Raw genomic sequence first — 72,089 nt, forward strand, 5'->3', positions numbered from 1 at the left:
CTTCTGCCACGTTAGGACACAGCAAGAAGGCCCTCGCCATATGCTGGCACCTTGATCTTCGACTTCCCAGGCCCCAGAAGTGAGGAATGAATTTCTGTTTTTCCTTCATTGCTCAGTCTCTGGGATTCTGTTCCAGCAGCCCAAACAAACAAAGAGAGTCCTTCAGCCCCCATGTCCACGAATGGCAAAGATTTATGGGGATGGGGCCACAATTCAATCCACCCTCTCAGCCCTAAAAAAATTCATGTCTTTCTCACATGCAGAATGCATTTCTGCCCATTCTTTTTTTTTTTTTTTTCTTTTTTCTTTTTTGAGATGGAGTCTCACTCTATTGCCCAGGCTGGAGTGCAATGGAGTGATCTTGGCTCACTGCAACCTCCGCCTTCCAGGTTCAAATGATTCATTCTCCTTCCTCAGCTGGGATTACAGGCGTGTGCCACCACACTTGGCTAATTTTTGTATTTTTAGTAGAGATGGGGTTTCACCCTGTTGGTCAGGCTGGTCTTAAATGCCCGACCTCAGGTAATCCACCCGCATTGGCCTCCCAAAGTGCTGGGATTACAGGCGTGAGCCACTGCGCCTGGCCCATTTCTACCCATTCTATTTGCTCAAACAGTCAAAAAGCCCCAGCTAACCACAGGAGGCTCTGACGGGTACCTTGTGTGCAAGGGAGGCTTTTAAAGACAGATTTACAAAATGCAGAATCCTTTTGCACCATGAACTCAGTTGATACAATTTCAAGTAGAAAAATCAGGCCTGACACAGACAGATAAGATACTAAAATAATGCTGTTTTAAAATTGAAAACAAGGCCCGACGGGCTTTGGTGAGAGGGTGAAAGTCACAGAATTTGTGGAGGAAGGAGTGGGGCTAGGTCACGAGCCCTTTTGGGCATCTGCTCCTCCCATTCTGCAACACTCATTTGTCTGTGTCTTGTCCAGCAGGAATTGATTTATTGATGTGTGGCCTCAGAGTCAATGCATTTTTTTTCCAGTAAGATGTGTAATATGCATGGCATAGTGCGGAACAGATGAAAACAAGTAACTAAAAAATCAGAACCTGCCTAGAAATAACCATTTCTGGTTCTCATAACTGTCAGTATCTTCTTTTTTCAGACTGTTTGGAATTTGATTTCAAGGATTCCTTTGTTTTGAAATGAGCTTGAAAAGCACACGAATTATGCTTATAGAGGGGATGGAGAAGTCCCGCTTTCTGTCCAGGAGAACCTGGGAGGATGTTTTTGCTCTCTTCTCCCAGCTCACTCTGTCACTCCATTTGTGTCATGGCTGGGCCAAACAGGGCTGTAACTCCCTGTGCACAGTGGCTGCTTTTTCCTTTGGCTTGGTCGAATATCCTGATAAATAACATGCAGTCTACAGCTGTTCAAATGACGTTCCTTTTTCTAAGCAACACTTTTGTGTCCATTTCCACTATTGTAGGCTTTGCCTCCATAGGTAAATAATGTACATGAGTACAGTGGGACTAGGTGTGAGGTGAAATTGAACAAGTGGCAATGGAAAGAGATCGTGAGGTGTGAGCTGCTTTGGAGGAACTAGATTCTCTTCTTGCTGGGACCCAGCTACTCTTTTGGCAGGCCTGGCATACAATTTACTTAAAATCATTTTCTCTCTCTCTTCTCATCCCTTTCCCTTCTAAAATTCATTTTGTAGATCAACACTATGTGTCCTGGGTCGAGTAATTGATACAAATGCCTTTTCTCATTTAGAGACCACTTGCAAAAGAGAAAATTATTTTTCCAATAGAAATTGGCTTTGAAACCCCGTCTCTACTAAAAATATAAAAAAATTATCCAGGCATAGTGGCGGACGCCTGTAGTCCCAGCTACTCGGGAGGCTGAGGCAGGAGAATGGCGTGAACCCGGGAGGCGGAGCTTGCAGTGAGCCGAGATTGCGCCACTGCACTCCAGCCTGGGCGGCAGTGCGAGACTCCGTCTCAAAAAAAAACAAAAAAAAAAAACAAAAAAAAAACTGCCAGGGTGTGAGCTATAGAAATGGTGCTATTAGAGTATATCCATTGTAAATTATGCAATCGCACCATTTAAAGCTTATTAAAGTCACGCTTTACTATGCAAAGCAATTTTTGGTTATCACAAATGTGACTTATTTGTTTTGCATCACTATGAGGTTTATGCTGTTGGGTGATGTTCCCTAAAGGAGTCTTGCAGTTAGACTCACAGCATGAAAGTGAACGGTGCATGGATACCTGAAGGATTCCTCTTGCAAATACAGTGTTATTTATCATCTACCAGTCAGCAGAGAGGGAAAACATAAAGGATCACCCTTGGAAATTTGGAGTAGAAAGCAGGTGCATCAAGTCCTCATCTCTATTTTTTCACTGTCTCAATGATTCGCCCTGTCACTGGTCACTGTATTCTATCCAGCTTCCTGCCTCAGTTTCCTAATCTGCACATGTGTCGTATGATTATTGGAGGGTTAAGTGAAGTAACACATGCAGTGTTCTTGAAGCAGAGCCTGGCATGCAGTAAACACATCATAATTGTTAGGTATTATGGTTATTATAATACCATTAGCAATCCAGACTGAAATTGGATCCTACTCCTCAAAGAGAATGCTCAGCTGAACAGATATCATGAAAAAGCAGACTTTCCACGACCACCACATGCCCCTGGGACATAGGTTGCAGTGTGTAGGAATGTGGGTAACCAACAAGGAAGGACTTACAAAGTGGACATCATGCTTCTTGGAACCTGAAGACCATACAATTTGTTTGAAGAAAAACCCATTAGGAGTGGCCAGGATAGTCGGAATCAGATGCCTTCCAACATTATATGGAGAGGTGAGGTCCTGGCAGAAATTGCACGTATTTTGATCATTTAGAACAAAACCTCCCAGATTGTATGACTTGAACCTCATATGTCAATCTTATTACTAGACACACTGTCGGCTTAGTGTCACAATGCTCATGATGATGTGTTTTGACAGCAACATCTGTCACCCCTCCCGTGGCCTCTGTTTATTTGGCCGGTGTAGCTGACGTTGTGGGGATCCCCTTTCCTTCAACTCTTTCTTGTCCACTTCTCCCAGACTCCATGGACTGTCTGAGGAAATGCTGCTTCAGATGGAGGAGGAAGGACCTCTGGTGCCAGCTGGTTTTGCAGCTATGACCTCTAATCACATGCTTAAAATCCATCTGTCAAAGAACATGGGGTTGCATTACAAACATCAAAAACTATTTGAGTATCCGTCACACACAAGGCCCTTGGGAAGAGTAAATGCACGGGATCTGTAACGAGACTCAGTTACAGTTGCAGTAAAGGTGAGAATTGCAATAAAACCCAAAGCCAAAGCTCATTTCTCTGAGAAGGTGCAGCCACCTCTCCTAACCACACTTTTACCAGCATTGTTAACAAGTCCATCTACGGGTATGTTCTGGTTTCATTTGTAGTAAGATGATGCATGAAGCTTTTCTTGTGCAACTAAGACCCATAGTTGACAACAAAATGTGTTAAGTGTTCTCATATTCTAAAGAGAGCGTTAGAAATTAATGTTGGACACCTTCCATAGGCCTTATAAACACCAGCCACCATCCTGCCACTGCCATCCCTATGAAGTCAGGTGGCTGGCGTTCTTGGGTGCATGGAGTCTGTGGTGGTGTGGGAGTCCCACAGTAGAGGGTGGTGTCTCTTTCCTTGAAGTCAAGGGCAGGACTCCAGGGGAATTATTAGGGTCCATGGAAGTGTCTGCAGCATGAGGAGCCTGGCAGCCTTCTCCCTCTGGACACTTGCTGAGCTCCAGAAGTCCTGGGGCCCGTCTTGGTGCTGCTGTCAAAATGGAATCTGGGGGAGTCTTTAGGAGAGCTTCACACAGGTTCCCTGCAGTCGGAGGATGTGCTCTGCCATAGAGGCTGTTGTCTATTTTGGGTCCAGAGATTTCTGAAGGCAGGAGGCAAGCTGAGACCACAGTGTTATATGCCTGGAGGAAAGATGCGGGTCACCCTCACCCCATTCCAGTTTTCTGAGTCCATTAGAAGGTGTAGAAGAAGTCTCAGGTTCTTGTGGCTCCATGTGGGAGAGCATGGAGGTTACTGGAGGCATGGGATCCTTGAGACTATGGTTACAGGGTGCCCAGAGGAGGCATGGCTTTCCTTGCTCAGGAGGCCAAGGTGTAGCTGAACGCCATATGCAGGAGACCACACAAACCAACCACTGGGAGGGCACCTCTTTTTCTTTCTTTGTGAGACAGAGTTTTTCTCTTTTTGCCCAGCCTGGAGTACAATGGTGTGTTCTCGGTTCACTGAAACCTCCGCCTCTCGGGTTCAAGTGATTCTCCTGCCTCAGCCTCCCAAGTAGCTGGGATTACAGGTGCCTGCCACCATGCCCGACTAATTTTTTGTATTTTTAACAGAGACAGGGTTTCACCATGTTGCCCAGGATGGTCTCGATCTCTTGACCTCATGATCCACCCGCCTCGGCCTCCCAAAGTGCTGGGATTACAGGTGTGAGCCACCGCGGGGAGGTCACCTCTTTAGCAGAGGCGCAGGCACCAGATGGTTCCCTTGGAGATGATTCCCTTGATGGCCCCTCTCCCATGGCCAGACCCTCCTCCTCATCCACTTTCAGACCTGGGTAGCAGCATCCTGCTGCTAGTTCCTGGGTCTTTAAATCACCCTGTTGGTTCCCTTAACCTGCTCGCCCCTCTGGAAACAGTCTATTCAATAAGTTCTTCAATAGCCCTTGGATGTGCCATCTTGGTCCACCAGGACCCTGACAGATGCACCAGCCTCCTCACTCAACCTTCCTCCCTCTGACCCAGCCTTCCAGACCTGGCCACGGGCCGGCAGCATCAGCACGACCTGAGTTTGTTGGCAATGCAAAACCTCTGGCCTACCCTGTTCCAAGGGAGTCAAAATCTGTATTTTCAGAAGACCCACATGACCTGTGTGCAAATTTGAAAAGTGCCTATGGGAGATGGGGAGGAGGGGTATGAAGATGAAATCGCCCCCCGCCCTACATTCCACAATCTGTTCAGATACTAGCCAGGCAGACTCCCCAAACACCTGCTGCCCACGTTCTTCTTTCCTGTCTCCCATGGGCAGACACGCAGCACATCTGATCTGGACTTACACTGCCTGGGTTTGAATCTTACCTCTCCTGCTTGCTAGCTGTGCAATTCTGGGAGAGTTCTTTAACCCTACCTGTTTCCTTGTTTGTCCAGTGGGGATACTAATTGTGGAGACAATTAAACAGCATGACACGTAAGAGGCGAGGGAACTAGCCATGTGGCTGTATGTGGGAAGAACAATCCCAGCAAGGAAGGCCAGCAAGGGAGCCCCGTGAGTGGAGGGCAGTGCCTGCCACAGCGTCCCTCAATGGCTGCTGAGGAATATTGGTAGTGGTGGTGTCATTTTGGGTAGGAGGTAATATACAGGCTGGAAAATCCACTTTTCTATTTCTATTCATAAATAGAAGACAATCACCTGAAATGATAATCACGGCAGCATTTGTATTTACTTCAGAGTCAGCGAGGCCCTTTCAGAGGCACAATACAGATACTTAGAGGATAAGAAGTAAAGCCATGGAAAGATCACTCCAGCCTGCACTCAGTCAGATGGAGCGCTTCCAGAGTCAAGTTTACTGTAAATGAATCCCTGCTTCCAAATGTAATTCTGCAGATGCACTTTGATTTCACAGCCGTTGATCAATAATTCATTTGGCTTGTGACTACCGATGACATGATTTAATATGTCCAGCTAAATTATGTTCCCATAGGAACACTCATGCATACCAAAGGAAAAAATTACAGTTATCACAGTGCTGGCCTCTAATTGAAGCAAGCCTGCATGCAGGCCTAGATTTGTTGTTTGAAGGAAAAAAAAAGTCATGTGATCAAATCAATAGGGGACCTAAGTGCAGAGAGCTCTTTATGAATCCAGGACTATGGAGGGGCCTTCTATTAATGTCACTCCCTAATCAGGAGCATCTGGATTGGGCACTGATATGGTTAGGCTTTGTGTCCCCACCCAGATCTCATCTTGAATTTTAAGTACCATAATCTCCAAGTGTCAAGGGAGAAACCAGGTGGAGGTAATTGATCATGGGGCTGGAATTTCCCCCATGCCGTTCTTGTGATAGTGAGTGAGTTCTCACGAGATCTGATGGTTTTATAAGGGGCTCTTCCCTGCTTCGCCAGTCACTTCTTCCTGCTGCCTTGTGCAGGTGCCTTGCTTTCCTTTCCGCCATGACTGTAATTTTCCTGAGGCCTCCCCAGCCATGCAGAACTGTGAGTCAATTAAACCTGTTTCCTTTATAAATTACCCAGTCTCAGGCAGTTCTTTATAGCAGTATGAAAATGAACTAATACAGGCATCGTTTATAAATACCTACCACCGAGATTAGGACTGGAAGGGCAAAGGTAACAAGCGCCCAGGAGAGTTACAGTTGTTTGGAGTAATCCCTAGTACTCACTCCAACTTCCTAAGAAGCACTGTCCTCATTTTTACCTTTGATTGTGATCTCTGTTTAGTTCCCTGCAATATTCTCTTGGCCTCTCCTTGTCTAGAGGTTGTGAGAGATGTGGAGTGAAAGGGCAGAAGTAACCAGGCACAGGTTTGAGGACACCTTAATGGTGGGAATGTTACTTGATCTAAAGATATTCCAAGGCTTGGTTTCTATTAAAAAAGGGAGTCTGGTATCCAGGGGATTTTGTGTGAGACTAAATTAAACACTGGAAAGAGCCAGAATAACACACCTCCTCTGTTTTCACTGTGTTAAACACTTTGTGTCATGTCTGACATTTTTTCCCCTACATTGGGATTTCTCTTTCTCTGCTGTCACTGTCCTTGAAAGTAACAGCAACCCCAGTATAAAGTAGTAGTTAAAAGCATTGGAATTGGCATCAGACTGTCTGGATTCAAATTGTCACTCCATTGCTCACTGGCTGTGTGATCTTGGGAAGTTACTTAACTTCTCTGTTTCAGTTTTAATATCTGTAAAACAGGCATAATTATATCATCTTGCCCCTATGGTTGTTGTGAAGAGTAAATGAGTTTTAATGGAATTCGATTCTTAGTGCAGTGCTTGGTATATATTATACTTAGGATATAACAAATATTAACAATATAAAAATATACATTTATTATTGTTATTTTTACCGGTGGTTTCCTAACTGGTCCCTCTACCTCCAGTCTTTCTATCCCAATCCACCACTGTTCACATCACTGCCAAAGTGAAATTCGTTCAGCCACATGGTAATGTGACTCTACCAACCTCCGAACCCCCATGTCCTGTGCATTCAGCTGTCAGAGGGAAGTAGAGGGTGGCAGGGTGAATTGCAGGGGCCTGGGTCAGCAGGGGTAGAGATCAGTCTTCTATCTGGTCTATGGACCAAAGAGTCACATGGTTCTAGTTAACTTCAAGGGAGACTGGAAGTGGAGCCTCTCTATGGCACCAGGAAGAAAACAGATGAGGTTTGTGACAAGTTCTGGTCTCCGTCCCAGGCCTTGAGGCAGGAAGAACTGGACTGTTTGACGAACAGAAGGAAGGCCACTTTGCTTAGAGTTTAGCAAGCAAGGGGGTGAATGAAAACAAACGAGGGCAGAGGTTAGGCTGGAATAGCTCCTGCAGGCCATGTTAAGGAATTCTGACTTTATTCCAATATAAATTGGAAGTCTTTATAAAAAGTTTTATGCCAGGGGGTGATATGAACATATGTATGTCTTAAAGAGACCTGCTGGTGTGAAGAACTAATCAGGGAGTGGATTAGTTTCCCATTGCTGCTGTAATAAATTACCACCAGCTTGGTGGCTTAAAACAGCCCATATTTCTTCTGTTACTGTCTGGAGGTCAGAAGTAGAAATCGAAGTGTTGGCAGAGCTGTGTTTCTCCTAGAGGCTTCAGGAGACAGTCTGTCTCCTCGATTTTTCTGTTTCCTCGAGGCCTCCTGTGTTCATTGGCTCATGGTCCCTTCCTCGGTCTTCAGAGCACATCACTCCAGCCTCTCATTCTGTTGTCCCATCACCCTCACTCCCTCTGACTGTAACCGGCTGTCTCGCTCTTATATGAATCCTGTGATTACACGAGGCACACCCAGATTATTCAGAAAAATCCCCCTACCTCAACAGCCTTTATTTAATCACAGCTGTGAAGTCCATTTTGCCAGTAAGGTAAAAAATTCAAAGAGGTTCCCGGGATCTGAAGGTGATAACATTCAGCTGGCCCAGGAACAATGATGCTGGCAAGACGACTGGTTAAAATATCGTCATCATTGTCCTAAACCATGAGGGGATAAAGAGAAGGGCATGGCCTTGAAAGCGATTTAGGAGGCAGGATCCACAGGTATTGGTCCTTGACTGGTCCTGGGAGATAATAAAGAAGGAAAAACAAAGAAAAAGCCCAGGCCTCTTGCTTGCATGTAATTCATGAAATAATGAATGGAATCATTCGAAGAGTCTATTCGGCAGCTAATGATGAGTGAAAATTCTGAAATTGTCTGTAATTTATAAGGTTTATGACAAGGAAGGAACTCATAATTATAAACTGGTTATCACTGGATATTATACACTGATTTTGCCTGAATCATTAATTAGCAAATGAATCAACAGCTGCTGATATCTCATAAACAAGCTATTCTAAATTATTCTTTAAAAAGTACCATGCAGTAAAAGGAAGACCTATTGAGGTGAAGATTGAGAAATATTCCTTAGAGTTATTTTTATGTTTCAGGACATATTTTAAAAACTATATTTGTAGGTTATCAACTTTCACTCAAAAAGCCAAAGTAAAGGTTGAGTTACAACAAATTCAACACTTTAATTTAAAAATTGATGGGGAATAAAAGTTGTCTGTTTTCCAATGTCTCAAGGCCATTTTGTGATTCTTGTTGCCCTCCAATGGTTATGGGCCTTAGCTTTGATTTCACTTTTCCTCCTCTTCTTTTTTCAGTCCTGTTCCAGTGATCTATTGCTGCATAGTAAACTCCCCGCATGGATTAGTCTGTTCTCATTCTACTATGAAGACATACTCTAGACTGGGTAATTTACAAGGGAAAGAGGTTTAATGGGCTCACAGTTCCACATGGCTGGGGAGGCCTCACAATCATGGCAGAAGGTGAAGGAGGAGCAAAGGCACATCTTACATGGTGGCAGGCAAGACAGTGTGTGCAGGAGAACTGCCCTTTATAACACCGTCAGATCTCAGAGACTTATTCACTATCACAAGAGCAGCATGGGAAAATCCTGCCCCCATGATTCAATTAACTCCCGTGGGTTCTTCCCACGACTCGCAAGGATTATGGGAACTGCAATTCCAGATGAGATTTGGGTGGGGACATAGCCAAACCATATCACCACAATGTAGTGACTAAATACAATAACCATTCTTTAAATTTTTTGAGATGGAGTCTCACTCTGTTGCCAGGCTGGAGTGCAGTGGCGTGATCTCAGCTCATCAAACCTCCACCTCCAGGTTTCAAACCATTCTTCTGCCTCAGTCTCCTCAGTAGCTGGGACCACAGGCACATCCCACCACACCCAGCTACACTTTATATTTTTAGTAGAGACGGGGTTTCACCTTGTTGGCCAGGATGGTCTCGATCTCTTGACCTCATGATCCACCCGTTTCAGCCTCCCAAAGTGCTGGGATTAGTCCTGAGCCACCGTGCCTGACCAATAACCATTTTATCATGCTTTATGATGTTGTGGATAAGGGTTTCAGGAAGGGAATAACTGATGATCCTTCTGTTTCACTTGGTGTGGACCAGGACTGCTCAGTGGAGTTCACTGGGGGCTGGTCTGAATCATCCCAGACAGCTTCATTCCCATACTTAGAGTCTTGGCAGGGTGGGCTGCAGGGTTGGGCTCAATGGGACCCTCCCTACCTCCATGTGCCTTCAAGTTTTCTTCACACAGTCTCTCCAGCAAGGCAATAGAGACTCCTTACATGAGAGCTCAGGGCTCCAAGGGGCCAAGGTGAAAGCTTCACGTTCTCCTAAAGGCAAGTCTTGGAACTGGCCTACAGTAGGGTTGCCAGCTTTAGCAAATATGAGACAATGCCCAGTTCAGTTTGAATTCCAGATAAATAACACTAATTATTAGTATAAGAGTGTCTCAAATATTGCATGGAACATACTCATGCAGAAATTGTAATTTATCTGAAATTCAAATGGGGCTGGGTGTTCTGTATTTTTTTCTGACAGCCGTAGCCTGGAGTCACTTTCATGATCCTCTGTTTGTCAAAGCGGCCCCTGGTCAGCCCAGATCCAAGTGGAGGGAAAATAGAACTCATCTCTCCGTGAGAGAAGTGTCAAAGAATGTGTGGCTTTCTTTAATTTGCCACCCCCACTGAAGTTCTCCTGAGATTTACTCACTGTTTGGGACTTAGAAACTCTAAATGCTGATGCTTTCTGTGCCTTCATATGTGGTCTTGGGTGCTTCGTGACTCAAGGTCACTATTTGCCTCAAGTCACAATAACTTTAACAGAGCAGGCAGCATGGCACCCATGGAAAGTTCCAGATAGATCTGCATGGGAATCCTGCGTTACCTGAGGCAAGTACCTTAATCTCTTGGAGACTCAGTTTTCCCCACTTGTTTCATGGTTATCAAAATGACCACACAGGTTACAGCAAGGATTTGTACCTTTAAAAAGATCTTTACTTTTAAAAAGAGGTTAAAAAAAGAAATAAAAAACAAAGCACCCAATAACAAAACATTTTTTCCATCAAAGGGGCTCCTATTCCTATTACTTTTTAGCAAGTAGAAGAGATATGAAATCGAGAGAGGTGGATACTAATAAATAGTATCATTAGAATACTAGTGATAATAAAATTTATGAGTTGAGAAAACTATTTGAACCCCTCAGACTTCTGGCTCCCTTGCAGTGTTGAAAATGCCAAATTGTTGAGTGGGTTTAGCATAAAAGTGAATGCAACTCTTCCAGCCTCTCACCACAGAGTCTCTTCAGGAACAATATTTTGAATGTTTGAATATTTTTAAACCAGTGTCGATGACTGTGGAAAGGAAGGATTCAATGGGGCAGTCACCTTTCAGAGGACATCGATTTTCTGTAACCCCAACAATAGCCTTTCAATGTATCCTAACTTGCTATAAATATTAAATTATTTATCTTTTTAACATTTTGGATGATTTTATCTTGTCCATCATACTGCTGTTTATAGCCTGCAAATTAAAAATGGTAAAAGGCCATTTATGTGCACAAAAGTGCATTTCCACATGGTTGCTTTGGTTGTGATTGCAAAGCTCATGGATGTACCATGGACCTGACTTACACCTGCCTATTCTGTTCTTACATGGTCAAGCTCTGTATACAGTGAGTGCTCTTCAGATCCTTGGGAGGAGAACTGGGGAAGGACAGCCGGATTTATTTGGAGTCTAAACATTCATTCATTAGAGGCCAAATATTTGACAAAATGCATTTTGAAAAATAAAAATGAGTTTTAGGACCTGTCATAGCCAATAAAATTCACTTAGATGAAAGACCCGATGTGTAATAAAAATGTCTCATTTAAGAAATTAAATGATCCTGTCATTTGTAACAAGGATTAATAGAATTTTAAAATGGAATGAGCTCAAATGAAGCTCGGTGAGTCACAGTGGCCTTTCACATTTGCAATATTCCTAAGATAATTATTAATTAACACACCAGAAACGATTTTAATATAACATTATGGTGCAGATTTAAACACCCAAATGGAAAATGCTTCTTATTAAGGTTTCTCATCCTTTCTTAGAATTAAAATGCTAAACTAATTAAAACCAAAGGTACTTTAAAAACAGTTTGCTTCCAAACAGATTTTTAATATATGCCAAGCCGAGTATCAGCCTAGAGCTATTTTTTTGATAGAATCAGAAATCTATTAAAAATGAAATTTCTAATAGATGTCCTAATAACCTCTACTCTATCTCCATGTAATCTGTGTGGCATTCACGCCATTAAAGAAGAACTTGGGGCTAGAATTTGGAATGGTGTATTTAAGAGTATTTGTCAAAACTTTCTGAAAGATAAATCACACTTTCTGACTACTTTGCTTGAAATATCTCCATGAACTTCTATTGCCCCTAGCATCAATTTCAATATCTTCAATATGACCTAGAAATCTCTATGGGATCTGACCTCTACCTGTTTTTTCTCCTTCATCTCATTTTGGATGTTTTTGTCATTGTATTTCAGACATTTTAGACTTACAGTTTTGTTTTGTTTTTCCTTGTACCTAGCTTATTCCTGTCCCAAAGCATTCTTGTATTTTCAATTCCTCCTGGAATATTCTTCCAAAACTTGTCATGCAGCCTGTTACCTTCTCCCCATTCTGGTTCTAGGCTGTACTATGTAGTATAATTCCAGTCTAACTCATTACCTCTGTTATTTTCTGCCCCTTAACACTAGAATGCAAGTTCCATGCAGGCAAGGCGCTTTTCCACCTGCTCAAACTCAGGTCCTAGGTACCTACAAAAAAGTTGGATAAACATTTGTGGAATGAACAAAGGCACCTATGCCCTCCGGAAATTGTAACAAGAAATGATTACACAAGAGCTGGCTAAGAAAAAGACATCAGTTCTTATAGAAGTTGCTGGTGTCTCATTGTGAGACCTTGAAGAAATTTAGATAAAAGTGTGTGGTCAGGAAGTGGGAAACATACATATAATATGCTGGGCTAATCTCTGAATCAGAGAAAGAACAAGCAAAAAGCATGACATTGAAATGCACAGCTCAGAGCAACGCCAGGCTTGAGTGATTGGCGATAGGAACTGCTCGGTTGACTCGTCTCTTTCTTCTGCTTCTTTTTTTAAAGGCCCAATTAATTTTATTTCTAGGTTTGAAAGTGTTGGAAAAATGCTTGTTGAATGGTTATTTGGGAGTCCGAATTTTCTGTTGTTTTTTTTTTTTTTAATTGCTCATGGTTAATGTTGGTTCACATTAGCTCACGGTTGTGAATAAAGGACTTATTTATAAGTTGACAAGATTGCTCTATTTTGCCCTGTCCCCCTCTCTTTCATGAGAGAGTCACTCTAGCCTCACCCCATCACCTCTACTCAATCCAGCTTTCTGATCGGCAGCGTCTGGTACCCAGTGTGTGGATGAACCTCATGCTTTTGTGGAAGCTGGCTGGAGTTCTGGAGGAACATTCTACAGAAAAACGTGTCTTAGAAATTTTGGTGAAATTGTAATTTTTTATATTCTAGGATAATGATTGCCCTTTTTCATCCTCTGTCTGAATTGCTCATCCATATATATCCTTAAATTATGCTTCTTTACTAATTTATAAGAAAGGTCTAAACAAGTAACATATAGTACATGTCATCATAAATAAGTTAAAATGGGACTGACATGTTTAAAAAAGGGCTCAATATATGATACCTGTTAATAATAATAAATGCAAATAAAATGCCTAAAGGAAAAAGAAAATTTCATTATGACTTTATAATTTTTCCATTGGCCTTACCAGATTAACAGCAATTATTATAGTTTTCCTTGAGTGTTATTCTAATATAATTTGAAAAAAAAATTTTAATCAAAGAGAATCTATTTATCTATATATGAATATATTCTACATATAATACATATACTTAATAGGCAATTCAACAAATGTATATTGAGCATCTCTGTGAGCCAGGACCACACCAGACCCCGGGAACACGCGAATGAGTAACAATTCCAGCCCCTGGGAAGGTCAGCCCTGTTCAAGAATATACATTAATAGAAATTAGCTCTACCACTTCTGAAATCTTAGAAATGTAATTTCTGATTCTCAAAACATTGAGTGACCACTCTCTGTTCACCCTTAATCAAATTTTTTGTCAAGAAGGCAAACCACCAAAGAAAGAATTTATAAGAGTAGCCTGCTGTGAACATTCTCATATTGTTCATTTCTGAACAACAGGGGCAGGGATCCGGGGACCTGAAATAAAGAAATGATCTATTTTAGGAAAACAGCTTGATCTGTGGAGACAGCAAGGATTTTGGAAATATGAATGACCCCACTGGAGTCCCTCTCCAGCCTCTAGGAGCTGTTTGATGCTAGTTAAGTGAATCTCATCGACTCTCATTTACAGTTTCTGATAAGCAGAAGTAGTATGGATCCTTGCGGTGTTAGGAGAATCGTTCAAGGTGATGTACCTAAAACGCCAAGCACAGTGCCACTCCCTATGCTGAACTGCTCAGCTCTCAGAAGTGATCACCATTAGACAGGGTACTGATTTGTTCGCAGGCGTGTGTCTAGACCCTTCACCTGGCACCTGTGGTTGGTCTGTACTCCACGGCTTGTTCCGGGTTTCCTCTGCACCTCCTGGTGACTGCCATACAGCTTCGTTCTGTACACATTTTACCTGCGGGAAGCTTGGTTGAACATTGAACATTTAGCTCTCAATTTCTAGTGACTTAATGGGTAGGCCGTTTTAATTATTTATGCAGTGAACATTGAGAGCCCTCATAAACAAAAGCTCTTTGGAATTCTCAATTGTTAGGAGTGCAAAGGAATCCTGAGACCAAAAAGTTTGAGAACTGCTCATCTGTTGGATCAGGTTTAAGCCGAACTGGATCTGTAGAATGAACATTCTTTCCTCTCATTCATTTATTAAGTTATTTCACCAACCCTAACTGAGCGTCTACTTTATGCAAATTATTTGACTATGTTTCGGGGAGGGATAACATCGAGCAATGGATAACCCATTCTTCCTGCCTTTGAGAAACTGACTACGAGTCGATCTGGATGGTTGGACACGTATGTTGTGCTCTGCATATTAGGAGAATGGTTGCTGGACCACTTTGCAGGACAGCGTGCTGTGCACAGCGCTGGTGGACAAGCTTTTGGTGTTTCTGGGCAGGTGTGTCTGCACAGCAGTTGAGGTGGTGATGCTGGTGACACGCAGGACAGCAGCTGCTGTTTCTGCTTTTCTCGTCATGGGCAGGCCAGGTGTTCCTGAGGCTCCTGGCTGTGGCCTTAGGGTTAGCAGTCCCGTGTGCAGAGCCGTGAGCGTGCAGCCCTGGACGCTGACCGCTGACCACACTCCCAGCAGATAACTGCCTCAAGCCTGGCTGCCGGCAGCTCTGCTTGTGGCCAGGGCTCTGGACAGAGTTTGGGTTTGGCAGCCTTAGACGGTTAACTGCTTTTCTAAATTCTGCTCCTCTTTGAAACAGTGTTCCCATTCTTGACTCTAAAATATAATTGCCCCTTAGACTGAGTTCTGTGCACTTCTCACCACTCAGTGTCGGAGGCCACATACACTACCGGGAAACTTCCCTTTTCACCCTCCGCTTGTTTTGCGGCCTGGTTCATTCTTCTGTTGAATGCATGACCCCCTTTTCTTTCCTTTAAATTGGTAGCAAAGGAGAATAGGAACAAAAGAGCATTTTAAATAATTTTATGAGGAAATTCAGGACCAAGTGAAACTTCCCATTGGATTAGCCCATGGGAAATCTCATCTTTTGTTAGTTTACACTGGATTTTCCAAATAATTTTCAGGGCTTTAACTTTTGTTTGACCATTTGATGAATGAAAACATTTTCTCCAAAGTCGTTATGTAAAAGAAATGAGCGCAGAGACAGATATGTTCTTTGGGCTAGTTTTTACTTTTCTTAATATCCTTTCTCAGGTAGGAGTCTTGTCTGATAAACGTATCATTTATATTGTTATAATTTACCCTCCTCTCCAATCCCCATGAAAATAATGATAGTAATACTAATAGTTGCATTTAGGGTTTCTGCAGTTTGCACTTATGGTCTTAGAAACATTTTATTTTATTTTAATTTAAAACTAGTATTTAAAAGATAGCAAACCACAGAGCACCCTGCTGTGGCAGTCCTGCTAAGGCACTTTTTAAAAAATACATTTAAATTTTTAAGTGTATTTTTAAAGTGTATCCTAAATTTTTAAGTGTATCTTAAAATTTTAAGTGTATCCTACACATGTGCAGGATGTGTAGGTTTGTTATATAGGTAAATGTGTGCCATGGTGGTTTGCTGCACCTATCAACCCATCACCTAGGTATTAAGCCCAGCATGCATTAGCTATTTATCCTGATGCTCTCTCTCCTACCACCCTACCTGCCAACTGGCCCCCAGCGTGTGACGTTCCCCTCCCTGTGTCCATGTGTTCTCATTGTTCAACTTCCACTTATGAGTGAGAACATGCAGTGTTTGGTTTTCTGCTCCTGTGTTAGTCTGCTGAGGGTAATGGCTTCCAGCTCCATCCATGTCCCTGCAAAAGACATGATCTCATTCCTTTTTATGGCTGCATAGTATTCCATGGTGTAGATTACCACATTTTGTTTATCCAGCCTATCGTTGATGGGCACTTTACCAACAATAATTCATTTAATGCTCACGGCAACCCTGTGAGATAGAGATCAGTCTCCCCCATTTTACAAAGGAGAAGACCCAGGCTGCAGGGGTTAAAGGACTTGGGTAGGGTCGGGCAGCTGCTGCAGTGGCAGAGCAAGATTCCATTCTACTGTGTTCCTCTGAAGCTGACAGTTGTAACTAGAAAGTGCCCTGGAGGACCACCTGGCGGATCAGAGCACCTGGAGGACCACCTGGCGGATCAGAGCACCTGGAGGACCACCTGGCGGGTCAGAGCACCTGGAGGACCACAGATCATCCAGTGAACCAAGATCACCAGCAGATCCCAGTCACCTGCTGGGTCACCAAGTGCCAGTGCAGCCGTCCTGCAGGGTTAAACATTCACTGGGTGTCCACGGCCAGGATATTTACTTGTTTTCAGGATCCTTCTCTCTCACATATACTGGAATCCTTCCCTGCTCATTTCTGAGATTAAAATTGCTGAAAAAATTAGTTCCATCAAGACAGATTGGGTGGAGACAAGAAGATGGAAGGTTCCCAGGGAACAAGAATGCTGGACAGGGTGATTCCCAACTTCTCCCACTAGTCCCTCTGCACGGTCACAGGCTCCATGGTCACTGGCTCTGTAAGAACACTTGCTCCAGAGCCTCGCCTGGGGCCCTGTGTGCCAGGCCTGAGTTGGGCACCGAGGACTTGCTAGGGTCACTAGATGGGGGCCGTTCCTACAGGGCTCTGTGTTGGGAGTCAAAGGTAAGATTTTCCTTTCCATCCTCCCACCTAATAGTAGAGAAAAGAGCATGTACTGCCATTGGGAACCCTTGTGCCTATTTTCTTTAAAACATTTTATATATCTAAATGTTGCAATAAATGTCATTTGCTGTGTAAACCAGAGCTGGGGACCGTGGGGTGGACTTGCTCGAGGGTGCACCATAGGACAGTTAGGGTGAGTGGTCACCTGCAAGGGGTGGGGTGGGGTGTGTGGGGGTGTAGGGGCGAGGGTGTGTAGGGGCAAGGAGTCTGGGGGTGCAGGGGCAGGCCTGCACAGCTGGGGCTGCCTTTGCTCGGAGCCTCTCTGTCTGCACAGATGTTCCCGTGGCCTACATTGCCGTGGTTTGTGGCCAGCTCTGCTCTTGATGCATCATTTATGGGCTACCCAGATTCCAGGGCCACATGGCAGCCCGCCTGTCTCCCAGCCAGAGCCCCAGCTGTCTGGGGGCATTTCTGACAACCGTATTGCCACAAGCAAGCCAGCTTTGCACTGTCGCTTAGAGTGCTTGTGACGGCTCCTCTAGCGCCCACCCCACTCTTTTTGTTTATTTCAGCACTCACTCACTTATTTCTTTTGAATCTGTGAACCTTGGTCAAGTGGCATCTAGCAATGTCTGAATGTTTTCTACCCCGATGCTGGGGCCAGGATGCCATCCAACTCATAGTATTTATCGAATACCTGTTACCTGCCAGGTGTGGTGTTATGTGCTTTACATAATTATTTCATTCCATCCTCACAGCAACCCTCTGAGGAATGCAGAACGCTCCTCACTTTTAGAGATGAGGAAATCAAGGTCAGCAGAGGCTGTAACTTAGGTCTGGCCCTACAGCTGGTAGTACAGCGGCAGAGTGAGGCTTCTCAGAAACCCAGAGCAGCTGGCTCTATAGGAATCAGATAAACAGATGAACAAATAAACATGTTCACTGTCTCATGGCTGCTGGTGGTGGCACTGGTCACTGCCTGGAGATGGTCCCTGCCTGGGTCCTGTGGTGGGTGCTCCCAAGGCCACCCCATGGTTGGGGAGAAAGCAAGGTACATTACAGAACTGAAGTCAAACTCTAAAATGTGCATTTGTCCAACTAGTAGCTCTTTTTTTTTTTTTTTTTCCTCAGCCGTATAAGCATCACCTAGTTTGATTCAAGCCACTGGGAACCAGGTACTCAAAGGCCTCCTGGGAGAGCTTGAAAAATCCTGGGCCTGGGCTTGCTCAGTGGAGTGGAGGCCACAGAGCCTCCCAGTTGTTGAATCTCCCATGTTGGGCCCCCACAGGCTGCAGGAAGTGACCAGGAGAACTCAGTGGTCACATTCATGAAAAGCAAAGCTGGCCTCTCGCCTGGTCCCATGAAAGTGCTCTTACAGCGCAGACGTGGCTGGTGGGGGGGCCCTTGGAGAGCAGGGCTTGGAGGTGGGGGCCGTGGGGAAGGTGCTGCCCCACTGCTCCCTGACCCGCGGGCTCACTGTGCTGCTTCCTGGCACCACACTCCCCTGCCTCCTTGCACTACGCTATGTCCAAGTGTTTATTTTCAGAAAAAGGATCCCTGTAAGATGCACCTGAGTCTGTGAAGTACGCAGACAGGGGAAGCGAAGGGAGAAGTGGAAACTGGGGTACGGGAACATGCCTGGAGCTCACTGGTGGTTCCCAAAAGGGAGAACTGATGATGTCTGGTTGATCTTCAACAAACGGGTGTCTAATTCCCCTTTGGTGCCAGAGAGGGTGACCCCCATGGGTAGCTTCGAGCCTTTTTGAGATGCCAATAAGAGCTATGGACACTCTTGTAGAGAAAGGAGTACACATCCCCAGTTTCAGGGGCGCTAAAGGCCCCCTGGCTCCATCTGGCTTTAGAAACTTTGCATTTGAAAGAAGAAAAGGGGTTGTCACCTGTCATGCAAAATGAACCACATCAGGGGCATCCAACACTGTCAACTTGTTGTCTTTTAAATATTTGTCTCGTTTAAGAAATTATGACATTTACCATTAAAAATAACCCCAAGAATACCACTACTTTCCATGTGTCTATCAATTCTTTATCCGTTTGACAGAACAAAAGGTGCTTGGAAAAATAATTCTATACCCCTCAAACATAAAGAACCTGAAAAGCCAGGAAAAGGTTTCTTTTGTGTTAGGTGAGATTCCTGCGGAGTGAGACAAACTTCTTTTAACATCATGAAAGAGGTTTTCACCTTCATTAATGTTTTTTAAATTGTTCCAGAAATACTCCCTGGTATTGCTGCTAAAATTATCATAAAGAACTACTACTACTTACTGCCGCGCCGAGAGATTTCCATGCACGGTTGAGATTCTTCTAAGCTCCCATAAGTAACTTGAGGCTCCCATAAGTAACTCACCCAAGCCAGGATTTGAACATGGAACTTCCTGAAATCCCCCATGAAGCCTGTCCTGTCCTAGCCCTGCCTTTGGTATTTTCTTTAATCAACATGTAATAATTGTATGTATTTAAGGGGTACAGAGTGATATTTTGATACATGGATCCAATGGGTAATGATCAATTCGGGGTCATTAACATATCCATCACCTCAAACATCTGTCATTTCCGTGTGTTGGGAACATTCAAAATCCTCTCTTCTAGCTGTTTTAAAATATACACTCAATTATTGTTAAGTAGCCTTTGGTATTTTTTAATCGAATGAAGTTGCTTGTGAGGCTTTCAGGCAGCAGGAGGCAGCCAGGAAGCAGAGCCTGTGGCCTGGCCTCAGGTCTAGGAGCTGGGTCTTGGATTGAAGGGGAGCCAGGGCTGCTGGGGGCGGGGGACCTTGCAGAGAGAGCAGGGACTGACCCTTGCAGGGGCGTTGGCTTGGCAGCAGTCTCCCTCCCACAACTGCCTCCTCTTTTGGGAGGCTCCTGCGGTCAGCCGTGGCCCGAGATCAGGGCAGTGGGCGGGCCTGTGGGAACGCCGGCTGTGTGAGCACACCTGTGCCGTCCTCCCAGCTGTGTGCTTCACAACAGGGCTGCTGTCAGCAATGGCCAAGTGTTGCACACCACCCACCCACTCTCCATGGCTCTGTCACATCTGCTGGCACTCCCATCTGGGTTGAACTGTTTTATTTATTTTTATTTAAAAAGGGACACCAGAATTCTTTATGTCTGGGAATGAGCCAAACTGGCCCAATGTTGAGTGCAGAAATATTCCATCTTCCTTCTGTGCCCAGAATTATTTTTGTTTTCTTCGATACCCAACCTAGATACGGCTACAGCAAGGAAATCGTTTGATTTTCAAAACCAAAACTCCTTTCCTGTTTATCTGTGTTGAAAAAAAAAAAAATCCACCATCGTTGATCATGAGGCCAGTTTATCTCTGTGGGTGGTGTTCAATCCGTTTGCTTTTTCATCTGGTGCCTGCTCCTAATATTGTACCAGAGGAAGCAGCCATTATAGTTTGGAGCCAAGAGGGGCTAATTGATACTGTTCTTGTAATTAATGCTAGTCCTGACTCAGGAGGGACCTGGTGGTAGAAAGCCTTTGAGACCTTTGGCCTCAGCACCATCTGAGTGGGAATCCCAGCCTAGTCACTTAGGAGTTAGGGGCCACAGGGAGCCTCACAGGGCTTCATTGTCCACCATGTGAAGTGCTGTGGGCCAGGTCCCCAGCTGTGGGCAATCACAGCGGGTGCACAGGCACGGGGTGCTGGTGGCCCTTCCTGATGCTCTGTTCATCTCATGTGCTCACCGGCTGCTGTGAGTCTTTGTCCACCAAGATAGAAGCTCATGAGGGCAGGGGCTCCTGCCGGTGTTGTTCATTGCACTATCTCCAGTGTGGCCTGGCACAGAAGGAGATACTCAAGCGCTTGTTGAATAAAGGAATGAATAAGTGAATGAATGGATAGCAGGGAATATTTTGGATGGCAGCCTTTTCAAAGGACGTTCCTTTCATGATCAAGGCAAGGTGATTGCCTTAGAAGAGATGCCTGTGGACCAGAAGGGAGTATCCAGGTTTTAGGAGAATACTGCACCCTGGGGCTATGAGGTTTGGGGCAGCAGAAGGTGGAAGGTGCTGGAAGGAGGCTGAGTAAAAGGACATAGCTCCTGAACATGTGCAGGTCCCCAGAGCAAGCGTTCAAATGGGGCCCACGTGGTAAAGATCTTCATATTTAAAAAATGACACATTTTGCTTATACATTGTTGAGTAAAATGGTTTCTCTCCTACTACCTTGACCTCGATGGCTAGGTTCGAATTTGGAATTCAGACTCCTTGAGACTTCGGGCCAGCAGAAGGCCTTGGAGAAAGCTGCTTCCAGCCCCTGCTGCCCTCAGCTTCCCCTCCCCCTCTCACATCTCCTCTCCTCCCTCCCTGGGCTGCCCTCGGCCTCTCCTCCCTCCTCACATCTCCTCTCTTCCCTCCCTGAACTTCATTCTTCCCTGCCAGGGTGCTCCACCCACAGGGGTGGACCTTGGGCCTCCCCAGGTTCTGGGATGTCCAGGGGATCAGACTTGGGCGCTGGAAGTAGGTTTGGTGACATCTGGGCTAGGAATTCTGGGGGCTTGGGTACAAGGCGTGGGTGGGGTCAGGTCTCTCTAGGAAGGCTCGCGCCCTGCCCCATCAACTCTCCTGTCCCTCTCTTCGTGATAGGAGTGCTGGACCCAGGACAGGGGCCCCCTGGTCCCATCAAAGGGCTGTGCTGGTTCAGGGAATACCCTTCCCCTTATGGGCTGTGACAAACAAAATCATCTTAAGGGGAAGCCCCTCGTCATGGGGCAGGAAGCAGGCTGCACAGGGCAGTCTCTGCTTCCCTCCGATAGGAAGGGTTGGGCTGACACTGAGCTAGGGCGGCCATGCCTCGCTCTGACCTCAGGCCGATGGGCCCGGTGGACCAGCAGGGGCACGCAGGACAGTCCTGCAGGGCAGGGCAGTAGGGTTTCCATTGGCGAAACCCTGTGATCGTCACAGTAGCCCCAGGAGTTGGAACAGCCTGGACCCTTACCCCATTTTACAGGTGAGGAGACAGAGACTCCAGAGGCTGGCAGGGCCCGGCTAGGACTGCTTTTGCAGAGAAGAGGTTCAAGGCCTCATCCAAGGGTGTGCAGCTAGCAGGAGGCCGGGTGCGTCATTGGCAACTTCTCATTCCGAGTCCAGGAGCCTCTTCCTGACACCAGCCCTCGGGAAGAGTGGCCTTCCCAGGCCGGTGGTCAAAATGGTTCCTGCTCGGCCCTGGGGGCGGCCTGAGCTCTGGTCCATCAGTCTTAAGAGTGGGGACAGCCATGTGAGCTGCCCTAGCTGGCCTGACTCTATGGCTCTGGGTGCCCAGGAAGCTCGTATTCTTGGATGAAACCCCTCCAAGCCCCTAGACTTGTGAGTTAGCCCAGGACTGTAGCTTGGCATGGCCTCCTGTGCCTGGCCCGTAACTTCTCAGAGGGACTCCAGGTCCTGTTTAGGCACAATTTTAAGACCCCCTTGGGTTCATGAGTTCTCTGGGCCTCACTTGTCTCCAGGAGACTTGAGCTGTTACTTGTGAAGCACCCAGGTGGCTGCTACCCTCCTATACCCCCGATCCCTGGGAGGCGAGGACAGACTCCGAATGGCCACTCTCACACTCTGGTGGTTGAGGCTGCACTAGGCCTGGGGGGTCTCTGACCCCTGCCCCTCCCAAGCCAGGGTGAAATGCCTCAGAGCGGGATCTGTGTCACCTCTAGCTACCTGGAGAAGCTAGATGACCCCCTGGGAAGTATGGGTGTCACTGCCTGTGGGGTGATTGTGACTAATAGGAGGCAGGAGATGAGGGAGCTGGCAGACCACTTCCTCCCCTGGCCCCCTGGGCAGGCTGCTCTAGGGCAAGTCTCTGTGCAGCCCGTTTCTAGGAGCCCCACGTGGCCCAGGGACCCTTAAATCTCTTGGTGGCTTGGGAAGCAACGACCATGTGTTTACACCCCGACCTTGTGCTTGCTTTCAGTCCTTCCCTTTCCTCTCATTGTTTCTGCCCGGGGATTGGATCTTTCAATAAAACATTAGCATGTAAGTCAGCCTCAGTTTCTGTTTGGTGGGGAATCTGGGCTAAGTCAAGTCTGCACGTGGCTGCTGCCACCTGGGTTTTCTCATTCTGCAGACAATTCTCCACTCCGCTCTTCCTCTGGCACTTTTTAATTTTTCCCAGCATTCATAAACAGTTGTCAGCTTTTCTTCTTCTCTGACCTCCCTGGTGAAAAACAACAGCAGTGAGCCATGGAATGGTAGATCCTCAAATGGAAACCCTGAGCCTCACCAGCTTCTGTGGAGGGGTTGGAGATGTCCTGGTGTTTAAGAGAATGGCTTCTGTTGGAGGACTGTCTGTGTTTGCATCACAGTATTGACTGTGTGACTTTGGGGAAGCTACTTAATCCTTCTGGGTTTTACAGTCGTCTTCTGGAAAATGCAGATGTTGACAATATTTGCATCATAGGATTATTGAGCGGAGTAAATGAAATAAGAGTAAATGAGATAAGATCAAAGCCAAATACACAGTAAGTGTGTGATAAATGTCAGCTGTCACTTGGAGCTACTCAGTGGAAGTCTACCCTCCTTGACTTAATTTCTCTTGAAATATTTAATAATTGTTAACATTTATTATCTTCCATGTGCCCATAACTTTGCCCGAGCTCTTTCCCTTGACTCTTTGGCATTTAACAGTGAGGAAACTGAGGGTTAAGGTCCCCTGGATGGTGAATGACTTGAGTTGGAAGCCGTACCCAGGTTTGCCTGATGCAGAAACCCATATTCTTTCCACTCCATGACACTGAAACAGGTCTTCATTCTTCCCTTTCTCCCAGGAACATCAGCCCCATCTTTTCACCATGAAGTTTCCAGAAACGACCTTTGAAGTATAAAGAAAAAGATCAGATGTTGGGCCACAGTAGAGGGCTTCCACCAAAGGAGGGGTTTGGGGGTGAAGCAGGCCAACAGGCAAGCTCCAGGCAGGGGCTGCCAGCAAGCAGGCTTCTCTCGATGGGGACAACAGTGCCGTAAAGCTGACAGAGTTGGCTTCATTTGAAGGTGTGAAAAGAACAGCCTGACTCTGAGAGGCAAGTCCACCGAGCCCAGGACCCCAGGGGAACTGGTTCTCACCATGCATGCAATGCCGCAGCCACTTCCCAAGTCAGGAGGGCAGCTGAAGTCCTGCACTGGGGACAGTTGGATCAACTGTGTCTGTCAGACATCCCCTGATGACACAGAATGCCTCTCTCCTCTGAGAGCAGGACACTGTGTTTAGACAGTCCCTGGTAAATGTGAGCAGCCACGAGAAAGGCAGCCTTAAGTGGGTCAAATTAATCTCTTCTATGGATGCAGAGTTGAGCTCCATCATTCGCTGCCCACGAGAGAAAGATTGCCATGGCCTTAAGAAGTGGAAGCAGAACTGTTAATATTATTTTTAAGTTGATGCAAAAAAGGACTTCTATCTCCACTTTGAATATGTTGTCATCTTGGGTGAGGCATGAGGACCATGTAAGGTGGTGACCACCACTGTTGGCTTTTTTTGGGAGAGCATTGGCTGGTTCCATCCACTACTCTGGGGTGACAGGATGGGAAAAACCAGGGTTTACCAGGCAGGTGTTGGGATTGAGATAGACTTTCATTTTTGAAGCACTTTGCAGTCACAAGTGCTCACCCCTAATTCTCTTCTAGATTGAGCTTGGCCATGGTCTCCCCATGCCTCCCCTGCTTCTTCTCTGAGTCTGAAGGAACATGCTCTCACTGGCAGATGTAAGAACATCTTGTGCTTTATATATATATTTAAACCTTACTGGGTTGCTTGTCTAACTCACCCCTCCAGTAGCTTAGTGAGACTAATGCCTCCTTCTAAACTGTGATAACCAAGAGATACTTTCCAGGCAGATGCGAATGGGGCTTTAAGGGCTGTGAGGCAGGATGACGAGATCTTGGGTGAGTTTCAGGTTTTACAAAGAACCTTTTGATTTCCTTTTCAGAGGAAACGTAGAAGGGCTTTATCGGCGTAGGTAACACTATAGAGCTGAGTGAAATGTAAATGAAATTCCCAGTTTTCATTTTCCGTCTTCATTTGATATTTGTGGGTTTTAGAAGTAGGACCAGCTGGATTCATCTGCAGAAAGCACCACGTGACTGTGGAGCTCCTTCCGTTGTTAAGAAGTGTGCCTTTGTGCGAAGGGGAAATGTTCTGAAGGCAGATCTGGATGTGAATTTTGGTTCAGACATTTATTAACAGTGGGACCCTAGGCAAGCTAGTTTCTGAGCTTTGATTTCCTCATCTGTAAAAGGAGGATAATAAAGGATGCCTCAAAGAGTTGTAAAGATCAGAAGTAAAATACATGCAAAGAAGTAGAGAGGGCTGTTTCAAGTCACTTACTTTTACTTTAACATACTGCTGGTGGGCCAGGAAAGAGTGAAGACAAAGCCATTGGCTAGTGAGAGGATAGAGGGTGCTCCACGGATGTGAGCTGCATCTGTATATTTACGTAGACGGGAGAGCGAAGGAGCAAATGTGGGCAACAGCTGTCAGTGACACTGACAGCCAACATTTCCCCAACAGCCACAAACAAGATAAGAGCCTTGCAGGGGCCCTTAACTGCTGGGTTCTGATGGTTCAGAGAGAAAAAGCACATGATGACTTTGAAGGAGGCTGCCTGGCTGAGCTGATCGGATCACCTAGATACTGGAAATGCTTTCTGGATAGGTACATACATCTCTACTACCCATCTCCCAATCCAGAACTGAGCATCGCAGATGAAAGATACCTCCTGTTGATTTTTTTTTTCTTAGCTGATTGTTTCGCCCTCTGTAGAGTTTAAGTAAGGTGAGGACATGGGATTGTGATAGAGAGCTGCCAGTGTCATTCTTGGCTCTTCCAAAGTGTGGTACTGCAGCCACTGGGTTTGAGTTTTGCACCTGCAGGCGAGGGTTTGATTGGGTGATGCTTTGAGTGTCTTTCTGCTCTAGGAGTCGACTTGTCTATGATCCCTGGGCTGTCTCTCACTTCACTGACACTCACTTACCTAAGTCCTGCCATTCAAATGCATCCATTTTAAACCTTGTTACTAAACAATTGCCAAAGTGAAGGAATTAGCATCAATTCACACACAAATTCAAAAAATATAAATAAATCAGAAAACATTGGAAGGGAAGAATTCATTCATCTTTTTTCTCTAATAGCCTTAGAGATGAAGTAAGGGATTCCTAGTTATCTTATGCTGGCTTCAGAGCTTGGCTAATATCAAACACATACAATATTTGATGAAACAAATGAAGATTTCCATTTTTCTGCAAGCTGAAGATAAGAATAGCTGTTTCAGAGTTGGACATAGATTTATCATAAGCAGGATCATGGATCTTTGAAAATTTGGGCTAGATTGCAAACAATAAAAATCCTAAAAATTCAAAGTAAAATTCCCTAAAATTTGCTCATGGCTTTCAACTGTTTTAGTACTGTCACAAAGATGATCTCACTGCATTCTCTCTTTTATAATCTCTTCCACTTACCTCATAAGGTTAACAGAACAGGAGTTATATGGATTTTATAGAATGTGGGTCCCTGTAGTTAAAAAACAAAACAAAACAAAAAACACATGTCTATTTTATTCCCTATTTTATCTGCAGTGGTTAGCATAATAAACATGAACATGAACATGAAAAGAACTTAAAAAAATGTATGTGAGTGACTGATTTATCAAATGAATGAATAAGAAAACTGAAGTACACACAGCAAGTTAAGCGATACACCCGATATCATTTTGTGTAAGTGCCAAGATTTTAATGAAAGAGACAAAAATGCTGTCTTCTGAAGTCAAAGCTCAGAAGATTCCATGATCCTATTGCAACAACTGTCAGTTTAACAGAACAGTTAAAGAGTTCTGCCGTTGTATGAGTCTACGATTTCCCTGAGAACGCTGTGTAACAAACAAGTTTGAATTCTCAGTGTCTTGTAATGAATGTTTATGTTTCTTAGCTAGCCGTGCATCTGTGGTTTGGCTGAGGTTCTGCTAATCTTATTGGGCTTGGTCGGGCTTGGTTCCAAGTTCAGTTCAGGTTCAGAGCTGCTCCAGGGGGCTTATTCTGGGGCCCACACTAAAAGGGAAGGGGATCTCTGGGCCATATTCTTCTCACGCTGGATTACAGGAGTGCAAGAGGACACACCAGCCATGAGAGCACATTTAAAACCTTTGCTCCTATCAGGTTTGCTTACATTTCCTAGACTAGAACAAGACACTGGCCAATCCCCTCAATAGTCAGTGGGGCAGCAAAGTGTATTCTATTCCAAAGAGAGAGGGAGAGACTGTTTGCTAGATAATAATTCCATTTATCACCACCAGCCTGAAGGGAAGAAATTTAATTGACAAATTCTCAAGCTCTCTGTCAGCTTTGTGATTCTTTAGTTCTTGTATAACACGTTAAAGGGAGCTTAGTCCTTTGTCAGTGGAAACTGTCTAGTCATACCCTGATCAGAATTCAAGGCCAAGCAGGGACCATTATTTGAGCTGTGGATTCTGCTGTTTGGTATTCACACGTCCCTAATCATCTTGGAAAGTATAATGTTTTCTAACAGCTGTAAAGACAAGAGATTCTAACATTACAAACTATACATAATATCCACGAAATTACATTGAATAATGTAATGATGTGTTATGCTGTCATTAACACATTATGAATACCTAATTTGAGAGGTTAATGAAATTGACAAACATATGAACACTGTGGGTATCATCAATACCACTTAATGACAAACCTCTTGTTTTCATTTACAGAATCATCTGAAATGAGAAGATTCCATCTTTCTAGCTACATTTTCTTGGTCATAAATTAAGAAGAGTCTGCACGATATGTTTTGTTTTAACATGGAGTGTGAGGTTAGAAAGTATTTTACATTGCAGGTTTATGTAGTAATAATATTTAGAATAAATAAATTCGTGATTATTTGACATGACCATTTGTAGTTTTTTTCTGAAAAGGATTGAACGTGCTAAGGGTAAATATATTTTAGTTGGACAGATTGAAGAGGAAAGTGTCAGGACCAAGGAAAACTGCCCAGGGGAAAATAATTCTCAACAGTATGTTGTATTCTAGTGAAGGAGCCCCCATCCAGTCTGGACTCAACAGTCTATAGTTTTTCATCTTAAAACTGGGAAGACTGATACGAGGAGGCTGTTTTCTTACTCTCTACATCACTGGTTAAGCTTTTTGTTTAACCAATTGTATTTTAAAGCAGTTCAACCTGTATCCATAGATAAATGAATATCAGTAAAACTCAACCATATTAGAAGGGGCCCGTGTTATTTTCATCTCCAATGTAATATTCCTAAAATAATGGATATAATGGATGTCAACATTTTCATATAAAGTAAAAAATGTGAATATGTTTTTCCTTGAGTGTTCATGTTTTCTGTCCATAAATGATAATAATAATACAGAAATAATAACAGGGAGGCCTTTTATATTGCAGAAAGCACGTTATATACATGATCAGATTTGACCTTTTTAGAAATGCAATGGAGTTATAGAGAAGACATCGTGATTCCATTTTGCCAATGATGAAATGAGGTCTGGAGAGGCAAAGGGACTTGGCCAAGGTATAATGGCCCTGACGTGGCAAGGTCATGATGTGGTAATTCTGTGGTTTTCTCATTACACTCCACAGCTTCTGCACCATCAGCCTTCCAGAAGTCATGGCTTTCCACTAGCCGTTTGTAGTGACACATCATTCCGATTATCTTTTCTGATTGTTAAAATCACAAGTATTCATTGAAGAAAATTTGAAAATATAGAAGAGTGTAAGGAAGAAAATAATAACCGCTCTACTTCTGGAATTTAACCGTGCAAAAATAACACACTTTTAACTCATTTTTTTTTTCTCTCTCTCTCTCACTCTTGCTCTCGCTCTTGCTCTGCCTCTGTCTCTCTTGTTCTCTCTCTCTCTCTGTGTGTGTGTGTGTGCCCGTGTGCCATATACATACTTATCATGTGTTCTTGGCACTTTGCACATATTCAATCAATGCCGTGAAGTCGATACTATTACTATTTCTATTTTATGGATGAAAAAAATTGAGGCTCAGAAAGTCTATGTAACTTGCCCAGGGTCATGTGAGTAGGTCTTTCTTCATGTAAAATATGATTAAGCCTCTTCATGGACTCCAAATCTAAGTGCACATGTGCTGCATTTGAGACTTTTAAGGTAAGAATCAAGCAAGACATAATTCCCTCTGGGTTTTATTATAAAAGAAGTTTCTCGTCTTTGACAGCTTCAGCCCTGCAAAGATGACTGCACTTCCCCACTCAAGGATTAAAAGAAAGTCATATGCTTCTGTGTGAGGCTACCATAATTGGCCTCTGCTCCACTCCCAGAGGCAAGCGCTGTACCAGGATAAGTCTGTGGTGAACTATGCGATGTTATTGAGGACGAACAGACCAATGCTTAGGGACTTCTGAAGGCATAGCCTTCATCAAATGGATAATGAAGAAGAGAGATCCCAAGTCAGTGCTGGAAATCACTCGGAAGTTTTGGAATCTTGTCCCTTTTTCAAATTGCCTTACTTGGTGGTCTTTTAGAGCCATATGTTGCGAATTTTCATCTCCATGCAAATCTCATGGAGATCTCATTAAATACAGGTTCTGACTCATCGGTTTGAGTGGAACCTACTGGGTTGTGAGTTTCTAACTAACTGGCAGTGGGGCTGACACTGCCGGTCCATGGGCTATCTCTTTGAGAAGCAAGTGTCTGAAGCACCCCATCTTGGAATAGTAGAAATACCATTGCTTGGCTGCCACTGCAGCCATTTGGAAACTTTAATTAAGTAAATTATTTATGCTTGCCACAGAACTCTTTCATTAAATGAAATCTCAAGTGGTACCTGGGTGTGAAGATGAGTCCTTTGGTTGGGGACTTGCCTTGCACCTGTGTTTGCATAGCAAGCATCCTGTTTCTCATTAGTGGATGTGTTCATTTGTGGTGATTGGGTAAGAAATTGTGTAAGTCCTGAGAAGGCAGAGCTAAAGGCCACCTCGAAGCCCTTCTGTGACCCTCTGCTCTGTCACTGCCTTCACAGAATCCCAAGACAGAAAGAAGAGCTGCTCTGTTTGAAGAACAATTGGGAGCCCCAGGACCTGCCGCTGTGCCCACCTCTTGTTTTCCCACCCACAGATATGGTCCCTGAAGTATCCCATGGAAGGAGAGGTGATGGTGGGTCAATCTGATGCCTCCTGGGTTTCAGCTCAGCTTCACCCCATGTTATCTGTGTGACCTTGGTCAAGTGATGGAATCATTCATGGAATTCCAGAGAAAGTTAAAAAGATAAAGTGTCTAAAATGCTCAACAGAGTGGCTGGTCCATATTAAGTACTCAACACATGTGAGCTATTACCATGGCTGTTAGGATCATTATTATTACTGTTGTTGTTAGTTCGGGGTCTCTGTGGGCCACCGTTTGAAAGCCTTCAGTGTAGGAGCAAGAATGCAAGATGCTTAATCAGAGGACCTGGGCTCAAGTACCTGTAGCTTGGGCAAGTAGCTCATGTGAGGTTGCAGAGCCCTAGTTCTTGCATCTATAAAATGGGGATAATAGCAGCTACCCTGAGAGCTGTTGAAGGATTAACTGAGATAATATAGGTAAAAAGCACATCAAAAGAAATAATGTATCCTCCTAGTCAGTTGTTGGTTTCTAAATAGATGAATTCCTAAAGAACCATTTACTCTGAAATAAACTTTGTATTGGTGCCCATTTATGCATCATGTTGATGAGCTCATTTTGAATGATACATAGATCTGTTTCCCAGAATGATTGCAACATCTTTCAGGAACCTTTAAAGGCAGGTCTTAGCAACTTGGAATGATTTAGTCTCCACTATGTAAGCCTGGAGACAGGTGTATGCTTGGGTGGGTTCATGGAGGGGTTCGGCTTTTTGTGTGATGAACATGGCTATCTCCACCACTGTATGTCCCTCTGGCTGGCTACATAACGGATAATTTCTCAGTCACTAAAGCAGGAGGCTTTCTTCTATTCTCTGGTCTTGAATTTTTTCTACCCACAGGCTTTATGCTTTTAATATTGTCTCCTTCTTTCTAATGTTTTCAAAAACTCTTTCAGCTCATTAGGGAGAGAAAGTTTCTACCACAGAAAACCTGGGACGAAGAGTCAGGTGTGGACTGTCACTCTTTGATTGGCAGTAGGAAATCAGAATGTCAGAAAATGCAGAATTTTAGAATCTAAGAATTCTTGGAAAATCAGGATACTCTTATGTCAAAATCTTCATTGTCACCTCCAAAAATATTTCAGCACAGTGCATAGAATTAGGTGTTTTACAGAGCAGGAAAAACAAACAGTCTTTAATGTTTTTGGAGAGCGTTTTTAGTCTACAAAAGCAGCCAAACCCTTTTATTCAACACAGTCTCAAAGATAAACCAAATATGATAAATTAATCAGAGACTCTTGCTCTGGCTGAGGTTGGGGGGAAGGGGAATGCTTGAAAAGGATGCTTGATGCCCCAAGTCTGCCCCTGAGAGGAGCCCCCAGAGCCCTGGATGCTTCATTGAGTAGTGGAACTGAAGACTCTGCAGATTTCCAAGCAAACAGCAGTGAGTGATAAGATATGAGGCCGCTGTAGACTAGTGGTTTCTAGAGTCCACCTCAAATTGATACTATTCTTGTCCTAAATCAGCACCCACTCTGCAGGTCTGAGCAGGTCCAGCAGGCAGCCCTGAGTCTTTTTTTTTTTTTTTTTTTTTTGAGACAGGGTCTTGCTCTGTTGCCCAGGCTGGAGTGCAGTGGCAGATGATGGCTCACAATAACCTCTACCTCCTGGGCTTAAGCAATCCTCCCTCCTTAGCCTCCCGAGTAGCTGGGACTAAAGGTATGCACCACCATGCCTGGCTAATTACTGTATTTTTGCCACGTTGCCCAGGCTGGTCTCGAACTCCTGGGCTCTAGTGATCCACCCAACTCAGCCTCCCGAAGTGCTGGGATTACAGGCATGAGCTACCATGCCCGGCCTGCCCTGAGTCTTTGGAGACAGTCTTATCTGCATTCATTCCTTCTGGTCAAGGTCTCTCTTCCTGACTTGCATTTCTGTAGCTTCTTTTCATTCCTGACCTTGTCCCAACTGCATATCATCATGGATTGAACAGTCTCATCTCTGATCTAGGAAGATATTCCTTTTAATTTATTCCCATTTTTGGTATCAATAAACTCTACCCTTCTTTGCCCTAGGTTCTGTTAGGTGACTGGGTGTTCACAATGAGGACTCTGAAGAACACCAGGTCAGAAGACTGATCCCACTTCTGAGCCTTACAGAATCTGGAGGTAGAAGAGATAAGGTGTCAGAATTACTTTACAACATCCCAGGAAAATGTTCTTCTAACTCCTGCCTGAAAGCTTCAGTGATGGGAGGCTCACGGCTTGTGCAGCCACCTGCCCTTCTGATGATTGTCTCTCGTTGTTCAAGGCCACACATTTCCTCTTGTCCTTCAGGCTTTCAGAGTCCACTTCATAACCAATGTCCAGTGACGTCACTCCTCATGGCCTCACTGTCTTCACTGATCACGTGGTGAGAGGAGCACTGGGTTAATTAGCATGTGTGAAAAACCCTGAACGCCATCAGACCCCCAGCTCATTCTCGTTAGTGTCAATCAGGTTGCTGCTATGGTTGTTGCTATTAGGATAATTGTCACGGCCACTCTTTCACCTTCTGCCTGGCTCCTTTGGCACCGCTTGGCTTCATTAGACCACTTGCTGGTTCTCAGACACACCATGCACCCACACAGCACCCCGGTCCTACAGTGGCTCCTCTACAGAATGCCCAGGGCACCCTCCTTCCCAGCATTCCTGACCTCACCATGTTCCCTCTCTACTGAAAACCTTGACTCACCCTCTGGAGCTCAGCTACAACCCAAGTTGCCCAGGACACCCCTAACCTCATGTGGGAATCTGATGCCTGGGGCTCAGGGGCAGCCTCTGCTACTAGCAACTCTCTGATATTGAAAAATGTACTCACCTTCCCTAAGCCTCCATGTCCTTATTCTTAAAACAGAGATAATGCGTTTATTGCAGGTTGTTGTAAATATGAAATGAAATGAGATATTTAAGTTGTGTGTTGGGTAACACATCAGCCATTCCCTCTTTCAAACACATTTTTCTACCTGATCCTCACAGCAGCCTGGAAGGCAGGGATCTTTGCAGGTGAAAACACTCAGCTTTGGGAGTGGCTGATGCAGGGCTACCCAGTTCCTAAGTGCTTCATTCAAACTTGAACCTAGGACTTTGGAATTTACATCTTTTGTGTTAGCCACTGAAAATTTGCAAAATTATTGCTGGTGGATCGAGTAGGGTCTCAAAAAATTCTCAAATCAATTAGATCAAACAGAATTCTGTGATATTCTGATTTTTAATTTTTATTTATTACTTGCATTTATGTTGGGTTTTGATTGCAAGATTCTCTGGAGAAATCAACTAAAATTTTATTATGAAGTGATATGGTTTGGCTCTGTGTCCCCACCCAAATCTCATCCGGAATTGTAATCCCCACATGTCAAGGGAGGGGCCTGGTGGGAGGTGATTGAATCGTGTGGGCAGTTGGCTCCATGCTGTTCTCGTAGTGAGGAAGTTCCCACGTGATCTGATGGTTTTCATGAGTTCTCATGAGATCTGATGGTTTTAAAGTGGCAGTTTCCCCTGCTCACTCCCTCTCTTTCCTGCTGCCACGTAAGACATACCTTGCTCCCTCTTCTGCCGTGATGGTAAGTTTTCCGAGGTCTCCCCAGCCAAGTGGAGCTGTGAATCAATGAAACCTCTTTAGTTTAGAAATTACCCAGTCTCAGGCATTTCTTTATAGCAGTGTGAAAATGGACTACTGCATGGAGGAATAGATGGATATAGAATAGAAGTTGCTTTCTTGTTGCTGGGCACCAAAATGGGTTTTCTAGGTTGTTTGGCTTTTGGGGGGCCTGAGAGCCCCCCTAAACACAGGAATTTAAAAGCCTAAAAGCCAAGTAGCCTCTTCTGACATAGTTATGATGGTTTCTCTCACCCAGGATCTGCGTATGGGAGTAACAATACATAGCTCACGTTGAAAAAGTGCTTGAGGGTACACAGGATGTTTTTTTCAGCCCCACACTTTGGTTGATGCAAGCCAGCCAGCAGCCCTGTGAGGCTGTGTGAGTGTGAGACTTACTACCTCCAGCCCAGCCTGCCCATGCTGGCTGTCCTGCTAAGCCCAGCGGGAGTGGCCTGTGCCTGGGTCTGCTGCTGTTCCTCACCCCTCACTTCCAAAGCCACATCAGGCGTGCTTGTATCTTGAAGACTGCAGATCCGCCTTGAACAGGAGCCAGCTCTCATCGCGTCATTCCTGACAGATTTCTTAATTAATCTGCTCAGATTGTCAATAATGTAATTCACTGTTGATTTAGAAACTAGTTATATGAGGACTGCTAGGGCCATTGTGGGAAAACATCTGAATAATTCAGCTAATAGATGGGAAACTCACCCAGATTGCCAGGGCACAGGGAGGGAGCAGCTAATTCGAACGGGATGAGCTCAAGTAGGGTGATTCCGGCAAATTCCAGGGAGCAGGGAGAGGTTGTCATATTGCTGGGGGCAGCAGCTGCCTGGTTTAATTATTGTCATTTTGGTTTTTGGAAAAAAGCACATGGGCCCACACTTGCAGGCAGAGGCCATTAACACACTCTTGAAAAAGAGTGGAGTTTCAGTGTAAAGTACACGATGTGGCTGATTCTGCCTCCGAGCTGTGCTCACATGTTAGTGGGGCTTCTTCTAGGCATGTTGTATTTATAATTTCAAATAATGTGACTATAATTTGAAATTTGTGAATTTAGTAATAGGTAACATAAGAGAACTATCAAAATGACCTTTCCCCCACTGGGAGAGTCATAGTTGTTTGGGTTTGTCCCAGGATTGTGTAGATGTCTTGAGATGACGGTAATCATCCTTTTTATACTTGGGGCCATGGTAGAAAATGCAGTTTTTAGATGGGTGAGTCTAATGATGTGAAGAGTCTTACATAAACATAAAAACCCAATTCTATTTAGTTATATACTTAACATTTTGTTTTTATTGGAAATAATAAAATTATATGGAGTTGAGCTATACTAAATTTTTTGCTATGGTGGCTAGAGTTTTCACAACCCTTAAGTGCAGATAAGTTAGTGTTTAGATGTAAATGTTAAGAATTATGGGACTTTGGGAGGAAATATTAATTTGGTTGCATTTATCTGCAGCGTCATATGCTTTTCTTCTGTTTCTCTATCTTGCCTTCTCTATCTTCCAACATCCTCACATGCACAAGAGCACATGTATGCACACACACACACACACGCACACACGCATTGCCCTGTTGGCCACCTCTCTCCCAAATTTCTATCCTGAAGATCTTCAAAGAGAAAGAAAGACTAGCCATATCCAATTCCAATATTTTGACACTAGTACAATTCTCGCACAGGAGAGTCGTCCTGCTTGAGATATCTTGCCTTATATCTTAACAACATAATGGTTGATTTTATGTCTGAACTAGATTGGGAACCTTAGGGGAGAGAATTGGCTTTTGAAAGCTTAGCAAACAGAGCTTCAGCAAATAATTTGTCTGTGAATCAATGAAAGAATCACAAATACACTGTCTGTAAATGAGCTCTGGGTTTCCGATGAATGCGCCTGCTACCGACCCTAGCGTGACATGTGCATGGCAGCCCTGAGGATCAGGTGCGGGTGCACATCACAGAACACCCCACGGACAGACGCTCCAGTGACACAAAGGCTAGTTCACTCTCTCTGTGAACTCAAGCTGTGGATGGCTGGGTGACCGTGGCATGGTCACCCCCAGTCAGGCCCCTCCTGTCTTATTCTTCCACTATGCTAGCTCATGGCTTGCTTAAATCTCAAGGTTATCTCATGGTCAAGATATTTGTGGGTGTTCTAGATATCACATCCATATTTCAGAGAGGAGAAAAGAGGAAGAGGGAAAAGAGTGCCACTCCCTTCCCTTCTGCTTTTAAGAGGCAGCCTTTCTGAAAGCCCCCCCGCCTTGCCATTTCACCCCCACATACACCCCCACATACACCCCCACATACACATTTCATCTTGCACAGCCTCTGCCAGAGCTCAGATGGCCACACCCAGCCAGAGAGAGGGCGGTAAATGTAGTCTTTCTAGTGGAACATCCATAACATTGAGTAACATATGCTGTGTTCTAGGGAGGCGGAGGGACTGGCTATTTGAAGATATTTTGCAGGATATGTCATAATACCTAACCTATTCCTAGCAATAGTACATGCTTTAAAACAAGCAATTATAACTTTAATGAAACCACAAATAAATAATTCCCGTATTTTATAGAGTGCCCGAGTATTTTGAATTGAGAAAATAATTTGGAAAAAAGTATTGTGTAATGATACCCTAAGACTAGAGAGCATCTATCAGTCACTGTCCCTGTGTACATTCTCAGCTGCACTCAGGAAGACTAAGTGGTGATAAATACTCTCAGTTGTGGGCTGGTGCTGTGGCAGGTCCCTGAGTTTTCTAACATTGGCTACTGGGTGAATGGTTTGTCTTTTATTGAACAATAGTTTGTTGTGATTTAAGGGTGTCATGCTTACATTTTCTGATCATGTATTCCCTGGGAATCTAATTTGTAAATAATTACTTGACAGAAACTGAACTGGCTGGAAAATTCTGAGTATGTAGAGGCAGAGGCAGGCCCCGCGGAGGCGACTTCAGCTGAAAGGCTGAGCACCTGAATGGTCTGACCATAATTTCTCATCTCAGCAGTTAACAGCGAATAAGGTCCCCTGTTTTTTAAAAAAACAAATGCTCAGGCTCCAGAAGCAATGGACACCCTTAGCTGGTCATTAGCAGCCGTGGCTGGAGCAGCTGGCTTAGGTGGAGTGCTGATGAGATGGTTTTCCCCTTTCACCTCTCCACACCAGAGAATGCGGGGAGCACAGTGTTGTTCTTTCTGTGTACAGAGCCACGGGGGTCTAGGGCAAGAGGTTGCTATGGACTGAAAGTTTGTGTCTCTGCAATTCCTATGCTAAAGCCTTAACCTCCTGTGTGGCTGTATTTGGAGATGGGGCCTCTAAGGAAGTCATTAAGGTTAAATGAGTCATAAGGGTGGGGCCTTGACTTAATCATATGTGTGTCTTTACAAGAAGAGACAGCAGAGAGCGCCTTGCCTCTCAGTTTACGAGCACACTTCTGGCCATGTGGAGACATAGCCAGCAGGTGGCCGTCACCAGAAACCAACCCTGCTGGACTTTGACCTTGGACTTCCAACCTCCAAAACTGTGAGGAATAATAAGTTTCTGGCCTCCTCACCTGCTCTCTCTCAGCAGGCGGGCCCATGTCTTCTGCCTTCCGTGGGCCACTCATTCTCTGGATTTTCCATTTCAGCAGTGCCTGAGCCTCTACTGGGTGTTCCACACTGGCTGCACTTATGGAAACCACAGACAAAAGATGGAAACAGCCTCCACCAGCATGGGGATCAGGTGTGGGGCAAACACAGGAGACAAAGCCGGTATTAGTTAACTCGTATTTAGTACTGACCATACACCCATGGTCAAGGCACTCAATCCACGTGAAATCATTCAGGGCTCAAAATAACCCTCTGAGGGAGGAGGGAGAGGCTGCTGTTATCCTCATTCTACAGGGAAAGAAAGAGGCTTAGGGGTGTGACGTGGCTTTTCCAAGGACACAAAGCCAGTGAGTGGCAGAGCCAGGGGTCACACCCGGACCGTCTGCATCAGGCCTCGCGCTCAGCCAGGTGCCATAAAACCATCTCACCAACATCCACCTGACAGGTGCTTCTGTGGCTAGAGCCCAGGACCCCACCAGCGCACAGAGGAGGCACCGCCTCTGCTCTCAGGGACCAGCGAAAATCTCCCAGGGGAAGTCAAATCTAAGTGAAGATCTGAAAGGACAGGCAGGAGCTTGCTGTCATGAAGAACGAGAGAAGGGGCTTCCAGACATCTGGGGCAGGGGAGTCCTGGGGTCCTGTGAATGTAGAGAGCAGGAGGTGGGGCTGAAAGGACTCAGGGCATGGGCAGGGGTCCTGTGAATGTAGAGAGCAGGAGTTGGGGCTGAAAGGACTCAGGGCATGGGCAGGGGTCCACACCACAGGGAGAATGAAAAAACACCGAGAACCATCAGCGGGTTCAATCAGGGGGATGGCAGGGTCACACTCCACTCTGCAGCTACCCTGTGGAGCATAGGTTGGAAGCGGGGTACAATGGGAGGAGTAGCCACTGCTTTTGAGGCAGGGAGACCGAGCAGAAGGATAGAACCGCATTCCTGCAGGAGCAATGGTAGCTCAGACCACAGCTGTAGAGGTGAGTGAAGAAATAGCCCGGAGTGTGTGAGCTGGCTTGTGTCAGTTCATGAGAGCTAATTGTTACACTTTGAGGAATCTGGGGAGCTGGTTATTAAACACAGCCATTATTAAACATTAAGTTTAAAAAATTTACAACAAAACAAATGGTAGCAAAAGCAAAGGTGATAAATACTCAAATTAATCACTTCCTAATTATTTTGCTATGATCTGTTTTCCTGAAGGTATCTATGCCCCTCCCATCTATAGGGTGGCATACTGTATCATGGTGGCCACTGCCTGTCTCTGCCCAACTCTGCATTCAGTGAAGTCATGTTGGTCTCCACTGGTAACTTAAAATTTGCCATTCTTAGGTGGGAGTGTTTACAATAAGGAATTTGGCAAACATTGAAAATCAAGTTTTATTTTTTTCAACTGAGCACACCTCTGGATAAACCACTGCATTCTAGAGATAGAGCACATGAAAGAACCCCATTTATCCTTCCAGATTCATCCCAGAAACCTCCTCTAGCCACAGCCAACAGCCTCTCTGCCCTCCGGAGCCTCCTAACCTGTCCTGAGCTTCCCTCTCATCACTGTGGCTGGTGTCAGCCTTTCCTTTCATTCTTCAGGGTTCTTCTTGATGGCAGGATCTGTGCCTCATTCATTTCTAGAATAGAGGTAGTACAGATTTGGGCTCCTTATGCCTCTTTGAAGTGAGTGGGCAAATGAGCAAGGGGGTGAGATGGCTTTGCTTTTCGACCTTTGTCTCTGTTCTGCCTTTTTGGGAACCCTCTCTCACTTACTGGGTAGGATACTTAGATCATGATACATGATAAACCTCGTGCAGCTTTTGGCCTCTGAAGCAGCCTGGTGGCTGATGTGATATTTTACTTAAACGTCTGTACAGCTTGATGCCAAAATGTCTACTGAGAAACTACTTCAAAGGGGCTACTTTTGAAAGAAACTACTTTGAAAACGACTTGATAGTTAGCTGGGCCAAGGAAAATGGACCCACTAGCAAGGACCAGTACTTCAAAGGCATTCTGAAGGACAATTTAAAAGGAGCATCACGTGTCCGGATCACCTTGGGGGAAGTTGTCTTTGAAACTGATCTAAATCAAGGGCAATAGGGCACAAGGACATCAGGTTTGTTTGAAGACAACAGCATCCTGTTAGTCTTGGAAAATAATTGCACAAAGCCACCGAAGTGCCACTTCCTCCCTTCCTCCCACACACCCTCCCGCCACACAAGCCTCTCTGCATCAGAGATCTTTCCAGGCCCGCTTCTGCCTTGGGTGTCACTTTGGTTAACCATTTGAGGGCAAATACTCGGAACGTTGATAAGAGGGTTAGTTAGAAAGACACCCCACTTCTCCTGTTTACTTGTGGGGTGCCCCCCTTCTCTGGGGCCCATTCCCCCAGGCTTGCCTTGGTAATTTTTCTAGACCCCAGAGGTCAAGAGATCTGAGCTCAAGGACAGGTCACTCACTCCCATGAGAGCCAAGCCTTTGCCGCCATCTGTAAAGTTAAGCTGCTCAGTCTGCTTGCCTGTCTCTCGGAGCTGCCGAGAAGTCGGAGGAGTAAATCGTGAGAAGCCACCAGGGTGCTGAGCTGGGGTGCTAGTCTTTCTCCATGCCACTTCTAGTTTAAGTATCCTTGTATTTTAAAGGAGGAACCCCAGGCCCAGCCACAGTGGGCGGCTTGACCAGGCCACACACAGGCACTTTACTGCAGGACTCGGGAGTGGGATCCTGTGCCCTCCTGCTCTAAACTACATCTGCCTTTCTCACCAACTCTTAATTATTAGCCCCGTCAGGTAAGTAATCTAACAACAGGAAATGATTGCCACCCATTTCGTTATAAATTTCCATCCAGGGAATGCACACATACCCAGCCACCCCCACCCCATCGCCACCACATGCCCTCTGCCACTTGGTTTCAGATGGAGTAAAAGTCCCCCTCTCCTAACATAGCCATGTTAACCAGGTGATTGTTCTCTCCCTGTCATCATTTAGTATACAGCACTATAAAATCAGAGTGCATATACATGCATAACTCTATGTTAATATATAAATAATATTAACAATCATGATAACAACAACATACATAGCACTGACTATGTGCCAGGGCTTATTCAAAGTGACTTGCATATGTTACCTCTTATAATCCTGACAATTCTGTTAGGTACATACTATGATTATCCCATTTTCATGTGAGGAAACTGAGATAAAGAGAGGTTAAGTAATTTGCCCAAGGTCTCATAGCTAGTAATTGACAGAGCCAGAGCTTGAACCCAAGCAGTCCAGTTTCAAAATCTAGGTATGTGTGGACACATATGATTTACAGTGTGAAATATTCAAGGCCACGTGTGTCCTGGATGTTAGGATGAAAGAAAGGATTGTCAGGGTTCTGATGTGCTAACTTCAGACTCTATCCCATTGTACTGTCATACGCCTGACCTCAGACCCGGTAAGTTGTCCCAGGAGGCTGGAACAAGACAGAGCAGATCAGGCACCGACATCCTGCCCTAGCCGCGGCCAAGGCTTCAGTCCCCAGCCGGGCCTCCCCACCTCCTGGGTTCCTACTGCAGCTTCTTCCTTCACGCTCTGGCCATCGCTGCAGCTGTGCCAATGTCCTGTTCCCTCTGCACACTGAGCATGCCGGATCCTCTTGGCTGTCCTAGAGGGTCTGGCCTGATACAGATCGCAGCTTTCCTATTTAGAACACTGCTGCCTTCTCCCGGGTCGCCAGTCTTGGTCAGCTTCTCAGCTCTTTCCCAGGGGAAGCTGATCATTTACAGGACAGGATCTTCCGAAGCATGCCCTGGAGGACCAGAAGTGACCAGAAGGGACCCTCATCAGCACTTGCTGCCTTGTTTCCATGCTGGGTCATTTAGCTCGGGGACCAAAGACATGGACACAGAACTCAGAATTGCAATGCACTCCAGAAAGTACCGAGAAGTGTACCTGCCTCTTGAGAGGGGGCAAAATTTGAGAACATCCCTGTCTTCCCGCCATCCTGTGAGTCCCACTGTCCCCTCAGTCTAGCAACAGAGTTGGCCCTCAGTAAGAGTTTATTGGATAAATGTGTTCCTGGGTTATCCCCACCTTCCCAGTTTTGCTCATTCGTTTCTTCAGTCATTCAGTTAGTCTTTCGTTGAACTTGTATTGTGTGCCAACTGTGTGCTAACTACAGAAAGTACAGACACCAACTTTTAGCCTCAGAGAAACTTCATTCCAATAGGAGAGACGGAAATGTACACAGATCATCATCTGTGAGGTGAACGCAGCAATGGAGACAAGACAGGCATTCAGGAGAGCCAGGCCTGGTGGCAGGGAAGGGCATGGTATGTGGGGGGTAGAGGCGGGGTCAGGGAAGACCCTGCCAGGAGGAGAGAGAACTGAGAAGTCACCCTGAGGTAGAAGAGCCAGAGAGCAGGGCCCTGCGGTCGGCAGGAGATGCACCCTGAGTCTGCAGGCCGCCTTTCCATGACCGTAATGCCTCTAAAAGCACTGATTTCCCGCCAAAGCTTCTTGCTTTGGCTTCTGGGAGATCATTTGGGATCACTCGGACGAGGGAGAATAGACCTCTGGAAGTTGACCACCTGCATCCCTTCCTTTCTACCTTCTCCCTTCTTTCTACCTTTCTTTTCACTTGTCGGCAACATTCAAGTGGGCTCAGGAAAGTGGAGCTGCTTCTCCACCCAGAGCCCCCCAGAGCCCGTGTTCCAATTACGTAATGGATTCTAAAGGCTTCCCCAGATGGGAGCCATTTCACTACCCGTGGGCTTTGATAAGCGCAGGTTCTTCCTGAGGCAACGTGGGCCTTTAGTGCAATTTTCAAATGTAATCCTCAGATAAGACCATTTTCAAAGGGCTTTAAAATGCAGTTGGTGCCAGAATAGGTTTCAGGCTCCATGTAAATCAGAAGCCACCGGAAACAGGGAAGCCAGCCTCCATACACCCACCCACACGCCGCCAAGATGCAGAGCCAGCACGTAAGCCTGAAGGGCTGCCTGTGTCTTTATACTTCGATTACTTGGATGGGCAGGAGCCCAGGTGAGTCGCTTCTGAAGCTGGGTTCTTGGGTAACAATCCCACATAGAAGATAAAACCAAATTGGACTTAGATTTCACGCTTGATCCAAACTCTTGATTTTATTAAGGAAGCTGAGGCTGGGGGAAGTTAAAAGTTCCGAAGTTAAAGCACCTAGTGAGTGGCAAAATGAGGACTCAGTGCCTTGCCTCGCAGCCAGTGTTTTTGCCACTACCTTACGTTCAGTGGCCTCAGAGAGAACCTTTTTTTTTTTTTTTTGAGATGGAGTCTCGATCTGTCACCAGGCTGCGGTGCAGTGGCGTGATCTCGGCTCACTACAACCTCCGCCTCCCGGGTTCAAGCAATTTTCCTGCCTCAGCCTCCTGAGTAGCTGGGATTACAGGTGCCCGCCATCACACCCAGCTAATTTTTGTACTTTTAGTAGAGACAGGGTTTCACCATGTTGGCCAGGCTGGTCTCGAACTCCTGACCTCAGGTGATTCGCCTCCCAAAGGGTTGGAATTACAGGCGTGAGCCACCACGCCTGGCCCAGAACGAACTTTTAATGTAATTTACCAACACTTACGATTACCTATGTGCCAAGCATCACACTAGGTGTTGTGGGGCTACACCTATGTGCCAATCATCATACTAGGTGTTGTGGAGCTACACCAACAAGGAGTGTAGGGCCCTGGCATGTAAGTGTATTACTACAGTTTAGTGGGGGACGAAGGTTCCCATGTATTAAATTGACATGCACTGCTGAGTGGCATCATCACTAAACAGACAGGTATAGGTAGCCGCACACTCCAAAATGTTCCTTTGAAAAAGAGAATTGAAGCCAGGGCAAACATACCATGCTGAGTGATGGATGCAGAGGGAGTAGGGAGTTCCTGGTAAACACTGTCTCTGGAAATATACCAGAATGAATCACTCTTTTAATATCATGATTCCAGCGATAACTTTGACAATTATTCTTAAATTTTGTTGCTAAATCAAACAAAAGTTTTGAGTTGCTTTTTCTTCTTCTTTCTCATTTTCTTAGAAGGAGCAGTGCTGCCTAAAATGGTGAGTGTGCACACACGCGCACACACACACACACGCACACACACACACACGCATTTGGAGTTTTCTTTTCAACAGAGATAATTCTGTGCTATAAACTCTCCTTCAGTTAGATTATACACAAGTGTTGACTTTCAATTCATACCTCTGATATGAGTCATTGAGTGCTCTGATTCTTAGTTTATTTGTGCTGTTTTCAGTAAAATGGATTGAATGTGGGGTTATCCAACCATGGTGTGGTGCCTTGCTGCCTCTGACACGGGACTGATGAGATCTGAGTGCTTGGCACTATCTTACAGAAATGTCAAAATCGGATTTGGTCGGTAGCCAGCTTTCTACCTTCTCTGGAACATGGACAGAGCATCTGGGAAAATTCTCAACTTATTACCCAGAGCCCCAGACATTCCCATGCCACCTCATCTCTCAAACCTGACTCCACACTGTTAACTGGCCTTATGTACCGCTTACATAGCTGACCATGGTTACGAACCTGCTTTAACGTCTCATCTTTGTCTTAGAGGCATTACACAGAATCGTGGCTCAATTCTTCAGAGCTCACAACAAAATCATGATATCTATTTCTAAATTAAAATTTCAGATTTCCAGACTTCCCTAACTACTGTATCTTCTGCCTCTCTTTTGGAGAAATTGTCTTTCAACATCTCCTCCAGAGTCGAGAGTTTTAAACCCATCCTCCGAGACAGGCTTCAGGGGTCCTCTGAATCCTCTTTCACTCTGTGTAAACTTCTCCGTGTTTATGAGCCATTGTCTATATTTCCGGAGATAAGACCCATGTGTTTATCAGATACTCATAGTGACCCAAGGCCTCAGATGGGTTAAAAAATCTGTTACAGAGATTTCCTATGATTTTGAAAGTAGAAAGGATCTGAGATAGTGCTTAATTGAAACTCTCATTTCACATATGGGGAAACTGAGGCCCATAGAGATACAATTCTTTTTCTCAGGCCAATCATAGCATGGGAGTCCAGAAGCAAAAATTTGATTTTTTTAAACTTGTAAGTACCTTCCATTGTTCTTTATCTCGCCTAAGATTGACTTCTGGGAAGCCTGGTAATCTGTGCGCAGGGAGTAAGGATGTTAGATGACTGTCTTTGGAAGAACTGTTTTTCTCCTTTGCTTTTTGGTAATTTACTCTGGCAGTGGATAGGTATTTTATCCCCAGACTTGTTCAGAAAATCCTGTTCACGCTGTTAAAGTCTTTGCCCATGCAAATACCCAGTGCTGTTCTTGGCCATCAGGAACCGTCACACTGGGGCATTGCTCCATTGTGCGTGTGTGCACGTTTGCAGGCACGTGCGCAAGTGTGCACTTACTAATGGAATTGCAAAGCAAACTGCAAATGCCCATAATAGGGAATCAAGAGAAAAGTCTCAAGTTAAACTTTTGTTTAACACTTGGCTTCCTAGAGGTTTGTAAAGAAGGTGTCTGTTTAGGGAAAGCCTTATTAAGCCTGGATGGTTGCCCTTAGCAAATGAAAGTGTTGACTAAACCTTGCTCTCTGTTGTGAAATGTAAGTCTAGTGAAATTCAAACACATTGTAAATTTACTAATCAGCTGTAATCAAAGCAGAGGGATATAAATACTCCCAGAGGGTGGCTCCCCGTGAGGACAACTGATGAGGTGACTTGAGAGGCCCTGGGTGGCTCTTAGGAGAGTTAAGGACGTCCATGGCCATCCCTGCTCCAGCATGAGCCCGCGTTTGTATGAAAGCACTGGCTCCAAAACAGCCTGGAAGATAGCTGAGAGAACACCTAGAGTGAAACTTGTATTTTACCAGCAAACTAAACCAAGGTCCCTAGAGAAATGGCTTTGCTCAGGCTTCACACTGTGGCTTAATGGCAGGTCAGAGATGAGGACCCCACACGTCGGTGTCTAGCCAGGGATCTGGCCCTGGCACTGTGTTGCTGAGTCATGTCTGGCTGCCTAGGGGATATCGCAGAAGGAGCCCCTGGAGGACACACACGTTCATCATCTGCTCAACACTGCACAGCAGGTGAATGGCGACATTGACGCTCTCATAAAAACAACAGACTGCATGGAGGGCAGTGTGCTCAGCACTTAATAGGAATTATCTTAGTAAGTCTTTACGACACTGTGATGAAGTAGGTAGCATTCTTATAACTGTCATTTTACAGACGCGGACACTGAGGTTCTGGGGGGTTAAGAAACTTGCCCAAATGATGTCATTAGTAGGTGGCCAAGCTGGAATTCCAAAGCGAGGATTTGTAAAGATTATGCTCATCAAAACTCCCACTGCCCTTGTCTGTTTTTGTTTTTCCCCTAAAGCATACCTACGTTTTCTTGTCTCAGAGAATAGGATGTGTGAAGGACTTTGGTTCTCATTGGCCAGAGACGCCGAGTCCATCGCAGTCCGAAGTCCTGGGGTCTGAGGTTCCCTGAGTGTGTGGAGTCCCTGCTAGGCAGGATGCAGTTTGACTGACAAGTTCCTTTTCCTTTATTTTCTCCTATTTAGCCACCTGCTTTTCCTGATATCCTCTTTTAGGAGGTTGTTGGGCCCCTGGGCCAGAGGCCTTTTACAGCAACCCAAAAATTGCCTTGTAGCAATCTGACAATAATTTTTTACAATAATTTGCGTATTATTTCTAAATACAGTAACAATTTGAGGTCTTTTGTGTTATTTTTGTGTTTTGGCTCACCATCATTAGTTTGGATTTGTTGTGTGAAGTTCCCCAACTCCTGGCCTATTTCCATCCACCCTTTTATTCATGGGACAAACAGTAACTGTGTACCTACCCCCAGAACCTCCTATGACAAGGCACCCTGGGGCTCAGAGTAAGTTGTCCTTCCTTTTTTTTTTTTTTTTTTTTTTTTACTGTTAATAACACAAATAAATCTGCAATAACTATCTTGGTTGACACACAACTTTCCAAATGCTTGTCGATAGCTCTCTGGTGTACGACCTTAGTCTCTACTGCGTCCCTGCCTCGCCCGCCCATCCTGCCCTCAAGGGGACACAGGGCTCCTCTCTGGGAAGATCGAGGGTTGGCAGAAAGGAAAGATTTCCTTCTGCCTTGTGATATGGCCTCTGTGCCAGGCTCTGTTCTAAGCCCTGGGGATGGAGTGGGGAGTGAGGCTCAGCCCTGTCCTCTGGACAGCCTGGACTGGCTGTCTGCATCTTACAATTGATTTTTAACAACAGTAGGAGGGGACGAATGCTGGAGAGGAACAGAAACCAGAGATCTGGGCTTGCAGCCCTCCCTGTTAACCTCGACACGGTCCCCCGTGTCCTCTTGGTTTCCTGTCCCTCACCACAAGAAGCAGTGTTCAAATCGGTTTCTAGATGGCTCCGATGTAGCCACGTTTGGGTGGGTCTGGTGCATGTTGGCTCAGCTGGGAACGTGCCAGTGTTTGGGGGTTGTTGTTGTGCTAAGCCTGAGGGCCTGCTCACTGCACAAGGTCAGGGTGTCCTGGTGGGCCTTGTTCTGCTTTGTGATGACAGTGGCCCTCAGAGACGGTCAAGCCTGACCATATAAATTACCATATAAATAACCGTGATGGGTATGAATGACTCACTTCATAATTTCGTTTCTTACTTTCACACCTTTTGGTGCTACCATGCTATGACTTGAGGGTCCAGGATGTGGAAGGCACTAGTACAGCACCTGAGATATTTTTGAGTGGTGGGGCAGAGAATGTGGTACAAAAAGATAAATGAGGTTGGATGCAGTGGCTCACGCCTGTAATCACAGTGCTTTGGGAGGCTGAGGGGGGAGGATCGCTTGAGGCCAGGAATTTGAGACCAGTCTGGTCAACATAGCAAGATTCCGTTTCTTACATTAAAAACAACAACAACATCAACAACAACAACCCATGAACAAGATCTAAGGAGTGCAGGGAAGGGAGTGGGTGCCTCTCAGCACACTTTGATGCTGGTGCGCTGAGAGGTTCTCCTCATTGGGATTTCTTTGTTCCCTTTGTATTCCTCCCATTCAAGCGACCCTTTCTCTGCTCTTCCTAGGTAAGGGGTGTGAGAGCAGAAAGACAAGCAGTTCTGTTTCGGCTGCAGTGACCACTGGGGTGCTCTGCCCAGGCCTCCCTGCTTGCTGCGGTGACAGTTGATGATGGCCATGGCAGAGCGTGAACTGGATGCCCCCTCCTGCTGCAGGGAATGGCCTCATTTCAGGTCATGTCCCCCAGGTTCTGAAACTGACTGAGGAAGGAATACAAAGGCTCGGCCGTCTTGCCTCAACTTGGGACAACTCTGATGGGCCGTCCCAGCTCGAGAGCTCCACTTAGGATTGGTTGGGGGTGGTTCCGAGTGCAACCTCATTGCTGCCAGCTTCAGCTTCTGCAGCATCCTACCTTTCTCACTTCCTTACAGGAGAATCTCCCAAGAACATCCCCTGATCAGTGCCCTGCATGCAATTTCCATCTCAGACTCTGTTTCTAGGAAGCCTTTCAGGCAGCTGACACTGGACGTGGTTGTGAGTCGCAGACCCTAATGAAAAATTGGAGAGGAAGCAGGTGGCCGGCTGATGAAATGATAACCAGAAGGCCTGTGGGCTTGGGTGGCTGAGGCTACTGAGTGTTGAAGAGAGAGAGGCAGAAGCACAGATGACTCATCACGGATTTCAGGCAAACTGTGAAACCAGAACACTTCCTTGGCAGCATTTAAGAAAGCCCCGATGATCTGCAGCTGGAAGGCAGGTTGGCTGGAGGACCAGTCTGAGCCCTGAGTAGGTTAAGTTCTCAGTCCTTCAGGCACAGGGCTCTAATGGGAAAGAGGTGAGACCCTGACACTTAGGGCGGGAGCCCTGGACAGTTGGGAACCTTGAACACTTACATGTCCCTGAGTTCCCTGGGCCTGCAGAAACAGCCTACTTCTCATGTCATGTAGAAGATTGTAGACTGCTTGAACCCGGGAGGTGGGGCTTGCAGTGAGCTGAGATTGCGCCATTGCACTCCAGCCTGGGCAACAGAACGAGACTCAGTAAAAAAATAAAAAAAATTAAAAAAAGGAGGACTCTCCTTTTTTGAAGATCATACAGAGTTCTCAAATGAGGTAGGTATCAAACAAGACATTGCTTGACCCATCAGGATCTACCCTCGTCTTTCCTGTTGGCAAAACCAGCTGAAGAACAAGAACCAAATATCAGCACAGCCCGACTGGGGATGAGCTGGGCTGGCTTGGCCAAAAGGGTATATCCGGTGAAGCAGCTGTGGGATCAAGCTAGTATGTCCCAGAGGACCTGGGAATATATTCATGGGATTGGATCCGAGTGTAGATATAAAATAAAATAAGGTTGAGTTTATTGAGAGGGAGCACTCTAGGTGGCACAGGATTAAACATCTTGGTCAAGATCCCTGGAGAGAATGCTAAGACTCAATTCAGATGATGCTTAAAAGCCTAGAGAAAGCAGTGACCCACACTCAGGCAGATGGTGGAGGGAAGGATCAAATGGCTCAGAGAAGTGGGCATGCTGGAGTGGATGTGCTAGTATCCACGGCACTGATTATCTTCCTGAGATGGTCTGGAGGACTTCCCATGTACAAAGGAATGCACTGGTGAGAGTGGCCCCAAAGCCACTCAGCTCAGGAATGGCTGTGCTCTACGTGCCAGAGCTGATGACAGATGAAATCAGAGAACTGGCTCCTGGTAGCAACAGGGATGATGAGATCCTGGGATTACAAAGGCCAAGTGGTGTGCTCATCATTGGATGCAAGGCAAAGGCCATGATCACAATGAGAGGCGAGATCAGCGGGGCACCCAGGGGATTCCTGCCCTGCAGAGAGCTCTCAGTAGGCTCATTGTTTTAGAAGTGAAATAAATGGGCATCCAACAAGGGCAATGCTTAATTTCTATAAGAAAGCAAGTGTGGATTACCAGGAGGTACAATAGTCAGGATCTCTTGCCTAGTTTCTTGAATGGAGCTAATTCTCAGCCCCAGAATCTGTTGACTGAAGAAGCAGAGCTCCTCCCAGGAAGGACAGTACCACATTACAGCAGGTGCTTTCAGCAATAATTCCCCCAGTTCTCACCTAAAGGTATCTAGGACATTTATTCAAGCAAATGCACACTGGGGAAAGAGGAATGCCTTAGCTTTTCAAGGACTATTAAACTAACATTGATATTTGAGACCCAAGATGCTACCATAACCTTCCTATTAGACTGGAGACCAGGAAGGCACATAATAAATTGAATCTTGGTTCAAGCCTAGCTCACATTCTTCATTTCCCTGGTTCTCTAGTATAATAGGAGTGAATGGCAGGTTCATTGGCAGAACCTGTGCATTGACTCCTTGGCCTAGAAGAAAAGATGTTGTAGTGAGGTAGGCCTCTTCCCCTATGAGATTGTAAACCACAGACACGACCACATCTTGTGTTGATGGCAGGAATGTCAGAGATGAGTGTTACCCTCAAAGACTTAAAGGATTCAGGGGCTGTGGTCCTTGCCATAGCCTCATTTAATTCACCAGGCTGCCCCGCACACAGACCTGGTGGGCCATGATGGGGGACACTAAATATCCATACAGTGAGTCAAGTCATATCTCCACCTGCAGTGGCTGTGCCAAGCGTGGCACTTTTGCTAGAGAAGATTAAGTGGAGTCTTTGGCCTCTCTAGGGAAGCTATTGACTTGGTGAACTGTTATTTTTCATCCTTGAACATAGGAGGGTCGGAGGCAGTTTGCATCAACCCAGAACAGGAACAGACAAATAATACTTTTATGGTCCTACTCCAGATCCACGTGAACTCTCTCACTTTCGTTGCTTAAAAAAGTTCTTATTTATGGTTTATTTTTTGTTTCTAAAACAGACTCCTCATATAAATGAAATCATAATATTTTGATAATGGTAGAGATTAAATCATGTATTGTAGTTGTTGGTTTTATATTTTTAAATGCATCTTTAGTTTTTAAATGAGGCAAATTTCGGTTGTCTCTGAGGAGCTTAGAATTACCCAGTTATTTTTTAAGCATGCTAACTTTTGTTGTTTTTTATTCTGAAGTCACCTGCCCTGTCTGGACATTCCATAGACTACCATTTTTACCCACGACTTCGATGTGGTACGCTCATTGGACCAGATGAGCAAGCAGTGGCCAGTGGGTTGGAGGTCTTGGTAAGCCACATGCACAGCGAGGCTGGGAGGTCAGCCCTGTGAAGACTTAGAGGACTTCCACATTGGTGGAGTTTTTAGGGACTTAACAGGGGAGTCCCTCCAAAGTAAAGAGAGGTTGCATTTCATACCTCCTCCCATTAAAGAAGCAGCACAGTGCTGAGGGGCCTCTTTAGCTTTTGGAGGAAGCATAGTTGGCCCTTGCAAACACAGCTTGAACTCATTTTCTGGGTGATGTGGAAGGCTGTCATCTTTGATTGGGACCCAGAAAGGAAAGCATTCTTAGTAGGTCCAAGTGATGATGGTGCAAGTAACCTTGTCATTTGTGCCATACGGCCTGGACAACTGTTTGGTACTCTGTGGCATTTATGGTGTGGTGTGGCAGAACTTGACGGCACTACGTGCACGTATGATGCATCACAGAGGTATGGAAAGGACATCGTGTGGAGCTCATGGCAAGCCCTGGGAGAATTACTGCACTCCTGGCATTCTGGAGAAAGGCCATGCCATCAGCACCAGAGAATACATAATTTGAGAAGTGGCTCCTGGTGTGCTTCTCAGCCTTGATAGAGATGAAGCATGTCATCATGGGAGGTTGAGTAACCACATGGCTGGGCTGGTTTCTGTCAGACTCAATTGCTTCTACACTTGAGTGGGCCCAACAGAAGGGGAAGTAGGATATCTAGGACTGCACATGAGCAGGGTCAGAGAGAACAAGGAAGTTGCACAAATGGTTTGCTTGGCCCTCAGTTCATCCCCTACTCTTGTTCTGGTTCTTCTCCATCTGCTTACACTGACTGCCTTCTCTCAGGCCAGGATGACTTGTTTCACTGGTGCGTGTGCATTTAACATGGATTTCAGGCAACACCACTCAGGGATGGCCTTGGGAGACAGCAGTGAGGGGAAATCTTCTGATGCATTTCTATCTGGGGAGGTCCTCTGGTCATCCACGTTGTAGGGAAAGTGAGGTGGCCTGAGGTAAGCATATGTGCCCTGTGACATTTATGACAAAGCTCACAGGCCGTAGGATGTTAGAAAAAGAGAAAGATTGGAACACGAGAGACAGAAAAGTCTGGGGAAGGGGCCTGTGGATGGATCTATCGGGGTGAGTGCAGAGTGTGAAGATCTGGGTGTCACATGGTGACCACCAGCAAAGATCACTCCTGTGGAAGGGGCAGAAACAACCAAATCAGCAGGGCGACTTGGCTGGTGGACGTTAGTAAGCCTGTCATTGCCTCACCCAGTGCAGGAACAACGGATGCCCTAGTTGCAGAAATGAGGCCGTGCAAGAGCCCATCAGCACAGGCTCCCACTCTCTGTGGCTCTTCTACATGCTGCTGCTGCTGAATGTCTAATCTGTTAGCAGCAGAGACTAGAAACACCACGTCCCCACATTAGTCTTTTAAACAGACTAATCAACTATTTGGTAGTAAGTTGGCTCTGTGGACCTTTTCTGCCATGCAGGGGATACAGACTCCTCTCGACTTGGGTCATCAGATAGTCTTGGCATAAGTTTACCTTTCCTGCCTCCAGCGCCTATGCCAGCATCACCATCCACCAACATGGGATTCCACCTAACAGTGCTTTAGGTCAAGAAACCTGTTTTATCACAATGGAAATTCAGCAGTAGGCACATGACCATGGGTTCCACTCTCCCCATCACATATGACGTCACCCAGAAGCTCCCTGCTTGACAGAGAGGTGGACGAGCCTTCTATAAATAGTTAAGGGCCCAAATTAGAGATGATACCCTATGAGGATGGGCCACTGTCCTCCAGGACAGTGCACATACTACATCAATGCTGCGGTATCCCAAATAGGTTGGAACCAAAGAAAAGAATAGTAGTAGGAGCCGCCTTACCATCACCCCCATTGACCTACTTAGGGAATGTGTGCTTTCTTTCTCTAACGTATGAGGTTCTGTGGGTGTATAAATCCTGGCTTGCAGAGCAAGAATGCCTCTGTAGGAGGACACAGCAAAAGTCCCAATGAACTTTAATTTACACCAGTCACTTGGTCACTTAGAGTCTCTCATGACAAGGATCAGCCATAAAGGAAGGGAGATATCATCCTGGTGGGCACAGTTGACCAGGGGAAGTGGGGCTGAAGATGCACAGGGGCCAGGGAAGAATGTGATTGTTGCTCGGAGGATGCACTGGAGTGTCTCTTGGTGCTCCCAGGCTCAGTTTTAACTACAAGTGTCCAGGTACAGATGTCATAGCTCGCAAAGGGGATGATAACTAGAGGTGCAGACCCGTGAGAGATGATGGTCTGAACTGCCCCACCAGACAAGCTACGTAAACCAGCAGAGGTGCAAATTGAGGATGGGGGGAATCTCCAACCAAGGGTGAAGGAGGAGAATGATGAATATTGGTTATAGCCTTGAGATCAACTGCAGCAATGGGGGTTGAAATTTATTCTACTAATATTCCCCTGTAAATTTCCCAGGTAACCAGTCTAACCAAAATCCTGGGAGAGCTGTTCCCCAATGCAGCACGCTTCCTAGAAGAAGCAAGTGAATTTAAAGGCGGGTGAACTATAGGGAAGTTCATCACCAAATCTGTGGTTCTTTCCCCAGATCTTTCTTCAGGGCCAACGCATCCATTGCTCAGCTGTGATAGACAGGAGTTGCAGGGGGCTCACCTCTCTCACTGGGAATTGCCCTCAGCAGTAGGGAACTCATTCAGGGTTAAGGCATCTCCTTGAGGATGGCCCCTGTTCAATTACTGGCTGACACAGGAATATGAAGGCCTGGTCCTTGTCTCAGCTTGGAACAAATCTGAAGGCCCATCACAGCTTCAGAGATCCTTGGAGAAGGCTGAGGTCTCTACTACAACCTTACTGGAGAGTTGTCTTCTCTCTGCCCAACTCCCCTTTCCTTCCTTAAGGTTTCTTTGAGAGCACTTCTTGTATTAGTCCATTCTCATGCTGCTAATCAAGACATACCCTAGACTGGGTAATTTATAAAGCAAAGAGGTTTAATGGACTCACAGTTCCACATGGCTTGGGAGGCCTCACCATCATAGCAGAAGGTGAATGAGGAGCAAAGTCACGTCTTACTTACATTGTAGCAGGGAAGAGAGGGGGTGTGCAGGGAACTCCCCTTCATACAATCATCAGATCTCTTGAGATGTATTCACTATCACGAGAACAGCGTGAAAAAGAGCCGCTCCCACGTTTCAGTTACCTCCCACTAAATTCCTCCTAAGACACGTGGGGATTATGCCAGCTACAATTCAAGATAAGATTTGGGTGGGGACACAGCTAAACCATATCACTTCTCAATAACCTTTTTCATGCAATTTCAGGCTGTTTCCTGTAAGCTGGATTTTAGAACATCCTAGGCCTTTTGGATATTAGGCTTTATGGAATATGTCAGGTTCTAGAAAAAACGATCATGAGCAAGAGTAACAATGACGCCTCACTAAACAAAAACAAAATATAACAAAACAAAAAAATGAGACTTAGGACAGAAGTTTCTCAGTGAATTTTCTTTTATTATGATGCTGTGACTGTGACTCTCTTTATCCCTATGGATGTTTTGCTTTGAAATTTATTTTTGTCTGATATTCATAGAGCTAATTTGATTTTATTGGTAGTAATATTTGCTGGAAAGTCCAAAAATCTTCGAGCTATGAGTTTTGTTTTAGTTAATGCAAATTTGCATTGATTTGAGTAGAAAGCCCATCTTTCATTGTAAATTCTCAAAGCCTTCTCGTGTTCTCAGTCCAGTTTCTCAGCACCAAGGTGGTCCCTATGTGTCTGTGGGTGTGGGGTTTACTTCCCCTATACCCTCACAATGAGGATATAATATTTTGGGATCCCAGATTTATGGAAGAAGCCTCTCCTATTGGACTATCCACTTTTTCATGGGACCGGGGCTTTTTCATAAAGGCTGTGAAAATGAAAGTTCACCAGATTTGCTTTCAAGGCAAAAATTATTTCATTGCTCTTATTTCTCGTTACCAACTTTCCTTTAGATTTTGACCTGATAACTCCTTATTGTGTAACAAAAATGTTTTTAAGAATTTTAGAACATTTTAATTCAGAATTTTTAGTGTTTGATCAAAATACTCAGCCTTGCATGTTACTGGAAACAGAAGTCCTAGAGGCAATTTTTTAAACAAAGAAAATTTCGATAATGGTGAAATGTTATCATCTACTCACGCTGCACATGCAGGGAACTGGTTTAACTGGTATGATGCAAATACACACTTTGAAATTGGCGTGATGTGCTATAGGATCCTGAGGCTGCATCGTGTTCATTTTAGTTCACTTTATGAGAGACAGAGAGAGAGGGAGACTGTTTCACATTTATTGGATGGTGTTTCCGAACAATTTCAACAATTGATTCGCATTATACAGTCGAGACAATAAAATTGAAAATAAATTAAAGCCACTTAAACAACTGTTTTGTGGAATAAATATGTAAAATTTGAATATTTATGATGGTAAATCAGATTAAGTTGCTGAATACTTTTTTCTAATCTTTCATCAATGATGCAAAGCTCTCAGGAGTAAGTTTATCAAGTTTTTGTAGTGTGTTTTGATTAAATATAAATAAACTAATCACATTTTTATGGTTACAAAATAGTTCATTAAATGGGGAGGCATGATAGCAGACTTTTCCTCTGGAAACACACGGTTAGTAATGTAGATTTGCATTCCACAAAGGCTAAGAAATAACAGGTTGTATATAGCTGATGAGAAAGCTTCATGTTGACTTTTAATAACCATTACACTGAACACTAAGTTTTAATATTTTGAACTTGTTCCGGAGAACCTCAAGTTGTTGTACTCATTCATTCTTTGGGACCAGCTTACTGATGTTCAAGTTCATGAAACAGGCTTTGCCTTTAAGATTTGTTTTCCTCAAAATACAAGGTATGACATTTGGGAGAATTTGTAAGTTTTTTACTAAGGAATATAAGAGTAAACTCATGATTTCTTTTAGTGTCCTTTCACCTTGGACTATTGATTCTTCAGTTTTGAAGCGGATTCTGCACTCAAGAAACATACCATTGAAGAATGGGACTGGTGGGAAGGTGAGGAAATGGAAACTCTGCCGTTAAGTAACTTGTCCTTGGTCTTTTACCTGATAAATGGTGGGACACTTTTCTGCTCTGCCAAATGACACCTTCACTTCTTGGATCCCCTCCAACCTCCTAGACCCCTTCCCTTCCCTTCCTTTCTCCTCCATCTCACGTCCTTAAGCGGACAGAGGCAACCAGGTAACGACTTCATCTTTTCACCCATGTCTTCCTACACACATTCCATACTTGAGATCAATTGCAGCAGTGGTGGTTGAAATTTATTCCTCTAATCTTCTCTTGTAAATTTCCCAGGTAACCAGTCCAACCAAGATCCTGGCAGAGCTGTTCCCTGATGGGGCACACTTATTAGAAGCAGCAAGTGAATGTAAAGGAGGGTGGACTTAGCGGAGACTGTGGTGCTCTACCCAGATCTTTCTTCAGGGCCAACACATCCATTGTTGAGTTGTGACAGACAGGAGCTGCAGGTGGCTTGCCTCTCGCTCTGGGAATTGCCCTCAGTCATAGGGAGCTGCCTTACTCAAGGGTCAGTCACCTTCCGAAGGTTGGCTCATGTTCAATTCCTGGCTGATACGGGAATACGGACCAGTCCTTGTCTCAGCTTGGGACAAATCTGAAGGCCCATCACAACTTCAGAGATGAAGGGTGGGAGCTGCCTCCACTGCCGCGTTTCCTCCTGTAACTTCTTTTTATGGCCATTGTCTTGGAGTGTGCCCTGCACTCCATCCTACCAGCACTCCTTGGCCTTGCCTCTGTGTGAAGATCTGTTCTTCAGTTTCTGCTGCACTTTCCCATCAGCATTCAGACTCCTCTAAAGTAAACCCAGGACCCTTGTTTGACCTCCCGTGCCTCTCAAGTTCCTTACAGGAGACCTCTGCTGAGATGCCTCTCTCTCTAATCCTCTCCAGTCAACGCAGGTTGGGAGCCTATACTTGATGAAGCTGCTCCACCAAGGTTCCCTCTACCTTAACAAATCCTGTGCAAAGTTCTTTCTCTACATCAATGGAATCTTCCAGCAAAGTCTGGCACAGAGCTCTGCTCCTTTCTTTTAGAAATAGTTTCCCCGACGGATTTGTGGGACACAAACAATCTCATGGCTGCTGTTCTCCCCGGGTTCCCTGGCCACTCTTTCTCTCGTAGTGACTCCCTGCATTAATTTCCTGTTCTGCTGTGAAAAATCACCACAAACTTAGTGGCTTCAAACAATGTGGATTTGATATTTTACCCTTTTGTAGGTTAGAAGTTCAACAAGGATCTTTCTGGGCTAACACCAAGGGGGTGGCAGGGCTGTGTTCCTGCTGGTGGTTATAAGGGAGAAATTCTTTCCTTGCTTTTTCCAGATCCTAGAGGCCACCTGCAGTCCTTGGCTTGTGACCTCTTCCTCTATCTTCAAAGCTAAGAGCCTAGCGTCTTCTCTCCTCTTTGGCCTCTGCTTCCATCTTACATCTTCTTTCCCTGCTTTGAACTCTTCTGCCTCCTCTTCTAAGGGCCCTTGTCAAACAGGCGCCCACCCAGGTGATCCAGGATAATTCTCCCCATTGCAGCATCCTGAGCTCATCTGCAAGGTCCCTTTTCCCACATAATAGAATGACTCACAGGTGCTGGGAATGAGGACGTGGACACGCCTTGGAGGGGCCATTATTCAGCAGACTACAATCCCTCTCCCTAAATTCACCTCTTAATTTTGGGGCATCCTAAATTTGGTTCTCTGCTCACTTCTCTTCTCCATCCATACTCTCTGAGAAGAGCTCGCCAAGGACCATGGCCGTAAATGCGTTCTTTGAGCTGGCGTTTTTCAAATTGTATCTCCACTCCGGACCTCGTCCCTGAGTTCCAGGTTTGTATTCATATCCACCTGTGTGCATTATCTACCCAACAATTCATGTGGATGTTTAATAATGATCTCAAACTCAAATATCTACAAAAGCCTCTGAATTTCTCCCCCAAATCTGTTTTTCTGCACTCTTCCTCTCGCTGTTAATGACTCCACCATCCACTTTGTTACCTGAAGAAAAAACTCAGGAATCTTCTGGATTATTCTAATTTACTTTATCTACCTCCCACATCTAATCTATGGGCAAAGTATCGCAGCTGCCATCACTGATTCCACGCTTCCTTCACCTCCTGCCTGGGCTTGGGAAGCAGCTACTCAGCTGCTCTCTTTGCTTCTGCTCTTCCCGTCTGAGGTCTACCTTTTACCCAAGATTGAGGTTTTTGTTGTTGTTGTTGTTGTTGTTGTTGTTGTTGTTATTGTTGTTTTGAGATGGAATCTTGCTCTGTTGCCTGGGCTGGAGTGCAGTGGCGCAATCTCAGCTCACTGCAACTTCTGCCTCCCAGGTTCAAGCAATTCTATCTCAGCCTCCTGAGTAGCTGGGATTACAGGTGCCCACCACCACGCCCAACTAATTTTTGTGTTTTTAGTAGAGATGGGGTTTCACCATATTAGCCACGCTGGTCTCGATCTCCCAGCTTCAAGTGATCCACCCACACTGGCCTCCCAAAGTACTAGGATTACAGGCATGGCTCATCCTGCCTGAACCCAAGAGTGATTTTTTAGTAACCACTTTTACTAGCAAGAATTTCAAACCTTCCAAACAATACAGAGAACGATGAAGTGAGCATCCAGGTATTTATCACCTAGATTTAATGTTGTTAACATTTTATTTTGTATCACTATCTTTTTAAACAAAGAAATGATCACATGCTTGTGAAGTCTCTACTTGTTCCTCCTTAATCCCATCCCCAGCTCTCAGCAAGGTAGATGGCATTGTGTGATATGTTTTTACACTTTACATAAGTGTTTTGTATTCGATGTTTCTGGCACTTAATTTTTTGAGAATTATATTTGAAGTATATACATGTTAATATACATAGATTGGCTTCATTCATCTTAATAACTGTTTATCATTATATAAACATAGGACAACATAGTTAATAATTTTCCTTTTGTTAGGCATTTAGTGATAAAATTCACTGCACACCACTGCAGTGAACATCTATGTGCCTAAATCTTTGTGCACAAGTGTGAGAAACAGTAGAACAATTTGAAATTTTAATGTAGCTAAGTTTATCAATCTTTTTCTAAAATGTTAGTGCTTTCGTAACTTGTTTAGGAAAGCTCTTCCCAACTCTATGAAGGCATTCAATTAAATCTTCTAAAATTTTACTTTCTAAATTGAGGTCTAATCATTCTGGAATGTGTGTGTATGTGTGTGTCTGTGTGAGTTAGATATGGTTAGCCAATTGTTCATCACAATTTAATGAATATTCTAGTTTTTACCCACTGAATTTTAAGGCTGCTTCTGTAGAGTACCATGTTTCTAAAAGACATGGTACAGCAGCGGTCGTGGAGGCATACAGCCTGGCTCCAAAATCTGGCTCTGTGACTGATGAGGAGGTAGGTGTGCCATCTTTGACTGCTTACACACACTGTCTGCATCTCTGCCCCAGTTCCCCCCATTTGTAAAAGGAGAAACTATGAGTAACTACTTTTTGAGTATTAAATGAGCAATACTGCACTTTGATTTCTTCATGCGGAACCTGGCACTAATACTCCGTGAATGTTAACTATCATATTTAAAATATTATACTTTTTATTTTATGTAAGTCTGCTTTTGGGTTCTCTATTTTGTATCATTGGTTTAGTATACCATACCTATATCGATGATGAGCAATTCAATTACTGTAGCTTTATAGTAATCTTGATATCTGAGAGTAAACATAGCAAACATTGCTATTTTTCTGCTTGCTCTGAGAAAAGCAATATTAAGATTTTGATTGCAATACTATTGAATTTATAGATTATTTTGAGAGAATTGCATAGATTATTGAGTCTTTCCACATGTAAACATACACTTCTCAACTTACTTTGTCTTCATGCCTTTGAAAAATGCTCTCTATTGTTCTTCATAAATGTCTTACCCACTTTTTGTTAGATTATTTCCAGGCAACTTATAGTTTGTTGCTACTGAATAATTTTTATGTTGTTACTTAAACATTATTTTATTTTGTTTATTTTAACTTAAAAATCGTGTTGTTTTTTACTGCTGTTGATTTTTTGTTTTGTTTTGTTTTATTTTTGAGATGGAGTTTTGCTCTTATTGCCCAAGCTGGAGTGCAATGGCGTGATCTCAGCTCACCACAACCTCTATCTCCCGGGTTCAAGTGAGTCTCCTGCCTCAGTTTCCCGAGTAGCTGGCATTACAGGCATGCACCACCATGCCTGGCTAATTTTGTATTTTTAGTAGAGATGGGGTTTCTCCATGTTGGTCAGGCTGGTCTTGAACTCCTGACCTCGGTGATTGCCTGCCTCGGCCTCTTAAAGTGCTGGGATTACAGGTGTGAGCCACTGCACCCAGCCTATTACTGCTGTTGATTTTTAAAATTGGTTTTGTACTCCAGCAACTTTATATTTAATAATTTATTTGTGGTTTTCTCATACTTTTTCTAACATTTTTCTCGATTGCTTTCTAATTGTTTATATTTTTAATGTATAACTGTACAATAATAATTATAAACGTTTATAGAGTTTTTTTAAGTGCTAGATACTCTTCTCAACACTTTGCATGCATTACCTCTTTTCATCCTTGTGATAACTCTATGAGGTATGTTATATTGTTATTCCTATTTTGTTGGTAGTGGTAAAGAAAAAATAATTCAGACATTTGTTAAGACAGTAAGGAAGACTTTATTTGGGATGATACAAATAGGTGCCAAGACTGTGGCAATCAGGAGAGAGATGAGGCTCAACTGTGAATACAGCAAGGCAATTGGGGCTTTCTGGCCAAGGAGCAGAGTGGGAGTGGGGTGGGGCGTAGATGGAGAATGACTAAGAGGAGACATCAAGAGTAGGGCATTCTTGCTGAAGGTAGGTCGAAGACTCAGACATCACAGGTGGAAGATGAGGAATTAATCACATATGGAGGGTGATCAGATATCAAGGCAGGGATGTCCAATAAACTGACTTAGTGGAATTCTTGCTACGACTGGAAGATGCGGGCTAAAAGCAGGGCCCAAGGATGAGGCTTAATTGAAAAGAGGGCTCAGAGGAGCTTGACTGAAGTTTGGTGGAGGAGAGAGTCTACTAGGAAGCAACTGAGGTGCATAGAATTTAAATCTTGCCTGAGATGACACAATAGTAAGACCCCAGCTAAGTTTGAAATCCTGACAGTTTGGCTTTAGGGTCAGTGTTTCCCACCCCTCTCATGTGAGTAGCAGTGGCATCTGTAGGGACTATTGCTATATGACATGGTTGGGCTGTGTCCCCACCCAAATGTCATCTTGAATTGTAGCTTCTGTAATTCCTACATGTTGTGGGAGGGAGGAGGGAGACAATTGAATCATGGGGGCGGTTTCCCCCATATTGTTCTCGTGGTAGTGAATAAGTCTCATGAGATCTTATGGTTTTATAAGGGGAAACCCCTTTTGCCTGGCTCTCATTCTCTCTTGCTTGCTGCCATGTAAGACGTGCCTTTCACCTTCTGCCATGATTGTGAGGCCTCCCCAGACATGTAGATCTGTGAGACCATGAAACCTCTTTGCTTGAGACGGAGTCTCGCTCTGTCGCCCAGGCTGGAGTGCAGTGCCACTATCTCAGCTCACTGCAAGCTCTGCCTCCTGGGTTCACACCATTCTCCTGCCTCAGCCTCCCGAGTAGCTGAGACTACAGGTGCCCACCACCACGCCTGGCTAATTTTTTTTTGTATTTTTAGTAGAAACAGGGTTTAACCATGTTAGCCAGGATGGTCTCGATCTCCTGACCTCGTGATCCACATGCCTTGGCCTCCCAAAGTGCTGGGATTACAGGTGTGAGCCACCACGCCTGGCCCCATTAAACTTCTTCTTCTTTTTTTTTTTTTAAACAAAGTACCCAGTCTTAGGTATGTCTTTATCAGCAGCCTGAGAATGGACTAATATACTTTGTTACTGATATTGATGGGAAGGAGGTCAGTTTGTGCTATTTAGGATGATATTGTGGAAAGTTTGGCTAAATACTATTTCCGTAGCTGAAGAAATTCTTATGTATTGCTCAGAAGCTTTTTTTCTTAATCTTAAAGGAATTTTGAAATTTATTGAATGCTTTTTCTGCATCGATTGAGCTAATCTTATAACTTTTCCCCTTAAATCTGTTAATGTGGTGAATTCCACTGATATATATTTTTATATTGAACCATCCCTGTATACCTAGGAAAAATCATAATAAGTCAAAGTAGAAATAAATTTATTCTAAATATTAAATATCTTACTTTAGCTTTAACGTTGGAAACATAGTTACAAGATTTTTGCTTGGTTTTTCCTTCAAAAGAATCCTTGAAAAGCTGTTGACCAAGTATCTTTGTGAATACAAAGCGCTCAATTCTCATTAATAATAATAATGATAATTAGCATTATCCATTACTTAGAAACAAAGAACAGAAGTCAGTGATTATTTGCAATGTAAAGTTAACATAATGTTTAGTTAATCGATGTTGATTTTGCATTTTATCGTCAAAACGCTGAGTAAAGGGGAAAGAGCTTTCCTCTAATGTTTCATGGTGTGTTGAATTAGTTCCAATGTCTACTGACCATAATGTGGAAACTATAAAGGGTGCTCTTGTTGTTTCTTTTCTTTCATGGAAATTGTACCAGCTTTCTGGCTGTGTAGGTCTTGGTGATACAATAATCAGCTGACGGGACAAGTTGCTGTGTGCTTGGGGTTTAGAAGACCTGAATAGGAGGCATCTCTCTGCTGTAACTACTACTATTTGTAGTGTGTGCTTGGCTGTAAAGTAGGGGTGACCACGCCACCACCCAGCCCCACCTGCAGCTTGTGTGAAGATTGAATGAGATCAGGCATTAATATCCCTTCGAAACACTCTCCAAATGGGATACGTCCCCCTTGCCCTGGGGGTAATGAGGACTAGGGAGGAAAGCCAGCAGCTTTGTGGCTGAGGACAATTAGACCCAGGGGTGCTTCCATCCACACTCTGACCGTGACTTCTCTCAGCAGCTCCCCCTCTGCACAGTCTCTGCTCCTGATCAGGCAGGGACTGAGCCATGCCATATCACTCATTTTGCAAAACAGGTTCTGAGACTCAAGTCCTGGTCAGGCTATACTTGCTCCTTTGGTTGGGGTCAAATCCTGTGAGTTTTCCATGCTCTGTGATGATCTCTCTGCTTTCTCCCTGCTCTTCTTCTCCTCTCCCTCTAAAGTGCATTTGCCAGTGCAATTGTGGCAGGGTGTCCTTGTGTCAGGAGTGCCACCTTTGAGCTGCCCCCGCGCTTCGGGGCCCCGGCCCTTCCTGGGCCCGATTCCTGTCACTCTGACAATGTTCCATTCTCATTTGGCAGCTGGGATTCTTATAAAGGGGGTCAATTGCATTAATGCCCATGTTCTGGTTTTGTTTGTTCAAAGGGAAAAAAACTAAAAGGAAACACATTTTCTAGTTGCACATCATGATCAGGCACAGAGTCCAGATACACTTGGTGTAGCAAGCATCCATCCTTGTGGAGATGCACATGAACCAGGACTCTCTGCACCCACCCTTCTCAAGTTTTATTTTCCGATGGCTGGAATGTTCCAGGACACCTGCCATGATGGAAGGTTATCCAGGACCTGGTGGATACCTGCTACCTGTGAGCTTCCTCCCAATTGTTTTATTATAGTTTTTGTCATTACAGGATTAATTTGTTTTAATGGGGACATTTGTCTTCTCGCTGTTTGTGTGCGTCATAAATCTGAAGGGGAAAATACAGAAACAGAAGGGCGTGTGTCTTTACAAGTATGTTTGGAGGCAAACCAAATGGCGCATTTCTTTTCAGATGCTTTCTGCTTCGCTTTCTGATTTTTGGTCCAGGACTTTTGGGATAAAAATAGGATGCCTTCTTGTTATAAGGACTGCTAGTGTGGCTCCTCCACGGGCTGACTGCGTGTGTACAAAAGCCGGCTCCTGGGCTTGGGCGTGTTGACTCATGAGCCACTAAGGGATTTATGCCTTGGCCCTAAAGAATAACGTAACACAGGTTTAATTACAGTGAAAGCTTAACGTTGATGTTAATTAACAGTACAGTCAACTTTCAGTTATCCATGCTGCTGACAGATGGGGTGGCATGGATCATTACAATTAATGAATGACCTGGATTACTCTTTTCCCTTCAATTCATCAGACTTGCTGCTCTAATTTTGCTACAAGGCACTAATGTTGAAATGATCATGAAAGTCGATTTCTGGGAAAGCAGGTAGGAAAGTCATAGTGTGCCATGGTAGCTGTCCTGTAGCTGTGCCCCTGTAGCTGTCTGAGGCGAGTTGCTAAGACTCAGTGGAATAAGTGATTCTCCTGGCTCGGTCTAACCCAGGTGTTATGCAGAAGAAAATAAAAAGTTTTAATGCAGACTTCAACTGCAATGTGTTGTGGTTAAGAGAACAGTGTAAATTCTCTTCAGAGTATTTGCTGTTTTCTTTTTAAGCAAAATTCCTGCTTGGGATGAAAGGCATAGTTTGGAAGAAAACCATAAACGGAGATAAAAGTACCCTATTTTGCATGAAGAAATGAGTAATTGAGGGTGGAGATGGGAAGGAGAGGCCTGTGGAGGTGAGCAAACATCTTTTCTTACAGAGTTGATGGGACTCTTGAGAACAAGGGCATCTAAAAGTCAAGATACATGTCCCTGGCAGTGAAGGCCTCTGATGTAACAAAACCCCTTTACTCCAACTCTTTGGCCAAGTGTGCTGTGAACAAAACCTTAGCATTCATTGGTGTGATGGTGTTTAGGGACAGGTCAGCTGGGAGCTGCCATGGGTTTGTTGTGAGACAGAGGAACGAGAGTCCCTGATGGGGTCAGATGAGGTGAGGTGTGGGCAAGAACCACCTCTGGCAATGTCAGTGACTCAAATTAACAGGCATCTGGGGAGGACTTGGAGCTGCTCCCTGGGCATGGAGGAGGGAGGTCAAAGCGATTTCATGCAAGTCATCAAGGACAGGGTGAAGTCTGTGGATTTATGCCTTACATAGTCTAGACAGTCAAACAATAGGACTGGTGGCCAGTTAGTTATTCACTGACTTTTAGCCTGACTGCTATGCAGATGTCTAATGAATCCTAGAAGCTTTTAGTCAAAGTGTGGTCCCTGGGCCAAGGCGGAGGCACCACCTGGGAGCTCACTAGAAGCGTGGAATCTCAACTGGGCGTGGTGGCTCATGCCTGTAATCCTAGCACTTTGGGAGGCCGAGGCGGGCTGATCACCTGAGGTCGGGAGTTTGAGACCAGCCTGACCAACATGGAGAATCCCCGTTTCTACTAAAAATACCAAATTAGCCGGGCATGTCGCACATGCCTGGAATCCCAGCTACTCGGGAGGCTGAGGCAGGAGAATCGCTTGAACGTGGGAGGTGGAGGTTGCGGTGAGCTGAGATTGTGCCATTGCACTCCAGCCTGGGCAATAAGAGAAGCTCAGTCTCAAACAGAAAAAAAAAAAAAGTATGGAATCTCAAACCTTTGGAGCCCTGGCTTCATGTAAACAAGCCGCCAGCCCATCTCTGGGGACTCTAGCCACACGTGTGAGCCTGAGAAAGGCTGACCCGGAACATACCACACGTGGTGCTGGGGAGAGGTCGATGTGGAAGGGGGAAATGAAGGTCACCCTGGGGCAGTTAAATCAGGATTTTCCAATGTTTTCCTGGTATTCTGAGTGGCTCCCCTCTCCCCATGTGCTGAGACCCTGGCCTCCAGACCAATGCCCCTCATGCGCGTCCAATCCTGTCCCGGATTCCTCGGTTCCTCTAGCTCCTCTCTAGAGGTCCAGCCTGCAGGGGGAGATAGTTGTTCTCTTTCCTCTTTCTTTTCCTCCCCCTTGAAATCCAAGTGTGTTTGTGTGGTTACCTCTACTGTTTAGCTCACAGGACATTATTGTAAAGGGAAATCCAGGAGGGTCACCAGGGACCTTGGACTCTGATGAGCTCTGATGTTGGAGTGGCGGTGGCATGGCCTTGCCTTGGGAGCAACTTGACCTGTCTTCGCTGGGAAGGGGAATATGTTTCCATCAGTGTATTGTGTTAGGCAGGGATATTTCTGAATGCATGGGGTAATGTGATGGGTGTCTGTGTTGTGTTGTGTTTCCTGTGTAGCTAAATGATAGAAGCAGTTGAATGACTTTTGGGGTGCCTGCTCAGTTCGTTGTTTCTTATTTTGGGGAGGCTTCATGGTTCACTGGGCAGGCAACTGTGGGTATGTCTGTACTCTATGACCCTTTTCCCCTGACCAAGGCTGGTTCAACCTGGCCTTATGTGGGATAATCTGACACTCCTCTTAGAGGACCTGAGACTTGGAACAAAGGGCCACTTTGATTGGGAATGACTGCAGCTGAGTCACAGTAATCCCGCGATCTGACTTCTGTCTGTGCATCACGTGGAGTAGGACTGTAGTTGAGAAAATAGCATCAGACTCTTCGTGTCCTTTAACTAGGCTGGGCGCCTGTATTTTTCATCTATGGAATATATGAGGAACGTTTATGACGTGCTGGTTACTTACTGTGCTAGATCCTAGGGCTATCTAGCATTGGCTCTCATGGAACTTACTCTCCAGGGAAGAAGATAGACTCTAATCAAATAACCACTGAAATAAATGTGGAACCATAGCTGCAATAGGTGATGTGAGAGAAAGGGTGTGCAGTGCTGGGAAGCAGTGTAAGAAGGAGAGTTAATCTAGGGAGAGAGACCAGGAAGGATCCCTGGGAAAGGGACAGTTGGAGGGAAGTCTCAAGGCGGACTAGGGGCCCCTGAGACGTGCAGGCCGGGGTGAAAGTGCTCTAGGAGGGAGCAGTGTATGCAAAGATGTGTGTTAGAAGAGATGAGAGAGGACCAGCCTGGCTGAAGCCAGGGTAGCGAAGGGGAGGGACTCTGGGTGAAGTAGGTGGGGACCAGTTTAAGGACTTTAGCTGCTGTGGTTGATTCCCACTAGTAATGAGAGGTCTTGAAAGCAATTTATGCAGAAGGTGGTGGCTGGTGGTGACTGATGGGATGTGTCCCAGAGCTAGGGAAGGTTGGTAAGAAACAAGCAACTAATGATTTTTGCAACTTGGTGAGAAAGATGAATGCAGGACCAAATCACAAACCTTTAAAAAGAATCAAGGCAAACTGTGGGAATAAACCTGAACCGCGCACCTGCATGTTGATGGCTATGAACACACTTTAGAAAGGGGACAGAAGGGGCCGGGCATGGTGGCTCACGCCTGTAATCTCAGTGCTTTGGGAGGCTGAGGCGGGTGGATTGGCTGAGGTCAGGAGTTCGAGATCAGTCTGGCCAACATGGTGAAACTTCATCTCTACCAAAAATACAAAAAAATTAGCCGGGCATGGTGGCGTGTGCCTGTAATCCTGGCTACTTGGGAAGCTGAGGCAGGGGGACTGCTTGAACCAGGGAGGTGGAAGTTGCAGTGAGCTGAGATTGTGCCACTGCGCTCCAGCCTGGATGACAGAGCGAAAGTCAAAAAAAAGAAAAGGAACAGAATGTTGAAATGCCACATGCTGCAACTATAGGCTGCGGAAAAGACACACGACTGGAGTGTTCAGTGAGAGAGAGCTTTCTCAGTGTTAGCAAAATCACAACTATATGGGCTGCGTTCTTCTTTCTTAAGTAAAATGGGAAGAAATTTTGTTTCGCCAGGATATCTGCAACTTAATTTCTCGAAGCAAAAGTGAAGGTCTGATAATCGCCTGAAGATGATAGTTTGTGGCTTAGTAGAGTCTCACGGTGCCCTTGGCCCTGGTGTTTCCTTTGTGTTCCCTCTTGCAGTCACCTCAATTTATTGATTTCATTAGGAGATAAGGGTGACAAAGATGGGTTATAATACTTGGGAGAAATGTAAAACCATTAGCAGGTCATTGTTGAAGTCAGAACATGCCCTGTTAAGCTTCTTAGGAAACCCGTGGCAGCCAATGATACAGGGATTAACCTGTTTGTTGTGTGTGCATGCGTGTGAGTGTGTGGGCCTGCGTGTGTGCACAGGCCGTGTGCCCGTCTGCCATGAGGAACTTACATGCGATAAGCTCTGTCAGTGAAGTGATGAATAAATACATGGGTTATTGACCAAAACAGTGACTTTTTACTTGCCTTTCTGTTTTCTGTCGTTCTAGGTTTGAGGCTCCAGTTAAACACGCATCTGTTTGGCCTCAGGGCTGTATTTGGGTGGGCAGGCAGGAGGCCCTCTGAGCCTGGTTCTGCTAACCAGCTGGGTCAAAAGGTATAATTGGATATGATGGTTAATTTTAAGAGTCAACCCAACCGGGCTAAGGGATGCAGGGGCAGCTGGTAAGCATGACTTCTGGGTGTGTCTGGGAGGAGCTGAGACTGAGTACAGAAGGCCTGCCCTCCCCAGTGTGGGTAGGCATCAGCCAGCCTGCTGAGAGCCTGAGCCCAACAAAAAGGGTGAAGATGCGGGGGTTCTCTTTTTTTGGATGGAGCGGGGACGTCTGTCTTTTCCGGCTGTCCTACACTGTGCTCCTGGTTCTTGGGCCTTAGGACTGGGACTGAACCACACCCCCAGCTTTCCTGGTCTCCAGCTTGCAGACGGCAGATCGTGGAACTTCTCAGCCTCCACCGTGTGAGGCACTTCCCAGAATAAACCTCCTCTTCTCTATTTATAATCTATCCTATTCGTTCTGTTCCTCTGAAGCACCCTGGCTGATACACTGGATGACCACCGCAGCTCCTGTGTGACCCGCCCAGTGGCCAGCAGGTGACACAGTGACACTGTGGGGTGTGATGTGGCATCTGAGAGGCTGTCTTGGTGACTGCTCCTCAAAGCTGGAGAAGCGACCAGAGGGTCAGTCTCTCCTGACCTTTGCCCCACGGAATGAGATGGGATGGGCCAGCTAGCTGGTGGAGGGTGTGTCCTCACTTGAAGTCTTGAGACTTAATAAACAAAACTGAAGATATGTTTTAACACTCAAGGTTGTTGGTGCTTGTGGGAAATTAAAGAGCAGGAAGGGAATTTTCCTCCATCTCTGTTGTCCTTGTTTATTTTTGGTGCAGGCAGTGTAACAATTTGCCAATACCTGATATGGACGTTTCAGAAGATCGTGGGTTGAGGGGTTTTCAATACTTGTTTGAAATTGTTGAAGTTGTCCGAATTGTTACGATAATTGTGTGGAAGTATTATGCTCTGAGGAAGATGGGGAGCTGCTGTGTTTTCAAGGGCAGGGCATGAAGAAACAGGCTGCAAGTACAGCAAGAAAAGGGTGAGGCGGGTGGACAGTTGTGGAGTCTTGGGTGGGGGATGAAAGCCAGGCCCCCTCCTCACCTTTCTGAGTGGAGCTGGCTGAACACAGGGCCACGACCGTGGGCTTCCTGAAGGCTTGCCTTTCTTGAGGGTATGGTTTTATGAAATAAAATTATTTCAATTATTCAGCTAGCCATTCATTTACTGCTTTTAAATTTGTGAACTTTGGAGCTGAGATAATAAAACGTAAGAGTGAACCTTCACCCTTAGCAGCACTGTATCTTCTAAAAATCAACATTGATACTAAAATATGTGGCTTCTAGTTCTGCCCAGATCCATGTGGCTTTGAATAATTACCATTGTCACGCTTGTCCATCTGTAAACGGGGAATAATAGTACCAAATCTGTTTCTCTTATATGTTGGTTGTGAGAACCAAAAGATTATATATATATATATATGTATATATATGTGTGTGTGTGTGTGTGTGTGTGTGTATATATATATATACACACACACGAAATGCACTGACAAATCTCCAGTGCAGTGCCAGCCTGGACTGAGAGGTTTATTATTAGGCACATAAAAAAGTAGGCACACAGAGGTCTAGAAAACTCACCTGGGCTGGGTGCGGTGGCTCATGCCTCTTATCCCAGCACTTTGGGAGACTGAGGTGGGCGGATCACTTGAGATCAGGAGTTCAGGACCAACCTGCCTGACATGATGAAACCCAATCTCTACTAAAAATACAAAAATTACACGAGTGTCATGGTGGGCACCTGTAATCCCAGCTGCTTGGGAGGCTGAGGCATGAGAATCACCTGAACCTGAGAGGCAGAGGTTGCAGTGAGGCATGAGAATCACCTGAACCGGAGAGGCAGAGGTTGCAGTGAGCTGAGATCACGCCACTGCACTCCAGCCTGGGCAACAGAGTAAGACCCTGTCTCAAAAAAAAAAAAAAAAAAAAGAAAGAAAGCTCACCTGTCTTTATTTTATTTTTTTGCAGTATGGACATTCTGTTTGTGAGTCTTAGTAAATATACGACTATGCAGGTAAAATCAGGGCGAGTCAAATTTTACGTAGCAACTTGAAAGCACTTTCTGGGGATTCGTCTCCTAATGATATAAGACTATTACAGTCTTCTGTTGATGTTGATTTACTGGAGTAGAGTTGCCAGATAAAATATAGGATGCTTAGTTACATTTAAATTTCAGATTAACAACAAATATTTTTTAGCATGAGTATGTCCAATATTTGAGACATACTTATACCACACAAGGTACTTGTTATTGATCTGAAATTCAAGTGTAACTGGGTGTCTTGCATTTTTACTTGCTAAATCTGGCCACCCTACACTGGAGGTCCTTACAGCAGGCACCTGAGAGAGAAATCCCATTCTCACATAAACTGCTTTTATTAATCTATTTTTTTTTGAGACAGAGTTTCACTCTTGTCACCAGGCTGGAGTGCAGTGGTGTGATCTTGGCTCACTGCAACCTCTGCCTCCCAGGTTGAAGCAATTCTCCTGTCTCAGCCTCCTGAGTAGCTGGGATTACAGGCGCCTGCCACCATACCTGGCTAATTTTTGTATTTTTTAGTAGAGATAGGGTTTCACCATGTTGGCCAGACTGGTCCTGAACTCCTGACCTCAGGCAATCCACCTGCCTCGGCCTCTGAAAGTGCTGGGATTACAGGTGTGAGCCTCCGTGCCCGGCCTTTTTTATCTTTTTTAACAGAAATGGGAATCGATGAATTTATGTTGGCATGTGTGGTAATTTTTTTCACCTCTCTTCTTTATTTGCAAAATGGAGAGACTATTACCTTACTTAGTTGTCCTCAGTCTTGACTGCACATTGAAATCCCAAGGGGACCATTTATAGCTTCTAATGCCCAAGCGCCAGAGTCCAAATACATGAGGATCTTGGGTGGAACCTGGGGGTGTTATATTTTACAGCGCCTCCAGGTGACTCTCAGGCATGCAAGGCTGAGCTGGTGGTCTCCTCGGCGATGCTGTGGGGTTAGATGAGGTAGCATCTGTAAAGCACTTCGCAGACTATCAGGCATGCAATTAGAATGCAGCAACCGGCCCATGGCTTGCATTGGGAAGAGGGTCCGCAGAGCAGGAGAGGAAGAGGAAGAAGAAAGGTGCCCCAGGTGGGTGGCAGGCTGAGCAATGCCCCACACAGGAGTTCCAGGTGGATCTCATGGATCTGTGTGACTGCAGCACAACTGGGGGTGGGGCAAGAAATGTGGGAAAGGTGGGCAGAGCCAGTCATGGAGGCTTCGAACTTCGGCTTCATCTTGTAGGAGATCAGGAGCCACGGAACAGGATCCGCCTGCTTGAAGGAAAGCGTTTTCTTGGGGAAGCCGGGGTGGGGAAACCTCCTTACATCTGTGCAGGAGTCCCATGTCTCCTGGGCTGACGCGGGCCATGTGGGGCGTGTGGAACATAAAATCCCCGGGGTCGGAATCTTGTCTTGCTCCGTGTTGTATCCCTAGTGCTAGAACCATGCCGGGCACATAGTAGGCATTTGGCAGAGGGTATCGATTGGGAGAATACATGAAGGACAAAAAACCCAAATGAAGGAGAAGCTCGGCAGAGGCAGTGGGGGACGGACTGCAGGACCAGCCCTGTGAAAGCAGAATCCCACTCCCAGCACTGCACTGACCTGCTGGTGCCCCTGGACAAGCCATATCCCTTCTTGGCCTCTGTTTCTGCTGCTTAAATGGAGGGCAGGGCCCTTCTAGCTCTAATGTCCACCAATGATTAAATGTTTCTGGTCCTGAATGAGTTTCCGACCTTCCTACTGATGCACCAGGTCCTAGGTGGAAACTCCATCAGAAGCCTTCGTGTTTCCCTGAGTTCTGGAAGCCGGGCCCCAGGAGGCAGAGTTGCCGCAACTCATCCTGGCTGCTAGGAAACCCAGGCTTGGAGGGAAGGCAGCTTGCCCCTGTGGTTGTGACCTTATTAGCAGTGATTGGACCAGATCCTCCGAAGTCCTTTTCCGGGCTGTAGGTCCAAGTGCTGTGATGGTGGGAGGGAGGTCTTCCCAGGCAGGGAAGGGGCACTGGCCGGGGTGGGGAAGTCTGGCTCCTAGTCTCGGCTGCTGTGCCTCCCCTCTGGGAAAGTCATCTAATCTGTTTGTATGTTAGTTTCCTTAGTTGTAAAACGAGGAATTTATATTAAGTTAACTCTAACAGACCATTTTCGGTTTTCAACTCCTATGATTTCATAGCGTGCACTCGGATTTCTTTTATCTCCGTGTATCTTTGTTTCTAAAAGATCCAGGCCTCGATGACACCTTTTCCTCCCTAGTACTTTCAGCCCACGAGAGAATCTA

At 45.2% G+C, this 72,089-nt stretch overlaps 1 protein-coding gene across 1 annotated transcript; it reads left to right on the plus strand.

Annotated features, from left to right (window-relative positions):
- Positions 1–24,753: 24,753 nt before the first annotated feature.
- Positions 24,754–53,924, plus strand: LOC107127181 (putative uncharacterized protein encoded by LINC00299). The gene is made up of 5 exons (XM_015434029.3): positions 24,754–25,687; positions 37,395–37,516; positions 40,255–40,265; positions 50,400–50,510; positions 52,956–53,924. The coding sequence occupies exons 1-5, from the start codon at positions 25,500–25,502 to the stop codon at positions 53,040–53,042; spliced, it is 519 nt and encodes a 172-aa protein (XP_015289515.3). The 5' UTR covers positions 24,754–25,499; the 3' UTR covers positions 53,043–53,924.
- The last annotated feature ends 18,165 nt before the right edge of the window (positions 53,925–72,089 follow it).

The sequence above is a fragment of the Macaca fascicularis genome, chromosome 13 (genome assembly GCF_037993035.2).
Source record: "Macaca fascicularis isolate 582-1 chromosome 13, T2T-MFA8v1.1".
NCBI classification, from domain to species: Eukaryota; Metazoa; Chordata; class Mammalia; order Primates; family Cercopithecidae; genus Macaca; species Macaca fascicularis.

Excerpts from the sequence above, each read along its gene's own strand:
- LOC107127181 (XM_015434029.3), top strand. The coding sequence starts at position 25,500 with ATGTGGGCAACAGCTGTCAGTGACACTGACAGCCAACATTTCCCCAAC. Across the intron at positions 25,688-37,394 it reads AGATACTGGAAATGCTTTCT|AGCAGTGCCTGAGCCTCTAC; the intron begins GGATAGGTACAT and ends ATTTTCCATTTC. Across the intron at positions 50,511-52,955 it reads CCAGTGGGTTGGAGGTCTTG|GTAACCAGTCTAACCAAAAT; the intron begins GTAAGCCACATG and ends TAAATTTCCCAG.